The following is a 67,929-nucleotide window of genomic DNA, read 5'->3' as shown; positions in this document are numbered from 1 at the left end:
TCTTGCTGTAGGGTGTTGGTACTTATGGTGGATCAGAAGGCAAATTACTCACGATGAAGCTACTCCACCCCCTACAAGATGGCCCGTTTCTGTTTTAGCAATTGCGAGTAATTACCAACATTCGTGTGTGCGGAAGCCTGAAGGAGGAGAACATAAATGGGTCAGACCCGAGCCAAAATTCATCAAACTTAATGTTGACACAGCATATCATGAAGATGAGGGTGCTGGTGCTCCTTCTGCAGTTCTAAGGGATGGACATGGTAATCTGTGTTGGGAATCGTAGCATAATTTAAAATTTTCCTACGTTCACCAAGATGCATCTATGGAGTCTACTAGCAACGAGGGGAAAGGAGTGCATCTACATACCCTTGTAGATCGCGAGCGGAAGCGTTCCAATGAACGTGGATGACGGAGTCGTACTCGCCGTGATCCAAATCACCGATGACCGAGTGCCAAACGGACGGCACCTCCGCGTTCAACACATGTACGGTGCAGCGACGTCTCCTCCTTCTTGATCCAGCAAGGGGGGAGGAGAGGTTGATGGAGATCCAACAGCACGACGGCGTGGTGGTGGATGTAGCGGGTTTCCGGCAGGGCTTCGCCAAGCTTCTGCGAGAGAGAGAGAGAGTTGTTGCAGGGGAGGAGGGAGGCGCCCAAGGCTGTGGGTTGCTGCCCTCCCTCCCCCCCACTATTTATAGGACCCCTGGGGGGGCGCCAGCCCTTGGGAGATCAGATCTCCAAGGGGGGCGGCGGCCAAGTGGGGGGGAAGGGGTGCCTTGCCCCCCAAGGCAAGGGGGAAGCTCCCCCCTAGGGTTCCCAACCCTAGGCGCATGGGGGGAGGCCCAAGGGGGGCGCCCCAGCCCACTAAGGGCTGGTTCCCTTCCACTTTCAGCCCACGGGGCCCTCCGGGATAGGTGGCCCCACCCGGTGGACCCCCGGGACCCTTCCGGTGGTCCCGGTACAATACCGGTAACCCCCGAAACTTTCCCGGTGGCCGAAACTTGACTTCCTATATATAATTCTTCACCTCCGGACCATTCCGGAACCTCTCGTGACGTCCGGGATCTCATCCGGGACTCCGAACAACTTTCGGGTTTCCGCATACATATATCTCTACAACCCTAGCGTCACCGGACCTTAAGTGTGTAGACCCTACGGGTTCGGGAGACATGCAGACATGACCGAGACGCCTCTCCGGTCAATAACCAACAGCGGGATCTGGATACCCATGTTGGCTCCCACATGTTCCACGATGATCTCATCGGATGAACCACGGTGTCGAGGATTCAATCAATCCGTATGCAATTCCCTTTGTCAATCGGTATGTTACTTGCCCGAGATTCGATCGTCGGTATCCCAATACCTTGTTCAATCTCGTTACCGGCAAGTCTCTTTACTCGTACCGCAATGCATGATCCCGTGACTAACGCCTTAGTCACATTGAGCTCATTATGATGATGCATTACCGAGTGGGCCCAGAGATACCTCTCCGTCACACGGAGTGACAAATCCCAGTCTCGATCCGTGCCAACCCAACAGACACTTTCGGAGATACCCGTAGTGCACCTTTATAGTCACCCAGTTACGTTGTGACGTTTGGCACACCCAAAGCACTCCTACGGTATCCGGGAGTTGCACGATCTCATGGTCTAAGGAAAAGATACTTGACATTGGAAAAGCTCTAGCAAACGAAACTACACGATCTTTTATGCTATGCTTAGGATTGGGTCTTGTCCATCACATCATTCTCCTAATGATGTGATCCCGTTATCAATGACATCCAATGTCCATAGTCAGGAAACCATGACTATCTGTTGATCAACGAGCTAGTCAACTAGAGGCTTACTAGGGACAGGTTGTGGTCTATGTATTCACACATGTATTACGATTTCCGGACAATACAATTATAGCATGAATAATAGACAATTACCATGAACAAAGAAATATAATAATAACCATTTATTATTGCCTCTAGGGCATATTTCCAACAGTCTCCCACTTGCACTAGAGTCAATAATCTAGTTCACATCACCATGTGATTAACACTCACTGGTCACATCACCATGTGACCAACATCTAAAGAGTTTACTAGAGTCAACAATCTAGTTCACATCACTATGTGATTATCACTCAATGTGTTCTGGTTTGGTCATGTTATGCTTGTGAGAGAGGTTATTAGTCAACGGGTCTGAACCTTTCAGAACCGTGTGCTTTACGAATATCTATGTCATCTTGTGGATGCTACCACGCGCTATTTGGAGCCATTTCAAATAATTGCTCTACTATACGAATCCGGTTTACTACTCAGAGTCATCCGGATTAGTGTCAAAGTTCGCATCGACGTAACCCTTTACGACGAACTCCTTTCCACCTCCATAATCGAGAAAATTCCTTAATCCACTAGGTACTAAGGATAAGTTCGACCGCTGTCATGAGATCCTTTCCCGGATCACCATTGTACCCTCTTGACCAACTCATGGCAAGGCACACTACATGTGCGGTACACAGCATAGCATACTATAGAGCCTATGTCTAAAGCATAGGGGACGACCTTCGTCCTTTCTCTATCTTCTGCTGTGGTCAGGTCTTGAGTCTCACTCAATACTCACACCTTGTAACACAGCCAAGAACTCCTTCTTTGCTGATCTATTTTGAACTCTTTCAAAATCATGTCAAGGTGTGCTGTCTTTTGAAAGTATCATCAGGCGTCTTGATCTATCTCTATGGATCTTGATGCCCAATATGTAAGCAGCTTTATCCAGGTCTTCCTTTGAAAAACTCCTTTCAAACAACCCTTTATGCTTTCCAGAAATTTTACATCATTTCGGATCAACAATATGTCATTCACATATACTTATCAGAAATGTTGTAGCGCTCCCACTCACTTTATTGTAAATACAAGTTTCTAACAAACTTTGTATAAACCCAAAAACTTTGATCACTCCATCAAAGCGTATATTCTGACTCCGAGATGCTTGCTCTAATCCATGGAAGGATCGCTGGAGCTAGCATACCTTTTAGCATCCTTAGGATCGACAAAACCTTTCTGATTGTATCACATACAACCTTTCCTTACGAAAACTGGTAAGGAAACTTGTTTTGACATCCATCTGCCAGATTTCATAAATGTAGCTAATGCTAACATGATTCCGACGGACCTAAGCATCGCTACGGATGAGAAAAACTCATCGTAGTCAACTCCTTGAACTTGTGAAAATACTCTTTGCCACAAGTCGAGCTTCATAGACGGTAACATTACCGTCCATGTCCGTCTTCTTCTTAAAGATCCATTTATCTCAATGGCTTGCCGATCATCGGGCAAGTTCACCAAAGTCCATGCTTTGTTCTGATACATGGATTCTATCTCGGATTTCATGGCCTCGAGCCATTCGTCGGAATATGGGCCCACCATCGCTTCTCCATAGCTCGTAGGTTCATTGTTGTCTAGCAACATGACTTCCAAGACAGGATCACGCATTACTCTGAAGTAGTGCGCATCCTCGTCGTCCTACGAGGTTTGGTAGTGACTTGATCCGAAGTTTCATGATCACTATCATAAGCTTCCACTTCAATTGGTGTAGGTGCCACAGGAACAACTTCCTGTGCCCTGCTACACACTAGTTGAAGCGACGGTTCAATAACCTTATCAAGTCTCCACCATCCTCCCACTCAATTCTTTCGAGAGAAACTTTTCCTCGAGAAAGGACTCGTTTCTAGAAGCAATTACTTTTGCTTCCAGATCTGAAATAGGAGGTATACCCAACTGTTTTTGGGTATTCTATGAAGATGCATTTATCCGCTTTGGGTTCGAGCTTATCAGCCTGAAACTTTTTCACATAAGCATCGCAGCCCCAAACTTTTAAGAAACGACAACTTAGGTTTCTATAAACGGTGTCGTCTCAACGGAATTGCGTGGTGCCCCTTTTAAAGTGAATGCGGTTGTCTCTAATGCCTAACCCATAAACGATAGTGGTAATTTGATAAGAAACATCATGGTATGCACCATATCCAATAGGGTGCAGTTATGATGTTCGGACACACCATCACACTATGGTGTTCCAGGCGGTATTAATTGTGAAACACTTTCCACAATGTCTCAATTGTGTGCCAAACTCGTATCTCAGATACTCATCTCTATGATCATATCACAGACATTTTATCCTCTTGTCACGACGATCTTCAACTTCACTCTGAAATTACTTGAACCTTTCAATAATTCAGACTAGTGTTTCATCAAGTAAATACACTCAGCATCTACTCAAATCATCTGTGAAGTAAGAACATAACGATATCCACTGCATGCCTCAGCACTCATTGGACTGCGTACATCAAAATGTATTACTTCCAATAAGTTGCTCTCTTGTTCCATCTTACTGAAAACGAGGACTTTCAGTCATCTTGCCCATGTGGTATGATTTGCATGTCTCAAGTGATTCAAAATCAAGTGAGTCCAAACGATCCATCTGCATGGAGTTTCTTCATGCATATATACCAATAGACATGGTTCGCATGTCTCAATCTTTTCAAAAACGAGTGAGTCCAAAGATCCATCTACATGGAGCTTCTTCATGCGTTCTATACCAATATGACTCAAGTGGCAGTGCCACAAGTATGTGGTACTATCATTACTATCTTATATCTTTTGGCATGAACATGTGTATCACTACGATCGAGATTCATTTTAGGTGCAAGACCATTGAAGGTATTATTCAAATAAACAGAGTAACCATTATTCTCCTTAAATGAATAACCGTTTTGCGGTAAACATAATCCAATCATGTTCAACGCAAACACCAAATCTCGATGGTAGAGGGAGCATGCGATGCTTGATCACATCAACCTTGGAAACACTTCCAACACATATCGTCATCTCACCTTTAGCTAGTCTCCATTTATTCCGCAGCTTTTATTTCGAGTTACTAACACTTAGCAACCGAACCGGTATCTAATACCCTGGTGCTGCTAGGAGTACTAGTAAAGTACACATTCATATAACGTATATCCAATATACTTCTGTCGACCTTGCCTGCCTTCTCATCTACCAAGTATCTAGGGTAGTACTGCTTCAGTGACCGTTCCTCTCATTACAGAAGCACTTAGTCTCGGGTTTGGGTTCAACCTTGGGATTCTTCACTAGAGCAGCAAACGACTTGCTGTTTCATGAAGTATCCCTTTTGCCCTTGCCCTTCTTAAACTAGTGGTTTTACTAACCATCAACAATTGATGCTCCTTCTTGATTTCTACTCTCGCGGTGTCAAACATCGCGAATAGCTCAAGGATCATCATAACTATCCTTGATATGTTATAGTTCATCACGAAGCTCTACTAGCTTGGTGGCAGTGACTATGGAGAACTATCACTATCTCATCTGGGAGATTAACTCCCACTCGATTCAAGCGATTGTGGCACTCAGACAATCTGAGCACACGCTCAACGATTGAGCTTTTCTCCCTTAGTTTGCAGGCTTAAGAAACTTGTCAGAGGTCTCATACCTCTTGACGTGGGCACTAGTCTGAAATCCCAATTTCAGTCTTCGGAACATCTCACATGTTCTGCGACGTTTCAAAAACGTCTTTGGTGCCACAATTCTAAACCGCACTGAACTATCACGTAGTCATCAAAACGTGTATGTCAGATGTTTCGTAACATCTACAGACGACGCTGAGGTTCAGCACACCGAGCGGTGCATTAAGGACATAAGCCTTCTGTGCAGCAATGAGGACAATCCTCAGTTTACGGACCCAGTCCGCATAATTGCTACTACCAACTTTCAACTAAATTTTCTCTAGGAACATATCTTAACCAGTAGAACTAAAGCGCAAGCTATGACATAATTTGCAAATACCTTTTGACTATGTTCATGATAATGAAGTTCATCTGATTATGAACTCCCACTCAGATAGACATCCCTCTAGTCATCTAAGTGAAACATGATCCGAGTTTAACTAGGCCGTGTCCGATCATCACGTGAGACGGACTAGTCAAGATCGGTGAACATCTCCATGTTGATCGTATCTTCTATACGACTCATGCTCGACCTTTCGGTCCTCCGTGTTCCGAGGCCATGTCTGTACATGCTAGGCTCGTCAAGTCAACCTAAGTGTATTGCGTGTGTTCCGAGGCCATGTCTGTACATGCTAGGCTCGTCAACACCCGTTGTATTCGAACGTTAGAATCTATCACACCCGATCATCACGTGGTGCTTCGAAACAACGAACCTTCGCAACGGTGCACAGTTAGGGTGAACACTTTCTTGAAATTATTATAAGGGATCATCTTACTTACTACCGTCGTTCTAAGCAAATAAGATGCAAAAACATGATAAACATCACATGCAATCAAATAGTGACATGATATGGCCAATATCATCATGCTCCTTTGATCTCCATCTTCGGGGCACCATGATCATCTTCGTCACCGGCATGACACCATGATCTCCATCATCATGATCTCCATCATTGTGTCTTCATGAAGTCGTCACGCCAACGATTACTTCTACTTCTATGGCTAACGCGTTTAGCAACAAAGTAAAGTAATTTACATGGCGTTATTCAATGACACGCAGGTCATGCAAAATAATAAAGACAACTCCTATGGCTCCTGCCGGTTGTCATACTCATCGACATGCAAGTCGTGATTCCTATTACAAGAATATGATCAATCTCATACATCACATATATCATTCATCACATCTTCTGGCCATATCACATCACATAGCACTTGCTGCAAAAACAAGTTAGACGTCCTCTAATTGTTGTTGCAAGTTTTTACGTGGTTTGTAGGTTTCTAGCAAGAACGTTTCTTACCTACGTATGACCACAACGTGATTTGCCAATTTCTATTTACCCTTCATAAGGACCCTTTTCATCGAATCCGTTCCGACTAAAGTAGGAGAGACAGACACCCGCTAGCCACCTTATGCAACTTGTGCATGTCAGTCGGTGGAACCTGTCTCACGTAAGTGTACGTGTAAGGTCGGTCCGGGCCGCTTCATCCTACAATGCCGCCGAAACAAGAAAAGACTAGTAGCGGCAAGAAGAATTGGCAAACTCAACGCCCACAACTGCTTTGTGTTCTACTCGTGCATAGTAACTACGCATAGACCTGGCTCATGATGCCACTGTTGGGAATCGTAGCATAATTTAAAATTTTCCTACGCTCACCAAGATGCATCTATGGAGTCTACTAGCAACGAGGGGAAAGGAGTGCATCTACATACCCTTGTAGATCGCGAGCGGAAGCGTTCCAATGAACGTGGATGACGGAGTCGTACTCGCCGTGATCCAAATCACCGATGACCGAGTGCCGAACGGACGGCACCTCCGCGTTCAACACACGTACGGTGCAGCGACGTCTCCTCCTTCTTGATCCAGCAAGGGGGAAGGAGAGGTTGATGGAGATCCAACAGCACGACGGCGTGGTGGTGGATGTAGCGGGTCTCCGGCAGGGCTTCGCCAAGCTTCTGCGAGAGAGAGAGAGGTGTTGCAGGGGAGGAGGGAGGCGCCCAAGGCTGTGGTTGCTGCCCTCCCTCCCCCCCACTATTTATAGGACCCCTGGGGGGGCGCCAGCCCTTGGGAGATCAGATCTCCAAGGGGGGCGGCGGCCAAGTGGGGGGGAAGGGGTGCCTTGCCCCCCAAGGCAAGGGGGAAGCTCCCCCCTAGGGTTCCCAACCCTAGGCGCATGGGGGGAGGCCCAAGGGGGGCGCCCCAGCCCACTAAGGGCTGGTTCCCTTCCACTTTCAGCCCACGGGGCCCTCCGGGATAGGTGGCCCCACCCGGTGGACCCCCGGGACCCTTCCGGTGGTCCCGGTACAATACCGGTAACCCCCGAAACTTTCCCGGTGGCCGAAACTTGACTTCCTATATATAATTCTTCACCTCCGGACCATTCCGGAACCTCTCGTGATGTCCGGGATCTCATCCGGGACTCCGAACAACTTTCGGGTTTCCGCATACATATATCTCTACAACCCTAGCGTCACCGGACCTTAAGTGTGTAGACCCTACGGGTTCGGGAGACATGCAGACATGACCGAGACGCCTCTCCGGTCAATAACCAACAGCGGGATCTGGATACCCATGTTGGCTCCCACATGTTCCACGATGATCTCATCGGATGAACCACGGTGTCGAGGATTCAATCAATCCGTATGCAATTCCCTTTGTCAATCGGTATGTTACTTGCCCGAGATTCGATCGTCGGTATCCCAATACCTTGTTCAATCTCGTTACCGGCAAGTCTCTTTACTCGTACCGCAATGCATGATCCCGTGACTAACGCCTTAGTCACATTGAGCTCATTATGATGATGCATTACCGAGTGGGCCCAGAGATACCTCTCCGTCACACGGAGTGACAAATCCCAGTCTCGATCCGTGCCAACCCAACAGACACTTTCGGAGATACCCGTAGTGCACCTTTATAGTCACCCAGTTACGTTGTGACGTTTGGCACACCCAAAGCACTCCTACGGTATCCGGGAGTTGCACGATCTCATGGTCTAAGGAAAAGATACTTGACATTGGAAAAGCTCTAGCAAACGAAACTACACGATCTTTTATGCTATGCTTAGGATTGGGTCTTGTCCATCACATCATTCTCCTAATGATGTGATCCCGTTATCAATGACATCCAATGTCCATAGTCAGGAAACCATGACTATCTGTTGATCAACGAGCTAGTCAACTAGAGGCTTACTAGGGACAGGTTGTGGTCTATGTATTCACACATGTATTACGATTTCCGGACAATACAATTATAGCATGAATAATAGACAATTACCATGAACAAAGAAATATAATAATAACCATTTATTATTGCCTCTAGGGCATATTTCCAACAATCTGTTGGCGGCTCAATGTGTCTATGTCCCGTATGCTACAAATGTGGTAACTATGGAGGCAATGGCGATGCGTGATGGATTAATTCTTGCAAACAACTTGGGACTTCACCGTGTAGAAGCGGAGTCAGATTCCCTCATCGTTGTAGATTTCTGCACTGGTGAGTCACGTTGGTGGGATGCGGCTTCAGCAATCTTCGCGGAATGTGTGGATATTAGTGTTTCTATTGGAAAGGTTAAGTTTAAACATTGGTTTCGGTCTGCTAATCAAGCGGCTCATGAGCTAGCTCAGTATTGCTTTTATAATAAGATCTCGAGTAGTTGGTCTGAGGAGCCCCCGGGTTGCCTCATAGCTAAACTAGTGGACGATGTACTGATTATTTGATCTTAATAAAGCTAGCCATGATGGCCTTCCCTCAAAAAAAAAGAAGTAGCTCTCGGTGGCGTCGGTGCGGATCGTCGCGACGCCGCGCGCCATGAAGAAGTCGCCGGTGCCCCCTACGACGGAAAAGTCACGCGTCTCCGCGTCCATGGGATCGGCGCCCATGAGGTTGAGGGTGCCCCTGCATGCCTTCGAGTTGAACACGAGCGAGAAGGAGAACCACCCGCGGTACGATTCCTTCTTGTCGTAGAAGTAGAACCCCTGTGCGCGCGCCGCCGGCTCCTCCTGCCTGACGGGCAGCGCCGTCCGCTCCGTCACCGGGTCGTCGAACACTACCAGCATGCCAAAGAAGGTTTTTTTTTTGAGAAGGAGGCCATTCCCCGGCCTCTGCATCGAAAAGATGCATACAGCCACTTTAAATTGGGGTAGAATTTCACTTCCCCGGCCTTTGCACCAACTAGGGATGCATACGGCCATTTTAGTATGACTACCAAGATAAACATGATCCTCAGAATTTTTTAAATGAGTATCAAGATATTTTTTGATGAGTGGTTCCACCACACACCAAACTTGATCCTCAATAAATGGGGGAAAACCCCTGTGCATCACCTGTCAATTGCTATAACACGGTGTGTTAACATGTGTTTTTAGTTTCTCAGACCATGAGAGTACTGTAGTCACTTCCTACCATACGGTGGACTTTGGGGTTGCTCAAACGTCATCTGTAACACGGTGGTCATAACGACAACTTACATGTTAATCAGAAAGTTTGACAAGGGACTAGATAGCTCGAGAGTGGGATTTGCTCCTCCGACGATGGAGAGATATTCTTAGGGCCGTCTCGATGTGACGGCATCCATCATTGTCCGGCCAGACACAGGTGACTATGTCATGGGGATGGCAGAACACTTCAACGAGAAAGAAGAACAAAACCGGCAACAAGAATGATGGTATAGTGAGCATGTGCATGACTCAAGAGGATACCGAGAGACACCTCGAGTTTTTTAAAGTATCGTGAAGCAAAGGGAACATCACATGATAATCAAATGTTCACTCGAATATCATTCATGTAATCATAGGGATCGATATGGACGACCACGGTTCCGCTATCGGTCATTGAGCGAAGGAGTTTCATTCATGTATATGATTTACCGAACTTATAGGGTCCCAAGCTTAAGGTAATCATGATCTTCTGAGTGTTAGTAGGACGAGAGTATCGAGGATTTATTTGTGGAATAGTTTCGTAAGGAACCGGAAGCGTTTCGGGATCACCGGAAGGGTTTTGGAGTTTATCGGGCAATACAGGATATTATCGATAAATAATATATAGGTGGAAAATATTTTCGGTGAAGTTAAATTAATAATAAAAGGCTCCTTAGTTAGTATAACCAATCATAAATTAGTATCTATACTACAGATTTGCACGAACTACTGATTAGTATCTTAGTTAGTATAACCAATCATAAATTATTATTATATTAATTTTACATATATTAAAGGCAAGACTCAAGATATATTAGGAGTAGTTGAATCATATCTCCCTTTTCTTCCACATCTTGTTCCACCTCATAGGCCTGATTAGTACGAAACATGTTTATCCATCTTTCCTCCCTAATGTAGCTAGACTTTTGAGTGGCTAGTGTTTTTTTTTTTGCATCGTCTAGCTGTTGCATCTCGTAGGCCTGCTAATTAAGGGGGAGTATTTGTAGTATGTATATATTATCCGCATTTCTCATCAGTTTGGTACATCAAACATGCATAAACAATAACAACAATGTGAAATTTAAACTCTCGTCACATGATACAGAATCGAGATGCCCATGCATCCAAGAATTAACAACAACACAACAACTCACATCGAATCATACACGAAGGACACAAAAAGCACATGCGCCCATGCATGCACGCAACTCACCATACAAAGAAAAACAACAGCACCAACATCACTCCTTGATCCTTACCGGCACACGCGGACGTGCATGTTATAACCATGCATATTGATAACTTATCAGATTAGACGTAGCACTCGTAGAGCTTGATGTCCATCTTGAGGCGGAAGTAGAAGTAGCCTTCGGTGGCGTCGGTGTGGATCGTCGCGACGCCGCGCGCCATGAAGAAGTCGCCGGTGCCCCCGACGACGGAAAAGTCACGCGTCTCCGCGTCCATGGGATCGGCGCCCATGAGGTTGAGGGTGCCCCTGCATGCCTTTGAGTTGAACACGAGCGAGAAGGAGAACCACCCGCTGTACGACTCCTTCTTGTCGTAGAAGTAGAACCCCTGCGCGCGCGCCGCCGGCTCCTCCTGCCCGATGGGCAGCGCCGTCCCCTCCGTCACCGGGTCGTCGAACACCACCAGCATGCCGAAGAAGGTGCCGTTGCTCCAGTGCGTTGTGCTCAGGTCCGTCGGCTTGGTCGCCGGCGCCGCCGTCGCGTTGGCACTGTTGTTGACACCGTTGTAGAGGATGTCGTGGAGGTAGAGCGTCATCTTCTTGCACGGCTCGTCAGGGCTGCTGGAGATGTGCCTCCTACGGCTGTCGGCGGTGGCTCCTGCCAAGCCTAAGCCGAGCAGAAACATCACGAGCACGATCTTGCAAGATGCCGTGAGGCCTTGCATTTTTGTGAGTGCAACCCTCACTGAGCTTAAGTTACCAATGAGCTAGCCGAAGAGCACTATCGACAATCTCGAGTGATTAGCTCGTGAACTCGTGGCCTCGTGGGGATATATATTTTGCTGCTGCTTCTGCTGTTGTGTTGATTGGTGACTTGAGCATGCTATTTATAGAGCAGGAATCGATGCTATGATACAATGGGAGGTGCTTAGGAGAGATGCTTAAAGAAATAAACCAAGATTTTCTTAAGCACCGGTGCTTATTTGTATAGGGTAGACGCTTAACTAAGCGTCTCTCCTATGAAAATAGGCGCCGGTGCTTCAGATAAACCCGGTTTATTTTTCTAAGCACCTTCATAAGCATCTCTCATTGTACAAGGCCTAAGTGGAATTGGCCGGAGAGTGAAATGGACACAAGTTGATTGGTTGAGCGCGCATGGTTGGTTGAGCAGAAAGTTTTGTTGCAACGTGCTCCATGCTGCACAAACTTATGATAGAATATTAGAATATTATGTCTTGGAATGACCCCAGTATCGCATTTATAAAAACCCTACTTAATTTGTCATGCAACTGTCTAAACCAATTTTATGAGCTGAGTCTGGAGTATGTTTTTTTTCCAAACAATGTGTTGTGTACATACAAAGTTGGTGCATTTACAAAGCCTGAGTGGAGACATGAGCATATGAATGGCAGGAGAGGTGTAGTTGGCCTCGGTAATATTTAGTGATATTTCTAGACAAGGTGAGAGGGGAATATGAAAGATAAGAATGAAACATACAAACATGCATTCTAAAGTTCTAATATATTCATAGCAAAATTCTAACATATAGCAATTGCAACATTAATAAAAAAATTATAAGATGTGTAACACAATTCCAACTGCAGTATTCAGAGCAAAACAACACGAAGGTATATAGCATTCAATAACATTCATAGCAGTAAAATATATGATTCATACCACAATTCTTATTAAAACATTCATACCAAAATATTACATGACTCTATACACCACATAGCATAATATGCATATCAAACTATTAGAAGATGCATATGAAAATTCTAATTGCAATACTCATAGCAAAAAATAATACAAAGATATATAGCCATTCAATAACATTCATAGCAATAAAACTATAAGACCCATACCACAATTCTAACTGAAACATTCATACCACAGTCTTACAAGGCTCTATCCACCACGGAGCATAAGATGCCTAGCAAAATTGTATAAGATATGAAGAGCAAAATTGTAATTGCAACATTCATAGAAAAATGCACCATGTAGCAAAAATTCATGCATTCATACAAAGTAAAGAAGCTCACGGTCATGGTCACTACCACAATCGAATAACTTGGCAGCATTGTCATGTCAAGTTGTCAACGACACAACAGATGATGGCGCAGGAGACCCACAGAAGGACATAGGCACCACGACACCACCACCACAATACCACAACCACATCATCTCTACCGGGTTTACTACCACGCATGGTGGCACGAGAGGCCCAGGAGCAGAGAGTTGGGCGGAAAACGTCACAGCAAGACAAACAACAGTAGATAGGCGAAGACGACGCCACGACACACACTGCGCCAATGGTTGTGCTGTTGGGGATCGTAGCAGAATTTTAAAATTTTCCTACGCTCACCAAGATCCATCTATGGAGTATACTAGCAACGAGGGGAAAGGAGTGCATCTACATACCCTTGTAGATCGCGAGCGGAAGCGTTCCAATGAACGTGGTTGATGGAGTCGTACTCGCCGTGATCCAAATCACTGATGACCGAGTGCCGAACGGACGGCTCCTCCGCGTTCAACACACGTACGGTGCAGCGACGTCTCCTCCTTCTTGATCCAGCAAGGGGGAAGGAGAGGTTGATGGAGATCCAGCAGCACGACGGCGTGGTGGTGGATGTAGCGGGATCTCGGCAGGGCTTCGCCGAGCTTCTGCGAGAGGGAGAGGTGTTGCAGGGGAGGAGGGAGGCGCCCAAGGCTGTAATGTTGCTGCCCTCCCCCCTTTATATAGGCCCCCTGGGAGGGGGGGGGCGCCGGCTAAGACCCATCTAGAGGGGGGGGGGGGGCGGCGGCCAAGGAGGGTAACTTACCCCCCCCCCCCAAGTCAAGTGGGGCGCCCCCCACCCTAGGGTTTCCAACCCTAGGCGCAGGGGGGAGGCCCATGGTGTTGGAAATATGCCCTAGACGCAATAATAAATGGTTATTATTATATTTCTTTGTTCATGGTAATTGTCTATTGTTCATGCTATAAATGTATTGTCCGGAAATCGTAATACATGTGTGAATACATAGACCACAACGTATCCCTGGTAAGCCTCTACTTGACTAGCTCGTTGATCAACTGATAGTCATGGTTTCCTGACTATGGACATTGGATGTCATTGATAACGGGATCACATCATTAGGAGAATGATGTGATGGACAAGACCCAATCCTAAGCATAGCATAAAAGATCGTGTAGTTTCGTTTGCTAGAGCTTTTCCAATGTCAAGCATCTTTTCCTTAGACCATGAGATCGTGCAACTCCCGGATACCGTAGGAGTGCTTTGGGTGTGCCAAACGTCACAACGTAACTGGGTGACTATAAAGGTGCACTACGGGTATCTCCGAAAGTGTCTGTTGGGTTGGCACGGATCGAGACTGGGATTTGTCACTCCGTGTGACGGAGAGGTATCTCTGGGCCCACTCGGTAATGCATCATCATAATGAGCTCAATGTGACTAAGGCGTTAGTCACGGGATCATGCATTACGGTACGAGTAAAGAGACTTGCCGGTAACGAGATTGAACAAGGTATTGGGATACCGACGATCGAATCTCGGGCAAGTGACATACCGATTGATAAAGGGAATTGTATACGGGATTGATTGAATCCTCGACATCGTGGTTCATCCGATGAGATCATCGTGGAACATGTGGGAGCCAACATGGGTATCCAGATCCCGTTGTTGGTTATTGACCGGAGAGGCGTCTCGGTCATGTCTGCATGTCTCCCGAACCCGTAGGGTCTACACACTTAAGGTTCGGTGACGCTAGGGTTGTAGAGATATATGTATGCGGAAACCCGAAAGTTGTTCGGAGTCCCGGATGAGATCCCGGACGTCACGAGGAGTTCCGAAATGGTCCAGAGGTGAAGAATTATATATAGGAAGTCAAGTTTCGGCCATCGGGAAAGTTTCGGGGGTTACCGGTATTGTACCGGGACCACCAGAAGGGTCCCGGGGGTCCACCGGGTGGGGCCACCTATCCCGGAGGGCCCCGAGGGCTGAAGTGGGAAGGGAACCAGCCCCTATTGGGCTGGGCGCCCCCCCATGGGCCTTCCCCTGCGCCTAGGGTTGGAAACCCTAGGGCAAGGGGGCGCCCCACTTGCCTTGGGGGGCAAGGCACCCCCCTTGCCGCCGCCCCCCCCCACCAGATGGGGTTTTGGCCGGCGCCCCCCCTCCCAGGGGGCCTATATAAAGGGGGGAGGGAGGGCAGCAACATCTCAGCCTTGGGCGCCTCCCTCCTCCCCTGCTACACCTCTCTCTCTCGTAGAAGCTCGGCGAAGCCCTGCCGGCATCCCGCTACATCCACCACCACGCCGTCGTGCTGCTGGATCTCCATCAACCTCTCCTTCCCCTTGCTGGATCAAGAAGGAGGAGACGTCGCTGCACCGTACGTGTGTTGAACGCGGAGGTGCCGTCCGTTCGGCACTCGGTCATCGGTGATTTGGATCACGGCGAGTACGACTCCGTCATCCACATTCATTGGAACGCTTCCGCTCGCGATCTACAAGGGTATGTAGATGCACTCCTTTCCCCTCGTTGCTAGTATACTCCATAGATGCATCTTGGTGAGCGTAGGAAAATTTTAAAATTATGCATCTTGGGGGGCGCCCCAGCCCACTAAGGGCTGGTTCCCTTCCCACTTCAGCCCATGGGGCCCTCCGGGACAGGTGGCCCCACCCGGTGGACCCCCGGGACCCTTCCGGTGGTCCCGGTACAATACCGATAACCCCCGGAACTTTCCCGGTGGCCGAAACTGGGCTTCCTATATATAATTCTTCACCTCCGGACCATTCCGGAACTCCTCGTGACGTCCGGGATCTCATCCGGGACTCCGAACAACTTTCGGGTTTCCGCATACTCATATCTCTACAACCCTAGCGTCACCGAACCTTAAGTGTGTAGACCCTACGAGTTCGGGAGACATGCAGACATGACCGAGACGCCTCTCCGGTCAATAACCAACAGCGGGATCTGGATACCCATGTTGGCTACCACATGTTCCACGATGATCTCATCAGATGAACCACGATGTCGAGGATTCAATCAATCCCGTATACAATTCCCTTTGTCAATCGGTATGTTACTTGCCCGAGATTCGATCGTCGGTATCCCAATACATTGTTCAATCTCGTTACCGGCAAGTCTCTTTACTCGTACCGCAATGCATGATCCCGTGACTAACTCCTTAGTCACATTGAGCTCATTATGATGATGCATTACCGAGTGGGCCTAGAGATACCTCTCCGTCACACGGAGTGACAAATCCCAGTCTCGATCCGTGCCAACCCAACAGACACTTTCAGAGATACCCGTAGTGTACCTTTATAGTCACCCAGTTACGTTGTGACGTTTGGCACACCCAAAGCACTCCTACGGCATCCGGGAGTTGCACGATCTCATGGTCTAAGGAAAAGATACTTGACATTGGAAAAGCTCTAGCAAACGAAACTACACGATCTTTTATGCTATGCTTAGGATTGGGTCTTGTCCATCACATCATTCTCCTAATGATGTGATCCCGTTATCAATGACATCCAATGTCCATAGTCAGGAAACCATGACTATCTGTTGATCAACGAGCTAGTCAACTAGAGGCTTACTAGGGACACGTTGTGGTCTATGTATTCACACATGTATTACGATTTCCGGATAACACAATTATAGCATGAACAATAGACAATTACCATGAACAAAGAAATATAATAATAACCATTTATTATTGCCTCTAGGGCATATTTCCAAGAGTCTCCCACTTGCACTAGAGTCAATAATCTAGTTACATTATGATGAATCAAACACCCATTGCGTCCTGGTGTTGATCATGTTTTGCTCTAGGGAGAGGTTTAGTCAACGGATCTGCTACATTCAGGTCCGTATGTACTTTACAAATATCTATGTCTCCATTTTGAACACTTTCACGAATGGAGTTGAAGCGACGCTTGATATGCCTGGTCTTCCTGTGAAACTTGGGCTCCTTCGCAAGGGCAATAGCTCCAGTGTTGTCACAGAAGAGAGTCATCGGGCCCGACGCATTGGGAATCACCCCTAGGTCGGTAATGAACTCCTTTATCCAGACTGCTTCCTGTGCTGCCTCCGAGGCTGCCATGTACTCCGCTTCACATGTAGATCCCGCCACGACGCTTTACTTGCAACTGCACCAGCTTACTGCTCCTCCATTCAAAATATACACGTATCCGGTTTGTGACTTGGAGTCATCTAGATCTGTGTCGAAGCTAGCGTCGACGTAACCCTTTACGACGAGCTCTTCGTCACCTCCATAAACGAGAAACATATCCTTAGTCCTCTTCAGGTATTTCAGGATATTCTTGACCGCTGTTCAGTGTTCCATGCCGGGATTACTTTGGTACCTTCCTACCAAACTTACGGCAAGGTTTACATCAGGTCTGGTACACAGCATGGCATACATAATAGACCCTATGGCCGAGGCATAGGGGATGACACTCATCTTTTCTCTATCTTCTGCCGTGGTCGGGCATTGAGCCGTGCTCAACTGCACACCTTGCAATACAGGCAAGAACCCCTTCTTGGACTGATCCATATTGAACTTCTTCAATATCTTGTCAAGGTATGTACTCTGTGAAAGACCTATGAGGCGTCTCGATCTATCTCTATAGATCTTGATGCCTAATATATAAGCAGCTTCTCCAAGGTCCTTCATTAAAAAACACTTATTCAAATAGGCCTTTATACTTTCCAAGAATTCTATATCATTTCCCATCAATAATATGTCATCCACATATAATAAGAGAAATGCTACAGAGCTCCCACTCACTTTCTTGTAAACACAGGCTTCTCCATAAGTCTGTGTAAACCCAAACGCTTTGATCATCTCATCAAAGCGAATGTTCCAACTCCGAGATGCTTGCACCAGCCCATAGATTGAGCGCTGGAGCTTGCATACTTTGTTAGCATTCTTAGAATCGACAAAACCTTCCGGCTGCATCATATACAACTCTTCCTTAAGGAAGCCGTTAAGGAATGCCGTTTTGACGTCCATCTGCCATATCTCATAATCATAGTATGCGGCAATTGCTAACATGATTCGGACGGACTTCAGCTTCGCTACGAGTGAGAAAGTCTCATCGTAGTCAACCCCTTGAACTTGTCGATAACCCTTAGCGACGAGTCGAGCCTTATAGATGGTCACACTACCATCCGCGTCCGTCTTCTTCTTAAAGATCCATTTGTTTTCTATGGCTCGCCGATCATCGGGCAAGTCAGTCAAAGTCCATACTTCGTTTTCATACATGGATCCTATCTCGGATTTCATGGCTTCTAGCCATTTGTCGGAATCCGGGCCCGCCATCGCTTCTTCATAGCTCGAAGGTTCACCGTTGTCTAACAACATGATTTCCAGGACAGGGTTGCCGTACCACTCTGGTGCGGAACGTGTCCTTGTGGACCTACGAAGTTCAGTAGTAACTTGATCCGAAGCTTCATGATCATCATCATTAACTTCCTCCCCAGTCGGTGTAGGCACCACAGGAACATTTTCCCGCGCTGCGCTACTTTCTGGTTCGGAAGGGGTGACTATCACCTCATCAAGTTCCACTTTCCTCCCACTCAATTCTTTCGAGAGAAACTCCTCCAGAAAGGACCCGTTCTTGGCAACGAAGATCTTGCCTTCGGATCTGAGGTAGAAGGTATACCCAATAGTTTCCTTAGGGTATCCTATGAAGACGCATTTCTCCGACTTGGGTTCGAGCTTTTCAGGTTGAAGTTTCTTAACATAAGCATCGCATCCCCAAACTTTTAGAAACGACAGCTTAGGTTTCTTCCCAAACCATAATTCATACGGTGTCGTCTCAACGGATTTCGCTGGAGCCCTATTTAAAGTGAATGCGGCAGTCTCTAAAGCATAGCCCCAAAATGAGCGGTAAATCGGTAAGAGACATCATAGATCGCACCATATCCAATAGAGTGCGATACGACGTTCGGACACACCATTTCTCTGAGGTGTTCCAGGCGGCGTGAGTTGTGAAACTATTCCACATTTCCTTAAGTGTGTACCAAACTCGTGACTTAAATATTCTCCACCACGATCTGATCGTAAGAATTTTATTTTCCTGTCACGTTGATTCTCAACCTCACTCTGAAATTCCTTGAACTTTTCAAAGGTTTCAGACTTGTGTTTCATTAGGTAGACATACCCATATCTACTTAAATCATCAGTGAGAGTGAGAACATAACGATATCCTCCGCGAGCCTCAACACTCATTGGACCGCACACATCGGTATGTATGATTTCCAATAAGTTGGTTGCTCGCTCCATTGTTCCGGAGAACGGAGTCTTGGTCATCTTACCCATGAGGCATGGTTCGCACGTGTCAAATGATTCGTAATCAAGAGACTCCAAAAGTCCATCTGCATGGAGCTTCTTCATGCGCTTGACACCAATGTGACCAAGGCGGCAGTGCCACAAGTATGTGGGACTATCGTTATCAACTTTACATCTTTTGGTATTCACACTATGAATATGTGTAACATCACGTTCGAGATTCATCAAGAATAAACCATTGACCAGCGGGGCATGACCATAAAACATATCTCTCAAATAAATAGAACAACCATTATTCTCGGATTTAAATGAGTAGCCATCTCGAATTAAACGAGATCCAGATACAATGTTCATGCTCAAAGCTGGCACTAAATAACAATTATTGAGGTTTAAAACTAATCCCGTAGGTAGATGCAGAGGTAGCGTGCCGACGGCGATCACATCGACCTTGGAACCATTCCCGACGCGCATCGTCACCTCGTCCTTTGCCAGTCTCCGTTTATTCCGCAGTTCCTGTTTTGAGTTACAAATATGAGCAACCGCACCGGTATCAAATACCCAGGAGCTACTACGAGTACTGGTAAGGTACACATCAATTACATGTATATCACATATACCTTTGGTGTTGCCGGCCTTCTTGTCCGCTAAGTATTTGGGGCAGTTCCGCTTCCAGTGACCACTTCCCTTGCAATAAAAGCACTCAGTCTCAGGCTTGGGTCCATTCTTTGACTTCTTCCCGGCAACTGTCTTACCGGGCGCGGCAACTCCCTTGCCGTCCTTCTTGAAGTTCTTCTTACCCTTGCCCTTCTTGAACTTAGTGGTTTTATTCACCATCAACACTTGATGTTCTTTTCTGATCTCCACCTCCGCTGATTTCAGCATTGAATATACCTCGGGAATGGTCTTTTCCATCCCCTGCATATTGAAGTTCATCACAAAGCTCTTGTAGCTTGGTGGAAGCGACTGAAGGATTCTGTCAGTGACCGCGTCATCCGGGAGATTAACTCCCAGCTGAGACAAGCGGTTGTGTAACCCAGACATTCTGAGTATGTGCTCAATAACAGAACTATTCTCCTCCATTTTACAGCTGAAGAACTTGTCGGAGACTTCATATCTCTCGACCCGGGCATGAGCTTGGAAAACCATTTTCAGCTCCTCGAACATCTCATATGCTCCATGTTTCTCAAAACGCTTTTGGAGACCCGGTTCTAAGCTGTAAAGCATGCCACACTGAACGAGGGAGTAATCATCAGCACGTGATTGCCAAGCGTTCATAACGTCTTGGTTCTCTGGGATTGGTGCTTCACCTAGCGGTGCTTCTAAGACATAATCTTTCTTGGCAGCTATGAGGATGATCCTCAGGTTCCGGACCCAGTCCGTATAGTTACTGCCATCATCTTTCAGCTTGGTTTTCTCTAGGAACGCGTTGAAGTTGAGGACAACGTGGGCCATTTGATCTACAAGACATAGTGCAAAGATTTTAGACTAAGTTCATGATAATTAAGTTCATCTAATCAAATTACTCAATGAACTCCCACTCAGATAGACATCCCTCTAGTCATCTAAGTGAAACATGATCCGAGTTAACTAGGCCGTGTCCGATCATCACGTGAGACGGACTAGTCAAGATCGGTGAACATCTCCATGTTGATCGTATCTTCTATACGACTCATGCTCGACCTTTCGGTCCTCCGTGTTCCGAGGCCATGTCTGTACATGCTAGGCTCGTCAAGTCAACCTAAGTGTATTGCGTGTGTTCCGAGGCCATGTCTGTACATGCTAGGCTCGTCAACACCCGTTGTATGCGAACGTTAGAATCTATCACACCCGATCATCACGTGGTGCTTCGAAACAACGAACCTTCGCAACGGTGCACAGTTAGGGGGAACACTTTCTTGAAATTATTATAAGGGATCATCTTACTTACTACCGTCGTTCTAAGCAAATAAGATGCAAAACATGATAAACATCACATGCAATCAAATAGTGACATGATATGGCCAATATCATTTGCTCCTTTGATCTCCATCTTCGGGGCACCATGATCATCTTCGTCACCGGCATGACACCATGATCTCCATCATTGTGTCTTCATGAAGTTGTCACGCCAACGATTACTTCTACTTCTATGGCTAACGCGTTTAGCAACAAAGTAAAGTAATTTACATGGCGTTATTCAATGACACGCAGGTCATACAAAATAATAAAGACAACTCCTATGGCTCCTGCCGGTTGTCATACTCATCGACATGCAAGTCGTGATTCCTATTACAAGAATATGATCAATCTCATACATCACATATATCATTCATCACATCTTCTGGCCATATCACATCACATAGCACTTGCTGCAAAAACAAGTTAGACGTCCTCTAATTGTTGTTGCAAGTTTTTACGTGGCTTGTATAGGTTTCTAGCAAGAACGTTTCTTACCTACGTAAAACCACAACGTGATTTGCCAATTTCTATTTACCCTTCATAAGGACCCTTTTCATCGAATCCGTTCCGACTAAAGTAGGAGAGACAGACACCCGCTAGCCACCTTATGCAACTAGTGCATGTCAGTCGGTGGAACCTGTCTCACGTAAGCGTACGTGTAAGGTCGGTCCGGGCCGCTTCATCCCACAATACCGCCGAAACAAGATAAGACTAGTAGCGGCAAGAAGAATTGGCAACATCAACGCCCACAACTGCTTTGTGTTCTACTCGTGCATAGTAACTACGCATAGGCCTGGCTCATGATGCCACTGTTGGGGATCGTAGCAGAATTTTAAAATTTTCCTACGCTCACCAAGATCCATCTATGGAGTATACTAGCAACGAGGGGAAAGGAGTGCATCTACATACCCTTGTAGATCGCGAGCGGAAGCGTTCCAATGAACGTGGTTGATGGAGTCGTACTCGCCGTGATCCAAATCACCGATGACCGAGTGCCGAACGGACGGCACCTCCGCGTTCAACACACGTATGGTGCAGCGACGTCTCCTCCTTCTTCATCCAGCAAGGGGGAAGGAGAGGTTGATGGAGATCCAGCAGCACGACGGCGTGGTGGTGGATGTAGCGGGATCTCGGCAGGGCTTCGCCGAGCTTCTGCGAGAGGGAGAGGTGTTGCAGGGGAGGAGGGAGGCGCCCAAGGCTGTAATGTTGCTGCCCTCCCTCCCCCCTTTATATAGGCCCCCTGGGAGGGGGGGCGCCGGCCAAGACCCATCTAGAGGGGGGGGGCGGCGGCCAAGGGGGGTAACTTACCCCCCAAGTCAAGTGGGGCGCCCCCCACCCTAGGGTTTCCAACCCTAGGCGCAGGGGGGAGGCCCATGGGGGGCGCCCCAGCCCACTAAGGGCTGGTTCCCTTCCCACTTCAGCCCATGGGGCCCTCCGGGACAGGTGGCCCCACCCGGTGGACCCCCGGGACCCTTCCGGTGGTCCCGGTACAATACCGATAACCCCCGGAACTTTCCCGGTGGCCGAAACTGGGCTTCCTATATATAATTCTTCACCTCCGGACCATTCCGGAACTCCTCGTGACGTTCGGGATCTCATCCGGGACTCCGAACAACTTTCAGGTTTCTGCATACTCATATCTCTACAACCCTAGCGTCACCGAACCTTAAGTGTGTAGACCCTACGGGTTCGGGAGACATGCAGACATGACCGAGACGCCTCTCCGGTCAATAACCAACAGCGGGATCTGGATACCCATGTTGGCTCCCACATGTTCCACGATGATCTCATCGGATGAACCACGATGTCGAGGATTCAATCAATCCCGTATACAATTCCCTTTGTCAATCGGTATGTTACTTGCCCGAGATTCGATCGTCGGTATCCCAATACCTTGTTCAATCTCGTTACCGGCAAGTCTCTTTACTCGTACCGCAATGCATGATCCCGTGACTAACTCCTTAGTCACATTGAGCTCATTATGATGATGCATTACCGAGTGGGCCCAGAGATACCTCTCCGTCACACGGAGTGACAAATCCCAGTCTCGATCCGTGCCAACCCAACAGACACTTTCAGAGATACCCGTAGTGTACCTTTATAGTCACCCAGTTACGTTGTGACGTTTGGTGCACCCAAAGTACTCCTACGGTATCCGGGAGTTGCACGATCTCATGGTCTAAGGAAAAGATACTTGACATTGGAAAAGCTCTAGCAAACGAAACTACACGATCTTTTATGCTATGCTTAGGATTGGGTCTTGTCCATCACATCATTCTCCTAATGATGTGATCCCGTTATCAATGACATCCAATGTCCATAGTCAGGAAACCATGACTATCTGTTGATCAACGAGCTAGTCAACTAGAGGCTTACTAGGGACACGTTGTGGTCTATGTATTCACACATGTATTACGATTTCCGGATAACACAATTATAGCATGAACAATAGACAATTACCATGAACAAAGAAATATAATAATAACCATTTATTATTGCCTCTAGGGCATATTTCCAACATGTGCAGGGTTAGAGTTTGCGGCATCGGGAAGGGGGCGACACAACATTAGATCAGGTGTGGAGGCATCGGGGATGGCGCCGCAACGCTAAAGAGGGCACCACAATGTCGGATCAGTGAAGAGGTGACATGATGATGAGTGGAGAGGGAGGGTTAGGGAGGGGGTGGGAGGGAGAGAGCGATGTCTGGTGGCGGGAAAGACGCACACGAGAGGCGATCGACTCTGGGAGGGTTAGGGTTTGCAAGGGGAAAGGGGGGTTAGGAAGGTGGAATGGTGGGGAGGGGGTTATAACAACCCACGTGATGGTCACTACTGGCCGGTCGCTTAGTTGTCGGTTTGTTGTGACATATCACCACTGATAAGCTGACCTAAGCGACCGATCAATGATGGTCCCCAGGGAGTGGGTGAATCACTCATAACTGACTAGTCGACATTTGGCCCGTTACAACATAACAGTCAGAGAATCATCACTAACTGGTTCACGCTAAATCGTTAGTTGTGAGCATCAGCTATAACGGGTGCCCATGGGCCGATGAGGACCGGTAGTGGGGTAGGCCGAGATGCTGCCTTGGCTGGCCACCACGGATCTAGGTGCGGATCAGATGCAGTGGCATGGCGAATTTGGTGCGCAGATCCGGCAACCGCCGTGTGCAGATCATATGCAGCGGTGGGTGCGGCAAGGCTTGCCAGATCATTCGGCCAACGCGGTGCACGGGCGTCGACTTGGTCTCATGGGGAGGCTATGAGGGGCACAATGCTCTTCTCCCTTACCGCTCTCAGCGAAAACCACCGAGACCCGTTCGGATCTCGGGCCGGAGCGGCCCACTTGCGAGCATTGGATCTTCGTGGCGCATCGAGTGATAGCCATACGACTAAAACTCTTGTGAGGCGAAACAAATTGTCAAAAGAAAAGTATCAACCATGTAAATGTACAGATAGATTTTCATAAATAAACAGAATAAAACATTATTGAACATATAAAGCCTTAAGGACTCGTAGTAACAACGGATGCCCCGAGCGCACCGCACCACGCGAGGGAAAAATCCACCGCACCGCGCCGCGTGTGGGAAAAAACATTGAGGGCGCAGCGCACCATGCGAGGAAAAAACCACCGCACCGCGCGAGGGACGCGCTCGAGTCTCGACGTGCAGGCCATGGTGAGCCCCGCGCCCGTCCGCTTTCTCCTCCACCCCCATTCCCTCGTCTCCAACCATAGATCTTTTCCCCCTCCCCTACAGTCACCTTCGCCTCCCCCATCTCGTCCGCCCCAGGATCCAAGGTGTACGGGTGTGGAGGCGAGCTTCCCGGCGACAGCGACGGCGACGACGACGGTGCTGGATTCGATCTGCAGGAGAGAGAGAAGATGAGAGGGAGAAGAAGGAGGAGAGGAGGGTGAAAGAGAGGGAAGAGGAGAGGGAGGTGTGGTTTCGAATGGGATAGGCCTGCGCCGGCGAGGTCGGGCGCGACCTGGCGATTGGTGGCGGCTCAATTCGCTCCTGGATCGGGACCTATGAGGAGGCCGGGGCCTGGGCGTGAGGCACATAGGTTGCGCTCTGCTTCTTCCTCGATCAACAAGAGGAGTATGTGCAGTGCGGTGGTGTGGCGGACGGCCGCTCGTGCAGTGGCCTCAGTGGGTCGGCGACGGCACCTGCAGAGCTCGCACCGCCCTGGCGCCGATCCAGCGCGGCTCCTGCACGTCGCCACCCCCTCCTCCCCATCTCAGCGGGAGGTGAATTTGTGCCGCTGCTGCCTCTTCCGCCAAGCAGGAGGAGCACGAGGTGAGCAGCTGCCAGCCTCAGCCCTTCTCAACCCTTTTGCTATTTTCTCGTGAGTTGGTGCTGCTGCTATCTATGGTTTGTGTACTTTCCCAAGTACAGGTCCATCTAATTACTTGGTGATTTGTCATTTGTCTCAGATCAGGGATGATGTTAAAATATTTTGCTAGGTCTGCCATCAACTTTCTGTTCAAGTGTAACAATCATTCTTGCATCAAGGGATGAGAAGAATGTTTACAGGGTGCAAATGCTTCAGAAAATCTATGCTGCTTACTGGAAATCTGGAATCATGTTGCTCAAGGTAAAACTAGCAAAGTTCTCTTTGGTGTTCTTACATTAGAATAACCTGTTTCTTGCAAGATCCCTTTTTTGTGTGCTTATTTAGTGCAATCTTTTAGAACTGTAGCAACTGAAGATTCAGTTTAGAGTTTGAACTCATCTCCTGTCATTTATGTTCGAGGTTGTGATAGACCTCTCTGCCATGGTGACACCATTCAGGCAGGCTGGAGGCAGTGCACATGGGTGTTTCTCCTAGGCAGGCAATGGGTTCCATGCTGTGAATTGCAAATGTGTCTTTGGTTGTCTTTAGTTCACCAGAATTGGGATTATTAGTTGTTAGTTAAGGGTCCTTATGGAACTCTAAATTCGATCTATTATGTTGACATTGAGTCTCAATTTTATATTCCAGTTCATGCCCCGGTCAAATATAGAGTATGCAATGCATGCCTATGTCATCTCTGGCAGATCACCGTTCTTTTCATTCCTCCAATTGAAACCATGGCTGCCAGTGCTTAGGCCGCTTGCTATGCCCGCTTTTATTAATGTGAATTTTACTTACTTGTTTTGGTGGTTTAGGATGAACGCCCACAGCGATTATTTGATTCTTAAGGTGTGTTTTGTACTCTAAGATGCATCTCCTGCTTTATGTGATTTGGCATGGATGTTTGGTTCTGATTAATTTACAAGTAATGGTAATGGTATTTCTGTTATCATACTAATGATGTTCCAGGTTAATCTATCATGCATACAAATGGAATTTTTGGTTCCTGTTAATTTGGGATGTAGTCTCCTCTCTCCCTCTCTGAATCTGAATTTTTTAGCTATGCATTTTAACTCATGAAGGCTGAACTATACCTGATTATTTGCTGCATGTTTCAGTGTCAGGATTATGTACTAGACATGATGAAATAAGATGAGGTGTGAATTTTTTAGCCATGCTTTTTTAGCTCATGAAGGCAGAAGTTTATGGAATTTTTCAGTACCACCTTCCTGCGGCTCTGAGGATTTTGTCTGCTGGCTGCCTCTCCGAATGGAGTATGAAATGATTTAGTAATCACTTGTATGCAAAAAGAGGTGCACAGTTTGGTGTTGTGAGAATTGAACTGGAACGGAATTTTTATGCCTATGTATTTTTCCTGTCGAGGTATCTCCAATCGTATGCAGATCCACAGTGGATCAAGCGGAATTGGCACATTTGCTATACAGATTGCGAAGTGCCTTGGAATCAAGGTTTTGTCACTGCAGGCTTATTGGTTCAGATAGATACAGTATATATGGTACAAAGATGTTTTCCGAAAGCAACTCTGTTATGCTGCTCTAGAAAGCCAAAGAGAAACTAGCCGCTTGGTACGTTTAAGGTGTGGATATATGCAGAAACTACAAAACCTTTGTAGCACATATCGAAGAAGAAACTAATGGAAATGGTATTATCCTGCCATCCTCTTGTGACGCTTGATGCCCTGATGCAGAGGTAAAATAAAATTATTTGGCTTTACCAACTTATACCTGTCAATTTATATACATTCTAACTGTAATATGTGGAATATCTCTACCAGACGTTGATGTCATTCTGGACAACGTGGGCAGATCTTATCTTTAAGGCAATCTGGATAGCTTAGCAGTTGATGGTAGACTTTTCATCGTTGGTCTCATGGGAGGCACTGTAACTGAAGTGAACCTGCATGCGATGCTTACCCGAAGACTGACTGTATAAGATTGTATCGATCTATCTTTATACAACCATGCCTCTTTCAGTTTTATGTGTTTTTTTCCTGATAACACATCTTACTCTATGAACACAATGCTCATAGGACTGTTGATGCTTTTCTGTTGTTAGAATTTCATTCTTTGTTTTTTGGCAACTGATTATGCAGTGCTATGATGTAGCTTTGTGTCTTCTAAATTATTTTTTACTCTCAAATAATTTATTAGACAATGGAAGAGCTAAATGCATACTTTTGTGTAGACTTACCTCCATTTACCTGATTTCACGTGCATGATTTGCTGTCGCCCTTCGCGCCATCGGCGCAACGGGTGGTTAGCTGCTTTTTTATGTGTGAGAATATCAGGAATGTTTCTATATGTGCCCAGATTTATTTGGTTCACTTTCACTGCTCTTTGTTGAATTAACTGAGAAATTCTTGATTCTTTTTATGTTATTTCTTTACACGAAGGATCCAGATTAAAATCTAATGTGTTATTCTTGCTGGCTTAGTCTAAACAAATGCATTTTAGATCACCTACTTCTCAGTTCATGATTTTTGATTCAGTGTATTGCGGTTGATTACCGGAACACACTCACCCAAAGTGTCGATCTGTATCCGTACATAATTTACTAAATTAAATTTTTTGAGTTGTTTCTATAAATGTAAGTTGACTATTTTGTTTCCATATAAAAAAAAGGTATTTTGTAAAGAACATAAGTATAACTATGGGCCTATGGCTCATGTTGCTGAATATAGTTGAGAGAAAATGAACATATTGTTAATTCTTTCCAATTTGTTATTGCAATTCACACATAGTTCAATTTCTTAGTCCTCGTGCATTTTCACAGTTAGTGTCTTCTAGAACTTAGTACAAAACTTGAATATTTTAAGTAATCAAAGTGAAATTGGTAATTAGCATCTGCTGAGAGCACTGAACTAAATCATGTTCACGAAACTTATTATTTTTTCTAACTTCTACAGGCGGCCGTGTTCTCAGCTCTTTATTCGGATCTTTGTAGATGGGTGAGCATGTTTGCTTGCTGCCTTGCAGGTGTTGGAGACCTGTGGTTGCTCTTTTTATTGAAACGAAGGGAAATATACGAGTATCACGTGCGGATGTGCCATGCATTTCCTACTTCACCTTGGCTAGCAGGTAGTTTCTACTAGCATGAAATTTGCACATAACAGAGATCCTAAACATTGGATTTGTCTTGCTGTCCAAAAATCATTTTCGTGGGACTCTTTTTTGTATTGTTGCATTCTGTGTATGTTTTGCCACGATGGATGTATCACCTATAGCATAGTTCTACAAGTTATTCATCTCATGTTGTAGACCATCTGCTGACCCGTTCACGTTGACGCGTTGCTGCCCTGATCTAAAATAAATCCAGATGACCATAACTCCAGGTGAAGTAGCATGGAGTATGTCTGGCTTGAACTTTGACACGGCAAAAAATTTAGTTCATAACTACTAAATAACCTGAATTGAGCTTAACTACTAAATAAGCTGAATTGAGCATTTCTTTGATTTTCTGACTTCAGAGCTTTTATGTCTCTAATTTGTTGGAGTTAATTTTCCATGTAGCGTCCATTCATTTTGGAAGTTATTTGCATGTATACTGGTATGATGTTGTCTGTGTGCCCCCTTACTACTTACTCCATTTATAAGTGGTGGAAAAAAATTCTAAGTCGAATTTTATGTATGAATCCTCTTGGTGGAAAGACCTTCTCCTATTGTGTCCTGACATTTGCATTGCATGATGACGCTAATATCAGCATTGCTCTTTGTTCTATTGTCCACTTCTGCATTTCCCTTTGGAAATGACAAAGTAGGGTTTTCTTTTATAGCTTGCTGGATTTCAAGTTGTTTAATAAATGAAATTGTCAGCATTTATCTACATGGCAAAAGAAAAAAATCTGGATTTATTTATTTATAGACCCACGTAATGCAAAACAATCAATCAGGATTTTCCGCATATCTTAATTCTTTTTTTCTTTGTTTATTTTTGCTCTGGTACTAGCACAATTGGTGACTCAAGTTTAATCAATATCAGATGTTCTTTTTTCTTTCTTGTGTTTCTACAGTTAATAGTCTATTCTGTTATGATCTGAATTCTTCGTATATTATTATGCTTCCATGGTATTGTTTAGAGACGCAATCTGATGAGATATTCCTACGTAGCTAGCTAATATGTACCGTCTGATGGTATTGTCTATTGTTCTAAATACAAAATATCCTGCATGAGCATTACTTATATCTTGACTTGTAGCTAGCTAAGATGTACCGTCTGATGGTATTGTCTAATGTTCTAAATACAAAATATCCTGCATGAGCATTACTTATATCTTGACTTTAATTTAAGTGTAATATCACAGTCTTTTCTTCTTTCAGAGTTAACTGGCCATGCAGAAATTGTTGTGAGGGCGGAGCTTCATGGTTGATTCTTAAATGGGCATAATCCAAGTAAGTATTAGGTGTGAAGAAAGTTGGAGATGTTGAAGGATGCAAAGAATCCTTCCCCAATCATTGTGTTTTAAGCAGCTCATCGGGATTAAGGGTACCACCAGTTTGAACCCTGACAAATTCACCATGCAAATTAATAGGAAGACACATATAGCCAGCAGTGTACATGTTCCTGCATGCAGATACAGACTGTAGGTTGTGCATTTGTTGATTTGTTTGATCCTGTTGGGTTGCTTATATTGCTCACCACGTCATTACCAGGTCTAAGAACACTAGGATGCACTTCTGTCAAGTGGCAATTAGCAATCAACCTTTCCTGAAGAATTGTGCTTCTATTCCTATCCAATGCTTCTTTGAGAGAAGCAGCATAGCCAGAACTTTACGGATGTGGCAACAGAGTTCTCAGAAGATATATTCCCGTCTTTTGTCGACTGCTAAACCAGCAGGAACAGATGGTCCTCTTGGCATCATGACATCATCTGACAGTAAGGGACTTGTGAACAACATGAAAAACTTTCAGCCATCTTTTGATTACACGGAAATATGCCTTTGATGCATCCGTGTTATTATTTACTGACCGACTGTGTTTAGCAACTTCAGTGTGTATATCAAAATTACTACTCCCTCCATCCGAAAAAGCGTGTCCCTCAAATGAATGTATGTAGCATCAAGTTAGTGCTAGATACATCCATTTGAGGAACAAGCTTGGGACAAACTTTTTCGGACGGAGGGAGTATATGATGTAATTGACCACTATCACTAAGAAGTGCTCCTCGACACAATGCTCTATATTATCATGTCTTTAGTGCATTTTATTGTGCCACCTGCGTATATAGCTACTTGAATCTTCTAATTGCAAACTCAAACATTTGCATTTTGTTCTTCTTGGGCTTTTGCGTCAATTCTATCAGTTTCATATATTACAAATGAGAAAAAATATATTTTTATACAGATCCACGACACTTCGCAAAAGAGTATACATCAACATCGTCCGCTACCAAGAAAAGCAAAGTAATCTCTTTTAGTTCTTGCTTCAAATTTGTTTCGCGTGCCAAATGGCGCGACAGGTCATCTAGTACGATTAAAACTCTTGTGGGCGTGAAACATAGACCAATGACACAAAATCCACATGCCCATGCATGCAACTCATCACACAAAGAAAAACAACAGCACCAACATCACTCCTTGATCCTTATCGGCACATGCGTGCGTGCGTGTCATAAACCATCTTGATAACTTATCAGATCAGACGTAGCACTCGTAGAGCTTGATGTCCATCTTGAGGCGGAAGTAGAAGTAGCCCTCGGTGGCGTCGGTGCGGATGGTGGCGATGCCACGCGCCATGAAGAAGTCGCCGGTGCCGCCCACGACGGAGAGGTCGCGCGTCTCGTCGTCCATGAGGTCGGCGCCCATGAGGTTGAGGGTGCCCTTGTACGCCTTGGAGTCGAACACGAGGGAGAAGGTGAACCACGCGTTGTACGACTCCTTCTTGTCGTAGAAGTAGAAGCCCTGCGCGCGCGCCGCCGGCTCCTCGTCCCCCACCGGCAGCGCCGTCCCCTCCGTGACCAGGTCGTCGAACACCACCAGCATGCCGAAGAAGGTGCCGTTGCTCCAGTGCGACGTGCTCAGGTCCGTCGGCTTGGTGGCCGGCGCCGCCGTCGCGTTGGCAGTGTTGTTGACGCCGTTGTAGAGGATGTCGTGGAGGTAGAGCGTCATCTGCTTGCACGGCTCGTCGGAGCTGCTGGAGACGAGCCTCCTCCGGCTGCTGTCGGCGGCTGCCCCCGCCAAGCCCAAGGCGAGCAGGAGCATCACGAGCACGATCTTGGAAGATGCCGCTGGGGCTTGCATTGTCTTCATTGCAACTCTCGCTGAGCTTAATTAAGCTGCAGCTGGCTGAAGTGCAGTATCGAGGTAGCAGCTTGTGACCTTGTGTTCTTGTTTCTGTTGTGCTGGGAGGGACTCGAGCATGCTATTTATAGACCAGGAATCGCCACCATACTTGGTTTGATTCAGTGGCCGGAGAGTGAAATGCACGCATGGTTGGTACGCCGGCGTAGCACTATACATCCTTATTTTTGTTGCAGCCCTCAGATCGACGCTACACAAACTTACGACACAATACTATGTCTTGGCATGATCTCATTATCGCATTGAACCTAAACACCCTACTTAATGTGCCATGCAATTGTCTGTACTTGCAATTGCACCTTTTGCTTTCTACTCTGTTTTTTTAACTTTTTTATTATGACAAATATAGAACTCGATCATGAAAGTTTTTTTGTTGTTGTAAATCTCACCTCGTATCAAGAAGATACACAACCTTAAAAGAGTTTAATCCCAGTCTCTGCACATGCTGACGATAAAGAAGATACACAACCTCGTATCAACGTTCTTTTAGGCCGATGCTGACGATAAAGTCATACCAAGCAAAGATACTCTGATCGATTAGGCAGGAACAAAGGATATATAAGTTACACGGTCGTACCGACCATGGATGCAAGTTAGTATAAAATTTGCATGCATGACAATGCATGGCAAATTAAATAAGTAGTTTTTAAGGCCATGGCAACTTAAGTAGTACTGCCTCCGTTCACAAACATAAGACGTTCTAACTTTTTTAAATCAGATGTATATAAACACGTTTTTAATGTGTTTGTTCACTCATTTCAGTCCGTATGCAAATATGCAAAACATATTATATTTGTGAATGGAGGGAGTAGTTTTTAAGGCCTAGAAGACAATAAGATCATACCAAGCCAACAATATTCTGATCCCTGGCGTCACATGCGTCCATTTCACTAAATCAACCATTTATCGACTATTGTTCTGCAAATAACATGCTCAAACCACCTCTCAACACAATAATAACAAAAATAGAAGGTCACAAATTGCTGCCTCGATAGTCAAAATTGCACTTCACAGTCTAAGAGCATGGCTAATAGTATAGCCGGTTGTTGGCTATATGACAAAACTATCATTGACAAGTATACTTTTTTCGCCAAATCTTTTTTTCCTTGCTCGCAAGGTGACGAGGGTAAAGCCTTCCTCTCTTTGATATTTGTTGATGAGCCCATGGATTCTCCTTTCCTCCGTTAGCCACTCCGGTGGCCGGTGGCTAGTATATATGTTAGGTTTTTTTTGTGCTCATATGGACGGTGCTTGGACGGATGACGACGCTTTTTCTTTGAGTCAGTCTTTTAGGTTTCGGTCCTTCTCAAGTTCAGTGTAGATTTGTAGCGACCCGACCTCAGACGGTCAAGTCTTTGTGCTTAAGTGTCATCCCTGGATCGGTATGCTGACACACACAGTACTCGAGGATTTATAACAGAGGTAAATCACATGTATAAAGCAACGTAAATACTATTACCTCAATCCAAATAGCAGAAGTAACAACAAGGTTGTGGATTCCCATCAACACCAATGGCAAAGTTGAGTGTAGAAATCGTAACCCTAACGTATCACTTACTCGTCGTAAGATTCCTGCAACATGAGACGTTGTAGCCACAAAGGGTCAGTACATTGAATGTACTGGCAAATTCACACCATAGGACAATGATGAATAATAGCTATCAATACATGCATATTTGGCTGGTGGAAAGCTCTAAGTTTATTTTTTTTGCATAAAGCCAATTTTTCCCTACCTCAAGGAATAAATTTTATTTAACTATGCAGTTGTTTGAAAATATTGAGAAGGTATATCCCCAACTCAATCCCAAAATAATAATCATTAATCCAATCAAATTAATTAAATAAAGTGTTGAGATCAACATGATAATTCAAGAACCAGATACTCAAGATGTCCATAACCGGGGACACGGCTAATCATGATTAGTTTGTACACTCTGCAGAGGTTTGCGCACTTTTCCCCACAAGACTCGATCTCCTCCGTTGGATTTCTCGCATTTCATAGTGTTTGAGAAACGGATGACCGAGACACAGTCTTTCAGAAGCATTAACTCTAACTCCGGGTAGACAGTACCAACCTACATCCCCTACATCTGCTAGCCTACCACTGGAAGAGGTCATGCAACATACTCAACTATGCTAGAGCCCATAATAGCTGGTGGCTGCACACGGAAGTTTCTAGCATGAATATGTTGGAAATATGCCCTAGAGGCAATAATAAAATGGTTATTATTGTATTTCCTTGTTCATGATAATTGTCTGTTGTTCATGCTATAATTGTATTAACTGGAAACCGTAATCCATGTGTGAATACATAGACCACAACATGTCCCTAGTAAGTCTCTAGTTGACTAGCTCGTTGATCAATAGATGGTTATGGTTTCCTGACCATGGACATTGGATGTCATTGATAACGGGATCACATCATTAGGAGAATGATGTGATGGACAAGACCCAATCCTAAGCATAGCACAAGATCGTGTAGTTCGTTTGCTAGAGCTTTTCTAATGTCAAGTATCATTTCCTTAGACCATGAGATTGTGCAACTCCCGGATACCGTAGGAATGCTTTGGGTGTACCAAACGTCACAACGTAACTGGGTGGCTATAAAGGTGCACTACAGGTATCTCCGAAAGTGTCTGTTGGGTTGGCACGAATCGAGACTGGGATTTGTCACTCCGTATGACGGAGAGGTATCTCTGGGCCCACTCGGTAATGCATCATCATAATGAGCTCAATGTGACCAAGTGTTTGGTCACGGGATCATGCATTACGGTACGAGTAAAGTGACTTGCCGGTAACGAGATTGAACAAGGTATTGGGATACCGACGATCGAATCTCGGGCAAGTAACGTACCGATTGACAAAGGGAATTGTATACGGGATTGATTGAATCCTCGACATCGTGGTTCATCCGATGAGATCATCGTGGAACATGTGGGAGCCAACATGGGTATCCAGATCCCGCTGTTGGTTATTGACCGGAGAGTCGTCTCGGTCATGTCTGCATGTCTCCCGAACCCGTAGGGTCTACACACTTAAGGTTCGGTGACGCTAGGGTTGTAGAGATATTAGTATGCGGAAATCCGAAAGTCGTTCGGAGTCCCGGATGAGATCCCGGACGTCACGAGGAGTTCCGGAATGGTCCGGAGGTAAAGATTTATATATGGGAAGTCCTATTTTGGCCACCGGAAAATGTTCGGGATTTTTCGGTATTGTACCGGGAAGGTTCTAGAAGGTTCCGAAGTGGGGCCCACCTGCATGGGGGGACCCACATGAACGTGGGTAGTGGGGGCAAGGCCCCACACCCCTGGTCAAGGCGCACCAAGATCCCACCTTAGAAGGAATAAGATCATATCCCGAAGGGATAAGATCAAGATCCCTAAAAAAGGGGGATAACAATCGGTGGGGAAGGGAAATGATGGGATTTCTTTCCCCCACCTTTGCCAACGCCCCAATGGACTTGGAGGGCAAGAAACCAGCCCCCTCCACCCCTATATATAGTGGGGAGGCGCATGGGAGCAGCACCCCAAGCCCTGGCGCCTCCCTCCCTCCCGTGACACCTCTTCCTCCCCGCTTGCGCTTGGCGAAGCCCTGCCGGGATCCCGCTACTTCCACCACCACGCCGTCGTGCTGCTGGATCTCCATCAACTTCTCCTCCCCCCTTGCTGGATCAAGAAGGAGGAGACGTCCCCGCTCCGTACGTGTGTTGAACGCGGAGGTGCCGTCCGTTCGGCGCTAGGATCATCGGTGATTTGGATCACGACGAGTACGACTCCATCAACCCCGTTCTCTTGAACGCTTCCGCTCGCGATCTACAAGGGTATGTAGATGCACTCCTCCCCTCTCGTTGCTAGCATCTCCTAGATTGATCTTGGTGACACGTAGGAAAATTTTGAATTTCTGCTACGTTCCCCAACAGTGGCATCATGAGCCAGGTCTATGCGTAGATTCTATGCACGAGTAGAACACAAAGTAGTTGTGGGCGATGATTTGTTCAATTTGCTTGCCGTTACTAGTCTTATCTTGATTCGGCGGCATTGTGGGATGAAGCGGCCCGGACCGACCTTACACGTACTCTTACGTGAGACAGGTTCCACCGACTGACATGCACTTGATGCATAAGGTGGCTAGCGGGTGTCTGTCTCTCCCACTTTAGTTGGATCAGATTCGATGAAAAGGGTCCTTATGAAGGGTAAATAGCAATTGGCATATCACCGTTGTGGCTTTTGCGTAGGTAAGAAACGTTCTTGCTAGAAACCCATAGCAGCCACGTAAAACATGCAACAACAATTAGAAGACGTCTAACTTGTTTTTGCAGGGTATGCTATGTGATGTGATATGGCCAAAAGGATGTGATGAATTATATATGTGATGTATGAGATTGATCATGTTCTTGTAATAGGAATCACGACTTGCATGTCGATGAGTATGACAACCGGCAGGAGCCATAGGAGTTGTCTTAATTTATTGTATGACCTGCGTGTCAATGAAAACGCCATGTAATTACTTTACTTTATTGCTAACCGTTAGCCATAGTAGTAGAAGTAATAGTTGGCGAGACAACTTCATGAAGACACGATGATGGAGATCATGGTGTCATGCCGGTGACGAAGGTGATCATGCCGCGCCTCGAAGATGGAGATCAAAGGCGCAAGATGATATTGGCCATATCATGTCACTTTATGATTTGCATGTGATGTTTGTCATGTTTACATCTTATTTGCTTAGAACGACGGTAGCATAAATAAGATGATCCCTCACTAAAATTTCAAGAGATGTGTTCCCCCTAACTGTGCACCGTTGCGAAGGTTCGTTGTTTCGAAGCACCACGTGATGATCGGGTGTGATAGATTCTAACGTTCGCATACAACGGGTGTTGACGAGCCTAGCATGTACAGACATGGCCTCGGAACACAAGCAAAACACTTAGGTTGACTTGACGAGCCTAGCATGTACAGACATGGCCTCGGAACACAAGAGACCGAAAGGTCGAACATGAGTCGTATAGTAGATACGATCAACATGGAGATGTTCACCGATGATGACTAGTCCGTCTCACGTGATGATCGGACACGGCCTAGTCGATTCGGATCATGTATCACTTAGATGACTAGAGGGATGTCTATCTAAGTGGGAGTTCATTAAATAATCAGATGAACTTAATTATCATGAACATAGTCAAAAGGTCTTTGCAAATAATGTCGTAGCTTACGCTTTAGTTCTACTAAGATATGTTCCTAGAGAAAATTTAGTTGAAAGTTGATAGTAGCAATTATGCGGACTGGGTCCGTAAACTGAGGATTGTCCTCATTGCTGCACAGAAGGCTTATGTCCTTAATGCACCGCTCGGTGTGCTGAACCTCGAGCGTCGTCTGTAGATGTTGCGAAACATCTGACATACACGTTTTGATGACTACGTGATAGTTCAGTGTGTGATGCTAACGGTTTAAAATTGTGGCACCAAAGACGGTTTTGAAACGTCGCAGAACATATGAGATGTTCCAAAGACTGAAATTGGGATTTCAGACTAGTGCCCACGTCAAGAGGTATGAGACCTCTGACAAGTTTCTTAAGCCTGCAAACTAAGGGAGAAAAGCTCAATCGTTGAGCATGTGCTCAGATTGTCTGAGTACTACAATCACTTGAATCGAGTGGGAGTTAATCTTCCAGATGAGATAGTGATGGTTCTCCATAGTCACTGCCACCAAGCTATTAGAGCTTCGTGATGAACTATAACATATCAGGGATAGACATGATGATCCTTGAGCAACTCGCGATGTTTGACACCGCGAAAGTAGAAATCAAGTAGGAGCATCAATTGTTGATGGTTAGTAAAACCACTAGTTTCTAGAAGGGCAAGGGCAAGAAGGGATACTTCATGAAACGGCAAATCAGTTGCTGCTCTAGTGAAGAAACCCAAGGTTGAACCCAAACCCGAGACTAAGTGCTTCTGAAATGAGGGGAACGGTCACTGAAGCAGAACTACCCTAGATACTTCGTAGATGAGAAGGCTGGCAAGGTCGACAGAAGTATATTGGATATACATTATATTAATGTGTACTTTACTAGTACTCCTAGTAGCACCAGGGTATTAGATACCGGTTCGGTTGCTAAGTGTTAGTAACTCGAAATAAAAGCTGCGGAATAAACGGAGACTAGCTAAAGGTGAGATGACGATATGTGTTGGAAGTGTTTCCAAGGTTGATGTGATCAAGCATCGCATGCTCCCTCTACCATCGAGATTGGGGTTAAACCTGAATAATTATTATTTGGTGTTTGCGTTGAGCATAGACATGATTGGATTATGTTTATCGCAATACGGTTATTCATTAAAGGAGAATAATGGTTACTCTGTCTATTTGAATAATACCTTCAATGGTCTTGCACCTAAAATGAATGGTTTATTGAATCTCGATCGTAGTGATACACATGTTCATGCCAAAAGATATAAGATAGTAATGATAGTACCACATACTTGTGGCACTGCCACTTGAGTCATATTGGTATAAAACGCATGAAGAAGCTCCATGTTGATGGATCTTTGGACTCACTCGTTTTTGAAAAGATTGAGACATGCGAACCATGTCTATTAGTATATATGCATGAAGAAAGTCCATACAGATGGATCATTTGGACTCACTTGATTTTGAATCACTTGAGACATGCAAATCATACCACATGGGCAAGATGACTGAAAGGCCTCGTTTTCAGTAAGATGGAACAAGAGAGCAACTTGTTGGAAGTAATACATTTGATGTGTGCAGTCCAATGAGTGCTGAGGCACGCAGTGGATATCGTTATGTTCTTACTTCACAGATGATTTGAGTAGATGCTGAGAATATTTACTTGATGAAACACAAGTCTGAATTATTGAAAGGTTCAAGTAATTTCAGAGTGAAGTTGAAGATCGTCGTGACAAGAGGATAAAATGTCTGTGATATGATCATAGAGATGAATATCTGAGTTACGAGTTTGGCACACAATTAAGAAATTGTGGAAATTGTTTCACGACTAATACCGCCTGGAACACCATATTGTGATGGTGTGTCCGAACATCATAACTGCACCCTATTGGATATGGTGCATACCATGATGTCTCTTATCGAATTACAACTATCGTTTATGGGTTAGGCATTAGAGACAACCGCATTCACTTTAAATAGGGCACCACGCAATTCCGTTGAGACGACACCGTATGAACTATGGTTTAGAGAAACCTAAGCTGTCGTTTCTTAAAAGTTTGGGGCTGCGACGCTTATGTGAAAAAGTTTCAGGCTGATAAGCTCGAACCCAAAGCGGATAAATGCATCTTCATAGAATACCCAAAACAGTTGGGTATACCTCCTATTTCAGATCTGGAAGCAAAAGTGATTGTTTCTAGAAACGGGTCCTTTCTCGAGGAAAAGTTTCTCTCGAAAGAATTGAGTGGGAGGATGGTGGAGACTTGATGAGGTCATTGAACCGTCACTTCAACTAATGTGTAGCAGGGCACAGGAAGTTGTTCCTGTGGCACCTACACCAATTGAAGTGGAAGCTTATGATAGTGATCATGAAACTTCAGATCAAGTCACTACCAAACCTCATAGGACGACAAGGATGCGTACTACTTCAGAGTGGTACGTAATCCTGTCTTGGAAGTCATGTTGCTAGACAACAATGAACCTACGAGCTATGGAGAAGCGATGGTGGGCCCGGATTCCGACGAATGGCTTGAGGCCATAAAATTCGAGAGGATCCATGTATGAAAACAAAGTATAGACTTTGAAAGAACTACTTGATGGTCGTAAGGCTGTTGGGTACAGATGGATTTTAAAGGGAAGACAGACAATGATGGTAAGTGTCACCATTAAGAAAGCTCGACTTGTTGTTAATATGTTTTCCGGCAAGTTCAAGGAGTTGACTGCGATGAGACTTTCTCACTCGTAGCGATGCTAAGAGTCTGTTAGAATTATATTAGCAGTTACTGCATTATTTATGAAATCTTGCAGATAGGATGTCAAAACATTGTTTCCTCGACGATTTTCTTGAGGAAAGGTTGTATGTGATACAACCAGAAGGTTTTGTCAATCCTGAAAGATGCTAACAAGTATGCAAAGCTCCAACAATCCTTCTAAGGATTGGAGTAAGCATCTCGGAGTTGGAATGAACGCTTTGATGAGATGATCAAAGATTTTGGGTTTATACAAGGTTCATGAGAAACTTGTATTTCCAAAGAAGTGAGTGGGAGCACTATAGAATTTTTGATGAGTATATGTTGTTAACATATTGTTGATCAGAAATGATGTAGAATTTCTGGAAAGCATCCAGGGTTATTTGAAAAGTGTTTTTTAATGGAAAACCTGGATTAAGCTACTTGAACATTGAGCATCAAGATCTATAAGGATAGATCAAAAACGCTTAATAGTACTTTCAAATGAATACATACCGTGACAAGATTTTGAAGGAGTTCAAAATAGATCAGCAAAGAAGGAGTTCTTGGCTGTGTTACGAGGTGTGAGTATTGAGCAAGACTCAAGACCTGACCACGGCAGAAGAGAGAGAAAGGACGAAGGTCGTCCCCTATGCTTTAGACGTAGGCTCTACAGTATGCTATGCTGTGTACCGCACCTGAAGTGTGCCTTGCCATGAGTTAGTCAAGGGGTACAATAGTGATCCGGGAATGGATCACATGACAGCGGTCGAACTTATGCTTAGTATCTAGTGGACTAAGGAATTTTCTCGATTATGGAGGTGGTAAAACAGTTCGTCGTAAAGGGTTACGTCGATGCAAACTTTGACACTAATCCGGATGACTCTGAGTAGTAAATCAGATTCGTATAGTAGAGCAGTTATTTGGAATAGCTCCAAGTAGCGCGTGGTAGCTACATCTACAAGATGACATAGAGATTTCTAAAGCACACACGGATCTGAATATTGCAGACCCGTTGACTAAAACCTCTCTCGTAAGCATAACATGATCAAACCATAGAACTCATTGAGTGTTAATCACATGGTGGTGTGGACTAGATTATTGACTCTAGTGAACTTTGAGTGTTAATCACATGGTGATGTGAACTAGATTATTGACTCTAGTGCAAGTGGGAGACTGTTGGAAATATGCCCTAGAGGCAATAATAAAATGGTTATTATTGTATTTCCTTGTTCATGATAGTTGTCTGTTGTTCATGCTATAATTGTATTAACTGGAAACCGTAATACATGTGTGAATACATAGACCACAACATGTCCCTAATAAGCCTCTAGTTGACTAGCTCGTTGATCAATAGATGGTTATGGTTTCCTGACCATGGACATTGGATGTCATTGATAACGGGATCACATCATTAGGAGAATGATGTGATGGACAAGACCCAATCCTAAGCATAGCACAAGATCGTGTAGTTCATTTGCTAGAGCTTTTCTAATGTCAAGTATCATTTCCTTAGACCATGAGATTGTGCAACTCCCGGATACCGTAGGAATGCTTTGGGTGTACCAAACGTCACAACGTAACTGGGTGGCTATAAAGGTGCACTACAGGTATCTCCGAAAGTGTCTGTTGGGTTGGCACGAATCGAGACTGGGATTTGTCACTCCGTATGACGGAGAGGTATCTCTGGGCCCACTCGGTAATGCATTATCATAATGAGCTCAATGTGACCAAGTGTTTGGTCACGAGATCATGCATTATGGTACGAGTAAAGTGACTTGCCGGTAACGAGATTGAACAAGGTATTGGGATACCGACGATCGAATCTCGGACAAGTAACGTACCGATTGACAAAGGGAATTGTATGCGGGATTGATTGAATCCTCGACATCGTGGTTCATCCGATGAGATCATCGTGGAACATGTGGGAGCCAACATGGGTATCCAGATCCCGCTGTTGGTTATTGACCGGAGAGTCGTCTCGGTCATGTCTGCATGTCTCCCGAACCCGTAGGGTCTACACACTTAAGGTTCGGTGATGCTAGGGTTGTAGAGATATTAGTATGCGGAAACCCGAAAGTCGTTTGGAGTCCCCGATGAGATCCCGGACGTCACGAGGAGTTCCGGAATGGTCCGGAGGTAAAGATTTATATATGGGAAGTCCTATTTTGGCCACCGGAAAATGTTCGGGATTTTTCGGTATTGTACCGGGAAGGTTCTAGAAGGTTCCGAAGTGGGGCCCACCTGCATGGGGGGATCCACATGAACGTGGGTAGTGGGGGAAAGGCCCCACACCCCTGGTCAAGGCGCACCAAGATCCCACTTTAGAAGGAATAAGATCATATCCCGAAGGGATAAGATCAAGACCCCTAAAAAAAGGGGGGATAACAATCGGTGGGGAAGGGAAATGATGGGATTTCTTTCCCCCACCTTTGCCAACGCCCCAATGGACTTGGAGGGCAAGAAACCAGCCCCCTCCACCCCTATATATAGTGGGGAGGCGCATGGGAGCAGCACCCCAAGCCCTGGCGCCTCCCTCCCTCCCGTAACACCTCTTCCTCCCCGCTTGCGCTTGGCGAAGCCCTGCCGGGATCCCGCTACTTCCACCGCCACGCCGTCGTGCTGCTGGATCTCCATCAACTTCTCCTCCCCCCTTGCTGGATCAAGAAGGAGGAGACGTCCCCGCTCCATACGTGTGTTGAACGCGGAGGTGCCGTCCGTTCGGCGCTAGGATCATCGGTGATTTGGATCACGACGAGTACGACTCCATCAACCCCGTTCTCTTGAACGCTTCCGCTCGCGATCTACAAGGGTATGTAGATGCACTCCTCCCCTCTCGTTGCTAGCATCTCCTAGATTGATCTTGGTGACACGTAGGAAAATTTTGAATTTCTGCTACGTTCCCCACAGAATAATCTTATGATCCCTTTGAGTCTGGGTGGCGGACCATAGGAGGATCACACGGTATAACCCCGGGATCTCCTAGGACAACACTGGTATATCCCCAGGTGTCTAGGCAAGCTACTGGTATATCCCCAGGGTGCCCCAACCAATCCACCCAGATGTGTATTAAAGTAGCCACCTTAAGTTAACCATTAATAATAACTCTCACATCTGTCATGAATACACTCAACCAATCCACGTCTACGAGCATAGCAAAGCAGTATGAGCATAACGTAGATATAACTCCCAAGGTTTGAATGCAGGACAATAGGTTCCTACCTCATCAACTACTTCCCAAAACCCACATGTTATCAAGTCCTACTCATGCAAGGTTTGAGGGTGAAACTAATGCATAAAAACTGGGTAATGAAGGGATATTATCAAAGTGTGAACTTGCCTTGTACTGTTGATGAAGATGATTCGCACTCATAACTCCTGATAGTTCTACTCGTCACACTCCGGTCAATCTAGCGTGAGCAAGCAATTGTAACCACACATAGGCAGTCAAGCAAAAAGAATCGAAAAGAACGAAGAAGACAATTCGGAAAGCATCAAAACCAAGCAAATAACTCTTGCAACATAAAACAATTTCTAACAGTACCAAAATTATGTGAATTTGGCCTTATCAGAAAGTTTAGGTCAAGAGCTTCGATATGCAAAAAGAATCAACTCAAACGGAGTCATAAAACTCGAGTTATGAACAAAAGAAGCTTGAATTCAAATCTGTTTGAATTCAAATTTTAAAACTTTCAAAAAGATGTTTAAGTTGTTTTACTGGATAGAGGGGATCGTAACGAAGAATTTGGCGTTGGTTTCATTGAATTTGTACAATCGAGCAAAAAGTTGTTGTCGTTTGAAAACCAGGGGCTAATCTATAAATAAAACATTCACGGATGGGTCCCTGGACGAAATCTAAAATAAAAAGAAAAATCCTAAACAACGAACGTTCGTTACCGAACGCTAACGAACGAAAACCGTTCGCTAAAGAAACTAATCTAATGAACGTTCACTAAAACTAACTAAACAGAAAACGTTCGTTACTTAACTAAACTAAATAAAAAAACAGGTTTTTAAACAAAACCGAAGAAAACCTAAACCTAAAAGAAAACCGGCGAACCGGGGACGGTTTTATACCAGACCGGGTGGTGGATCGGGCGGCGGGCGGTTCCGGCGATCCCCGGCGGCGGCGGGCAGCAACTCCGGCGACGGCGGGCGGAGACGGCGGCTAGTGCGGCGCGGGGCGGCGGAGGCAGCAGCGGGGGCGTCGACGCGAGGCAGGCGCCGCCGGCGGTGGCGAGATGCGGCGCGACGGCTGCGAGGAGAGGCGAGGCGAGGAGAGGGAAAAAGGGTCGGGGGCCTGGGCGGCGCAATAAATAGGGGGGAGGCGCGTGCTTGGGGAAGGGGCAAGCAGAGGCGGCGGCGGAGTCCGTGGAGATCACGGCGTGGCGGCGTGCTGGCTCGGGGGACCTTCCCGAGCTCGGGGACGAGCGACGCGGGCTGGCTGGGCCGGCCTAGTCGGCGGGAGTTTTTTTTAGAAACACAGACAAAGAAAAACAAATAAAAAAATTGTATAGGCATATAATATATCAAAAATTTCAGAAAAATATTTTCTATAGCATGGACATTTTTTTAACGTTAAATAAAATCCACAAAAATTCAAATAAAGCAAAGAGTGCTACTGGTTCAATAAAACACAATAAAAATCATTTTAAAATACCAAAATAATTTCAAATTTAGTTCTCTCCAATTTTATAATATTGGGAATCATTTTACCTAATTTCCATATATCTTATTTTTGGAGAAAAATAATTTGAATAAAACCAAATAACTCCAAATTGAAAATAATTTCAACGGAACTTTAAATTTGATACTTTTAAACTTCCAACTCATATTTCATATGTGTTGAAGATGTCATTTTATCTTCTCTCATGAGAATCATTGAGTTGCTTAAAGTTTCTGAATTGGAAATATTTTCAAATGAAATTCAAATATTTTCAAAACCCCTTTTTCATTTAATTAAATGGAAGAAGTCATATTATCTGCACTCCAGGGTTTTGTGATGAAAATAATTTGAATTCATTGAGATTATAAATGCAAAAATGAAAGTTTGGGAAAGTCATTTCATTCCCTCTCATTTAACTTTCAAAAGGTTTCAAATTTCACTCAATTTCACACAAGCAACCACACTACAATCAAACAATCAATCTAAACTATTTATTTAATATAACGTTCCAAAATTTAGAATTTTGGGATGGTACAAACCTTCCACCCTTAAAAGGAATCTCGTCCTCGAGATTCGGAGAGGCTAGCAAGAAATAGGTTAGGGTCGGGGGTCTTCTCAAAATCCATCGATCGTCGCAAAGGGTGTGGGGTGCTACCACCCTTAGAAGCATGGTTACGGTTCCATCAATACTCGTATACTCCATCCTTATTCTTGACAATGTCGGTCTTCTCAGTCTCTCGAGAAAATTCCTTCTCTGGGCTCTTCCGGTAGTGGCATAACCTTTTCCTCAATACTTCTGTCCTTTCATCTTGGTAAGGTTCTTCCATGTCTGGGTCTTCTTAGCTGACGGGTCTGGCGCCAATACTAAACAACTATCATTATCTCATGGTGGTCAACAAGTTATGGTTTCTCTTGCAGGAAAAGGGTCTGGGTTGAACCTCACCGTATGTCCTACGATTGGCAGCAGCTGCCTTGTACGAGGGGAAAAACTGTCATACCATTCTAAGGTTTAAACAACGCTGAATATCGTCGTCTCTCTACTATGGGCAAGTCACTCAGATTTACCATCCCTTATAGCAAGGCGAATAATAAGAGTAAGTCGGTATGGTGATCAATCTATCCCGCACCCAAATCATTACCTTGTATATGGTTCAGTGAATCTCGCATTCTAACACTCGGTCATCCTCACAAGCATTGCAGAACTTCTCTTGTCGAAAAACCAAGTTCGGATAAATCCATGGATTCTGCAAGCCAAACAAACCTATATCGTTCCTTCACAACTCTCAGGTTTGCGTTACTCCTATAAGATCGTCTATCGATAAAATCGTAACTTCTTCCAGAGTTTTTCCTTCAGCAAGAATGTGCTTGCTTCTTGGCAGGTCCTGGGGCCTGTGGGTTATGGCCCATCTCATCACTTGCAAACCTTGAAATCATCCTCGGGGCAACTGATCATTATTCCAACATCCTGCTTCCTAGCATTCTTAAATCCATCCAATTTTACTGTCTCTCTCCCTTATGTTGGTACCAAACTAAGACGTGTTTACTCAGACTCATCATGGAGTTACAGTTGCTCCATATTACCAACATTCTACCTCCTTTATATCCATAGTACTTCCTCCCTTAATACTCTTGGGATATCCCACATATCGAGATAAAACTCGTACTTATTTTGTCCGAAATCCACTCCGTGGAATATCATTATCTTTTCCAGGGGTCAAGTGTCCTCACAGGGTACTACCACCCTTGAAATGCACAAATTCTTCCATAGACCATATTTCTCATATCCTCAAAAATGGTCAAAATCTTTCTTCATAGAGTAACAACTCATAAAATCCAAATTAGTACCAAACGATGCTAACTTTATTGGTTCTCCAATGATTACAATCTCTTGCTTTTCCAGTACATGCCTCAACTCATCGCCTCAATATAAAGGAAAATGTTCTCACTACTACTGCTATACTTCTCACAGACACAACTAATTATCACAAGTCTCCTTCTCCTTGGGACAATCTCTGCCAAGATGCCCTGCTTCATTATAACGAAAACATATTACTTCTGACAAGTCTCGAGATTCCCTCATGATTACATAGCCCCTTGGGTCCTCGGCTTCCTTTTTGGGCAACTGTTGAGGTAGTGCCCTGACTCCTTGCACCTGTAACAGGTGATATGACTCAGGTCCTTCCTGGAATCCAATCTACTTCTCTTCCTGGACTTTTCCGTTCCAATCAGGGCTTCTATTTCCTGTGGGTCATACTCTACTTTCTCTGTCGAGAATTCTACTAAATCCCCATTCAGACAATTCTGGGAGATGTGTCCTTCTTCTCCACATGAATAGCATGACTTGGTGCAGGGTTTAATTGGGTCTTCTTTGGGTGTGTCCTCCACCTCCTCCTTCATCACAGGTTCTTCTAAAATTTCCACGAGGGCTCCTTTCATTGCTTCTTTCTTCTGCTGGATGGTTCTTTGTACCATGGGGTAAGTGTGACACTGAGCAGGGTAGTGGGTAGTCCCTTCACACAAGAAACAAGTGGTCTGCCTAGTTGGGCATTCTTTAGCTGGGTGACTTCCTTCACAATTAGGGCATTCGTCCTTGTGTTCTTTATGGTTGTGTCCTATTCTCCACAAAGCTTGCATGCACATGGTTTCTTCATACCATTTCCATAAGGCTTCAATTTCTGGGACACAAGATGAGACTTTAGCATAGACAGCTTAATTCTTTCCAAGTGGTTATTCCTTGCCATCCATTGATGGTTTGGTACATCCTCCACCAAGTAGTAGCACCTCTTTCAAAGCACTGAAGAGCATGCTAGGTCATATCCTTTCCGACTATAGGGTTATTCTTCATGTGATCCTCCATGTTCTGAATCTATCGGTCTGTCTCCAATTGACTCATCGGTCCAGAAAATACAAGCTCATCTCCATTCATCCTCTATTGGGTCCAAGGGTTTTGGGGGTGGGATAAGAGAGATAGAGAGGGATACATACAATACAAACAATAGTTTTGAAAAGACGGATTTTATTTTGTGGCTGTCGAAAAAACATCAAACAAATGACAGCTCACAATCGTCGCCTCTAACGTAGGTATATAGCAGGGGTTTGGTCTTCTAAAGGTCAATAAATCTTCAAAGTCGCCAACTCTTCAAGTCTTGTTCATGTCTCCGATGGCTTCTTCCGATCGTGCTTGTCCTTCTCAAGTTCTTTTGCCATATCATCTCTATTGACGCGAAGTCTCTCGTGATATCCTTTAATATTATGGAGTTACGTTTCAAACTTCTGGGTCCTAAGTTCTTCACGAAATACTTCCTTGTCAAATACGGCTTCCAGAAGGTCCATCTGAAATTCTTGATGTAATACTCCAGATCCTGGCGATACACCAGCTAAGGTTAAAACTTTATCTTTTGTTGATAGGTGCTCCATTAGCCCTTTTGTCATCCAATCCTTCCGATGAAATGCATGTCTAACTCAGCACCATGTCAATAGCATAAGCGGGCGATAACATCATGGATAACCGTGTTTCTGCCCTTGTCATTGCCATGAGCTATCATTCCATAGTTGATATCTCCTGCCTTAGGGTTTTCTTAACAAAAACTTTGAGTTTTAATGCTCCATCTTCCGGTCTTTCTCCAACACACCTTGATCTCGGGTATTGACAGCTTCAATAGTCTGACAAGTTCAATAAGGGTAGCTTCCTTGGTCATACCAATCTGGAGAGCCTTCAAATTCTCCTAGTCTTCGGAGTCTTCAACCATTGTAGTTTCCATTATTATAATGCATGGTAAAATCCTCTTCATTCCGAAGTGATCTTAGTTGTCCGATAGCTTGTCCTTCTTGGAGTAGTCTCATCAGTCGAATCTTTTTGTGGTCAAAAGGGGAAAGGGGTATAGTCTAACTAAAAGGGAATATTTCATAAAGCTCAGAAAAGAAGAGAGGTAGAAGATCTTTTTGAAAATAAAGTTTTAGAGAAAATCTTTCCTATACGCTTGCCAGTTTCTAGGGGTCACGTCCTACAGTCAATATATGCTCTGATACCATCTTGTAGCGACCCGACCTCAGACGGTCAAGTCTTTGTGCTTAAGTGTCATCCCTGGATCGGTATGCTGACACACACATTACTCGAGGATTTATAACAGAGGTAAATCACATGTATAAAGTAACGTAAATACTATTACCCCAATCCAAATAGCGGAAGTAACAACAAGGTTGTGGATTCCCATCAACACCAACGGCAAAGTTGAGTGTAGAAATCGTAACCCTAACGTATCACTTACTCGTCGTAAGATTCCTGCAACATGAGACGTTGTAGCCACAAAGGGTCAGTACATTGAATGTACTGGCAAATTTACACCATAGGACAATGATGAATAATAGCTATCAATACATGCATATTTGGCTGGTGGAAAGCTCTAAGTTTTTTTTTTGCATAAAGCCATTTTTTCCCTACCTCAAGGAATAAATTTTATTTAACTACACAGTTGTTTGAAAATATTGAGAAGGTATATCCCCAACTCAATCCCAAAATAATAATCATTAATCCAATCAAATTAATTAAATAAAGTGTTGAGATCAACATGATAATTCAAGAACCAGATACTCAAGATGTCCATAACCGGGGACACGGCTAATCATGATTAGTTTGTACACTCTGCAGAGGTTTGCGCACTTTTCCCCACAAGACTCGATCTCCTCCGTTGGATTTCTCGCACTTCATGGTGTTTGAGAAACGGATGACCGAGACACAGTCTTTCAGAAGCATTAACTCTAACCCCGGGTAGACAGTACCAACCTACATCCCCTACATCTGCTAGCCTACCACTGGAAGAGGTCATGCAACATACTCAACTATGCTAGAGCCCATAATAGCTTGTGGCTGCACACGGAAGTTTCTAGCATGAATAATCTTATGATCCCTTTGAGCCTGGGTGGCGGACCATAGGAGGATCACACGGTATAACCCCGGGATCTCCTAGGACAACACTGGTATATCCCCAGGTGTCTAGGCAAGCCACTGGTATATCCCCAGGGTGCCCCAACCAATCCACCCAGATGTGTATTAAAGTAGCCACCTTAAGTTAACCATTAATAATAACTCTCACATCTGTCATGAATACACTCAACCAATCCACGTCTACGAGCATAGCAAAGCAGTATGAGCATAACGTAGAAGTAACTCCCAAGGTTTGAATGCAGGACAATAGGTTCCTACCTCATCAACTACTTCCCAAAACCCACATGTTATCAAGTCCTACTCATGCAAGGTTTGAGGGTGAAACTAATGCATAAAAACTAGGTAATGAAGGGATATGATCAAAGTGTGAACTTGCCTTGTACTGTTGATGAAGATGATTCGCACTCATAACTCCTGATAGTTCTACTTGTCACACTCCGGTCAATCTAGCGTGAGCAAGGAATTATAACCACACATAGGCAGTCAAGCAAAAAGAATCGAAAAGAACGAAGAAGACAATTCGGAAAGCATCAAAACCAAGCAAATAACTCTTGCAACATAAAACAATTTCTAACAGTACCAAAATTATGTGAATTTGGCCTTATCAGAAAGTTTAGGTCAAGAGCTTCGATATGCAAAAAGAATCAACTCAAACGGAGTCATAAAACTCGAGTTATGAACAAAAGAAGCTTGAATTCAAATCTGTTTGAATTCAAATTTTAAAACTTTCAAAAAGATGTTTAAGTTGTTTTACTGGATAGAGGGGATCGTAACGAAGAATTTGGCGTTGGTTTCATTGAATTTGTACAATCGAGCAAAAAGTTGTTGTCGTTTGAAAACCAGGGGCTAATCTGTAAATAAAACATTCACGGATGGGTCCCTAGACGAAATCTAAAATAAAAAGAAAAATCCTAAACAACGAACGTTCGTTACCGAACGCTAACGAACGAAAACCGTTCGCTAAAGAAACTAATCTAATGAACGTTCACTAAAACTAACTAAACAGAAAACGTTCATTACTTAACTAAACTAAATAAAAAACATGTTTTTAAACAAAACCGAAGAAAACCTAAACTAAAAGAAAACCGGCGAACCGGGGACGGTTTTATACCGGACCGGGCGGTGGATCGGGCGGCGGGCGGTTCCGGCGACGGCGGCGGTTTCCGGCGATCCCTGGTGGCGGCGGGCAGCAACTCCGGTGATGTCGGGCTCGGCGGCGACAGGCGGAGACGGCTGCTAGTGCGGCGCGGGGCGGCGGAGGCAGTAGCGTGGGCGGCGGCTTGAGGTAGGCGGCGGCGAAGCGGCTGCGAGCAGCGGCGGCGGTGGCGAGATGCGGCGCGACGGCTGCGAGGAGAGGCGAGGCGAGGAGAGGAAAAAAGGGTCGGGGGCCTGGGCGGCACAATAAATAGGGGGGGGGCAGGCGCGAGCTTGGGGAAGGGGCAAGCAGAGGCGGCGACGGAGTCCGTGGAGATGACGGCGCGGCGGCGTGCTGGCTCGGGAGACCTTCCCGAGCTCGGGGACGAGCGACGCGGGCTGGCTGGGCCGCGGCCTGGCTGGAGCTGGGCCGGCCCAGTCGCCGGGAGTTTTTTTTGAAACACAGACAAAGAAAAACAAATAAAAAATTCTATAGGCATATAATATATCAAAAAATTTAGAAAAAGATTTTCTACAGCATGGATATTTTTGTAACGTTAAATAAAATCCACAAAAATTCAAATAAAGCAAAGAGTGCTACTGGTTCAATAAAACTAAATAAAAATCATTTGAAAAATACCAAAATAATTTCAAATTTAGTTCTCTCCAATTTTATAATGCAGGGAATCATTTTACCCTAATTTCCATATATTTTATTTTTGGAGAAAAGTAATTTGAATAAAACCAAATAACTCCAAATTGAAAATAATTTCAACGGAACTTTAAATTTGATAGTTTTAAACTTCCAACTCATATTTCATATGTTTTGAAGAAGTCATTTTATCTTCTCCAATGAAAATCATTGAGTTGCTTAAAGTTTCTGAATTGGAAATATTTTCAAATGAAATTCAAATATTTTCAAAAACCCTTTTTCATTTAATTAAATGGAAGAAGTCATATTATCTGCACTCCAGGGTTTTGTGATGAAAAGAATTTGAATTCATGGAGATCATAAATGCAGAAATGAAAGTTTGGGAAAGTCATTTCATTCCCTCTCATTTAACTTTCAAAAGGTTTCAAATTTCACTCAATTTCACACAAGCAACCACACCACAATCAAACAATCAATCTAAATTATTTATTTAATATAACATTGCAAAATTTAGAATTTTGGGATGTTACAAGATTCTTCCATATCCCCAGGAGAGAGGGGCTAGGATTTATTGCATGCATACGTGCCAGCGAGATTTAGTGACGGCTTCTTCGGATCAAGGGTTCAACGGCGATGGCTACGACTCTAGGGCGCCGGTCCTTTGGGCACATGCATGAAGACTTCTCAGGTTTCAGCGACAAGGTCAGGCCGACCCCGCTATGGGAGCGGCAACATCGGCGCGTCGACAGCTCATTCTGACGACGACGGCAATAGTTGTTCGGTGGTCCAGATACCCTGATGTATGTTTTATTGTGTTTGGGATGCTTGGTACTTCTAGTGAACCTTTATAATATATTTGAGTCTTTTTTGCAAAAAATTAAAGCTGTAAATCACTCATATAATAAGGTTTGCTATAAATTTGGCTACAAGAATACTACTTTTCTCCACCTTCTCTATTTCTCTTTCTTCATATTTATTGTATTTGCCTAGGAGCATATGTAGAAACAAACTATTGTGTGAGAGTCCACTCCCTTTACTTTTCATGTCTCTCCTCTACATAGGTAAAGGTGCCACGTAAGCGGGCTATAAGACTGCTATTATACTTGTTCTAAGCTCACTGACTGTTACACTCAACAATGACTGTTACACTCAACAATAACTATGCAAGGTGTTATGACATATGCCATGCACAGACACCGTATATATAATGCACATGTTTGCTACTATCATGCGAACACATTGTTTGCTTTATCTTTATCTTGTGCATGTGTAGGCTCAAACGACAACTTGTCAACTTTCACTCACCATGAGTTGACAAAACAAGCTCTAGAAAGTTACATATGGATGAATTATAATGGGTATTTTGTACCCCACACTTGGAATCACCAAGTTCTTGCGAGGCAAGCTCAACGGAATTTTACCAAGGTGAACTCCTACCTTTGAGCCATCTTGATATGAGCTTAATGTATTGGCCACCTCCCTTTTCTTTGCATGGTACAACTCATGTATGGAGGAGCAATATGTGGGTCTAACCAGCTCAACCATCAAGGCATCAAGTGCATGGTTACGTCAAGTACCACAATACCAAGCCATATCCTTCCCATGGTGTGATGCGGAGTTCGTTCCAATGGGCATCATCGTTTCAAGTTCTATCCTCTCGATGCTACATTTGAGTTAATAAAAAGCGCCTTTATTATCGGAAAAAAACCATCCTTTCAAGTGCTCCATCATCAAGGGACAAACACATCACATTACAAATATAAATCTTCTTCTAGATCCTAGTACCCCTGTTCTAATATAATAATTCACGGGTACTATGTATTACCAACATTTAGTGACTTATTTTGATCAGGTACATGGACAAATTAATGCCCGATCGTGAAATCCGTCCACTGGATAGCACCAAAGAAAAAAATCCAATCTTGTAAAGAATCTTCAAATGTCAGTCTAGAGACTTCCGGCTCAAAAGTCATCCTCTCCTCGCGAGCTCATTTGAGCTCGTGACAAAAGTTTGAATTTTTTTGTGCCGAACTTTGACAAATATTTTCAGTGCTTGCAAACTTTCATCATGAAATGACATTCGTGAAAGTTGTGGCAAAATAATCAGTATCAGCACTCCCAAATACTTTCGAAAATAACACTTTTGAAGCATCGTTTTTTTTGCACGACTTCCACAAATGCCATTTCATGGTGAAATTCTATGAGCACTCAAAACATTTGTCAATGTTTGAAAAAAAACATGTTTTCTATTTTACTGTTTATCCGAGCTCATTTGAGCTCCAGCACACAAAACACCACGTCCCTTCAGGCTCTGCATAGCAACTCTACCAAGCTTACATAGTGCTACCTTTTTCTTTGGGGTGGGGGGGGGGGGGGGGGAGGCAATTGGCATGTTCATGAGGCACTAAACGAAAATTCCTCGAAGCTTCGTAAACTGACCATACAGAGTGTATCCTTCGCATGGATATCACCAACGAAAAAGTCAATCTTTGTAATAATATATTGTAATGTTTGTTAGAGACTTGAGACTCTAGATAGCTACACGACGATTTTACAAAGTGTTATTTTGAAATTTTGGGCATGTTAAGTAAAGATGAGGGTCCTAAACGAAATTACCTTGAGAGCACTGCTACACGGACGACACTAGTCCAGCCGAAACATACACGACATGCCCATCGCACCATCCATTTGCTAGTCTAGACAGCAGCATGCGGTGGGATTAGCTGTCGTGCATGTGTCTTTCAGCGAAACGTCGTCCGCGATGTACTTCCGTTACCTCGAAGCTTCGTAAACTGACAGTACGATCAATTGGTCAATGGCCAAGGCTACAAATTACGAAGTCCAACTTCGAAAAACTGACCAACACATCCGCTACGCAACGATGGCTGGACTCAACCGAGGACCCAGGGGTCGCGTCATGCTGTTCCCCCTGCCGTTCCAAGGCCACCTCAGCCCGATGCTGCAGCTCGCCGACGTGCTCCACGGCCGAGGCCTCGCGATCACCATCCTCCACACCACGTTCAACGCCCCCAACCCAGCTAGTCACCCGGAGTTCGACTTCATCGCCGTGGCCGACGAAATGCCGGATGCCGCGGCCGCGCCCAAAAGAAGGCCTGGGCATGATCGTTGCCATGAACGCGGCCATGGAGGTGTCGGGGTGTGTCCGCGACGCGCTCGCGACGATTCTCTCCGAGGAGCCCCGGCCGGCGTGCCTTGTAATCGACACCTTCCTCCCAGCTGCGCAGAGGGCGGCGGCCGAGCTAGGCCTGCCGACGATCGTGCTGCAAACCAGCAGCGCGGCAGCCGTCCGCTTGTTTAGGTCCAACGCCATGCTCCACGAGAAGGGATACTTGCCAGCGCAAGGTTAGTCTTAGTTACAACAATGGCATCAGTACAATTTTGTGTGTGTTCTTAACCAAAATTAATTTCCACATTCTTGTATTTCATTTCAGAGCATGAACTAAACAAGCCGGTGACGGAGCTGCCGCCGGTACGAGTCTCGGACTTGTTCGACCCTAGCAAATACCCCAACCAAGAAACGGCGAGGAAGATCCTGGACATGGCCACCGAACCTACAACGGGCTCCTCGGGGATCGTAATCAACACATTCGAAGCTCTCGAGACCCCCGAACTGGAGGCGATCCGGGACGAGCTCGCTGCCAGCGGCATCAGCGTCTTCGCCATCGGTCCACTCCACAAGCTCTCCACCATCGGCGGCGCCGGCAGCCTGCTCGAGCAGGACCGAAGCTGCGTCGAGTGGCTGGACACGCAGGCCGCAGGTTCCGTGCTGTACGTGAACGTGAGCTTCGGGAGCGTGGCTCCGGTGCACCGAGACGACTTCAACGAGGTTGCTTGGGGCCTCGCGAGCAGCGGCAAGCCTTTTCTGTGGGTCGTTCGTCGTGGCCTCGTCCTCGGCTCCGAGGATGCAGAGCTGCCGGAAGGGTTCGAGCGAGGTGAGGGGCAGGGGCAAGGTGGTCAGGTGGGCGCCGCAGCAGGACGTGCTAGCGCATCGTGCGGTGGGCGGATTCTGGACGCACGGTGGCTGGAACTCGACGCTGGAGAGTATCTGCGAGGGGGTCCCGATGTTGTGCAGCCCTTTCTTCGGAGATCAGCTGGCGAACGGGAGGTACGTGGAGGACGTGTGGGAGATAGGGACCTTGTTGGTGGGTAAGCTAGAACGGGGAGAGGTTGAGCGCGACGTTGCGAGGTTGATGGAAGGGGGAGATGGCGCAACGACGAGGGAAAGGGCGAAGGAGCTTAAGACCAAATCGGTGGAGTCTCTGAAGAACGCTGGGTCTACTCAGCTGGCAGTCAATCAGTTGGTAGCTCATATACTATCTCTGTGAAACTATTCGAGGTGGTTGAAACCGATGTCTCGGGTATATTTTGGCAAAGACGAGGTTTAAGAAACAAATACTGCAGCAAACTGACAGCAAGATTGTAGCCTCCAGCACTATGTACTTTTTCTTTCTCTCTCTCTCTGACCCCTTGTACTTCTGGCGCTGAGCACTGTGTAACACTTCTTGATGATCGCAATAAAGGTTCAGGCAGGCGTAAGCCTGCCGTTGACGCGTCAAAAAAAAAAAACTGACAGCAAGACTCGTGTGCCTAAATCTGCGAGACACCAAAAACGCTGAAGAGAAAAGACACTCCAAGGTCATAATGGGAGATCCTTTTGTCTTCTCTCATAGGGATGTTGTGACAGCAGCTTCATCTGTACTATCATACACAAACATCTTATCGTATTTCTTTTTCTTATAATTTAGTTATGTGAAAACGAGTCAAGAACCAACGTCTCAAATGGAAAGAGTACCGTTTACTTGGCTGCAACAGCCAACAGGAGATGTGGTACTCTTTGAAATTGCCCCTACTAGTATCATTTTCAAATGGCATTGAGCTAGCCACTTACAAATTTTCTAAATAGGTACCACAAATACTTTAAATTCTGTATTGTTGGGGTCTTCTCACAGAGAGAAGACACCCTTCAAAAATTAATGTATGCTGCTTAATGTGGCGTGCACACGGTATTCTTTAGTAAAAGGCGAAAGAATAGTTCGCTTTGTGCTCACCACGCAGCTGCGTGCCTTTCACCTCTCGCACCACCCGCTCTTATATAGCCCAGCTTCCTGCCCTCTTCCCCTTCCCAGGCGAGGTGGGACAATTAAACCAACGGCACCTGCGCCTCATGCTTCCTTTTTTTTTGAGACACTTCACCAGAAAGCCCACAGAAGTACGTTCTGTTGCTGGGTTTGGGCTTAGCATGCAGGTGGTCGGCCCATGGAGTGACGTCCCTGTCGCCCGCGTTGGGGTCCCGGTGCCAGGCTTCGCTACTGTGGCCTGCGGCTACTCCCTAGAGTTCGCTTTGGAAGCCGCTCATGCCAACTTTGGAGGTCTTGGGACAACAGAAAACGACACTTGCATTATATGAGTATTATCTTTTAAATAAAAATTTCGTTTTTAAAACTTTTTATATATTCTACTCCCTCCGTGCCATAATGTAAGATGTTTTTTGACACTACACTAGTGTAAACAAAACATCTTACATTATGAGACGGAGGGAGTAGTTCGTAGTGAAAAGATCATTAGAACAAGACCAGTTTTATACATTTGAAGTAGTTCAATTTATGTGTTCCAATCATATTTGAAATCAGTTTCATAAACATTACATTATTTTAATATAATTGAATACGTATTTCAATTATGCCACTCCATTTTTTTAAAATATTACATATTTTAGTTATTTTCACACCACTGATGTGAAGCTGACTTTTTCGGTGTGTAGAACACAATTTTTGGAATTATTGAAATAGTTATCTTCGAAGTTGTGAAATAATTAGAATCATATTTTATGAAACATTATAACTGAAATCTTGTTTTTCAACAGTGAAACTATTTTGTCATAAATGAAATGTTTTTTATGGAATAACTTAAATAAACTCTTTTGAAATAATTGAAATACATGAAAAATATGATCTATGAAATATCTTAAATATATAAAGCCAAAATGCATAATTAAATTATGAAGATGTATGTTTCAGAAAATTCCAAACAAGTGAAATATGTGATATGTGAAATATTTCATTTAAGCGAAGTTGAAAAAGATACTGAAATATATGTTCTGAAATATTTCAAATACTGAAACTATAAACATGGAAATCATTGTTTTGGTATAACGAAATCACTTTTTCCAAAAAAATGTAATAGTTTTTTGAAATGATTTTTTTGAAATATTAAATCATTTTCATAGTTGCAATTAACTGAAATCATTTTTTGAATAAAATAATTTCTGAATTAATTAAAATCATTTTTAATTGTTGTTATCACTTGCGGATTTTATTTAAATCAATTTGTGCAACAACAAAATATAAATGAGTTTAAAATATATCCAAGATCGGTCTTGTTTGAAAGGTCTTTTCACCAGGATTTCAAATATATAAAGCAAACCAAAAACAGAATTCTAGTGTAAGGATATAAATCATCTAAATCACTAAGAAAATCAAAATGCTAACTTTTTATACTTAAGACAGATATGAGAGAGAATGGAACATGCTTGCATGCACCTTAATTGCAAGATCGTCCTTCTTCATCACATTTTGTACATACCATTTAGTCAAGCTTCGATGTAGTTGGCGCTACTCGCATTTCTATGAAAAATGAAGATAATGTTATATTCCTTGATATTGAGAATAGTGTTCCTCATCTGCGTGAATCTGAGGACAAAATCACGTAGCCCCTCCCTGGCCTTATTAGATACGAAAATTCAAACTCTTTGGCTAGTCGAGAGACGGAACTCTGGAAGTTGCTTCCAAGCATATTGCCTAGTTGACTCCAAATCGAAACAAAGCCCCAAGTAAGACATCGTTTTTGTTGGTCCTGTTAAATGGTCATTGAGTGTTTGGCTATTTCGCAAGAGTCGCTACTTGCAGCATCGTTGGTGTGTGGATGTGTGTGTGTTGGTGGAGGGGGGGGGGGGGGGGGGGGGGGTAGATAGCTTGGAACTCATCATGATCAGCCATCCCATCATAAACTCTCGATGAAGAGCCACCACAAGGGGGCATGGCATGCGCATGAGCTACTAAGACAAGGCGGGGTACCCGACTGGACCCAATAGAGCACCATAACCGTCATCAAAGTCTTGTCTTCTTTGTATCAGGCGAAAAGTCGAGATCTTTTGTTCGATGTTATCGAGATCATGCTCTTCCCTATCCTCATGCCATCGCTCGATTGATGCCGTCTAAGGTGTCATTTCCTCATCGTTGGGAGGACCAGTGGTCATGAGCCCAGTCGTCTGGTCGGTGTGGAATATGTCTCCTTCCTTGGTGATTGAGCTCATCCTCCCTCAATTTCTCCACCACTTCTTGCTAGACAGCCATTCCGACCTCTCAAGGACAGGCGCCGAAGCTAGCAACTGCAAGAATCATCATTAGGGTCCTCTCAAAATGCCTCCACTGTCGACATTGTGCACCTCTGTTGAGCCGCGCCTCTTCTACTAGCCCCTCCACTGGAGTAGATCATAACCGACCCCCTCTCATAAAACAAGGCGCCACCACTGTAGGTTTCTTAAGCTATCCATCACACCAAATGGATGGGGGGATTGAAGCAGTTGGTTAGAATCAGATCCACCTTGCCTTAAATGTGTCTGGGGATCCGACCGTACCAACATTGCACACCGTCGCGTAACTTCAACAGTGTGAATATTGTGTCTCAGTTTCAAACGGGACATCTGAAATGCTCCGTGACTAATATGTTATGGTGGAGAGATGATTCTTCGTGAGAATATATGTGACACCGACAAATTTAATCTGTAAAAACTTCTCTAGAAGAGATACCTCTCCTGAACTAACACTTACAAACCGATCAATCTTGCTAAAAAGTAAAGATACGAATAAGAGTGCGGAGCATTTCGCATACTCATGGGCGTATGCGACAGTCACACACAAGCATAAAACCCATCACACACACACACACCAGAAAAAAAATAAGGAGAAGCATAAACAACATCAGCAGCACATCAATTAACACACACACACACACAGGGCATGCATGTTGTATCTTCAGAGTCAGAGGTAGCACTCGTAGAGCTTGATGTCCATCTGCAGGCGGAAGTAGTAGAGGCCTCGATGGCATCGGTGCGGATGGTTGCGACGGCGCGCGCCATGAAGAAGTCGCCGGTGCCGCCGACGACGGAGAAGTCCTGCGTGGCGTCGCCCATGAGGTCGGCGCCGACGAGGTTGAGCGTGCCCTTGTGCGCCGTCGAGTTGAAGACGATGGAGAAGCCGAACCAGGAGGTCAATGGCTCCTGCTTGTCGTAGAAGTAGAACCCCTGCGCGCGCGCCGCCGGCTCCTCCCCGGCCAGGGGTAGCGCCTTCCCCACCGTCATGGGATCGTTGAACACCATCAGCGCGCCGAAGTAGGTGCTGTTCTTCCAGTAGGTTGTGGCCAGCGCCGTCGGCTTGGTTGCCGCCGCCGTCGTCGCGTTCGCCGTGTTGTTGCCGTTGTAAAGGATGTCGTGGTAGTAGAGCGTCATGTTCTTGCACGGCTCGTCGGTGCTGTTGGAGACGACCCTCGTCAGGCCGTGGGCGGCGCCCGCCATGCCGAGCAGAAACACCACGACCACGATGGTCAGAGACAGCTTGGAAGATGCCGCGAGGCCTTGCATCGTTGACAGACCAACTGTTACCTTACCGAGTGTAAGCTGTAGTAGAGCACTGCTAAGTGGGCAGCTTGCGTTGTTGTGTGGTGTTGAGAGCTTGACTTGTGCATGCTATTTATAGAGTACATGCATGCATGGCACTGTGGGGCATGCACATGCTGAAAGTATCAGTTTTAATTAGTAACATTTCTTTAGATTCTAACCTCTCTTGTACGCCAAGTGATAGTTCTCGTTTATTAGGTTCGGCTGCTTGGTGGGTAGATCTGACACAACAAAGTAAAACAAACCCTAAAAACGATTAAGCATTTTTGCAATGGGGCAGTCGACTCCTTTTCCTTGGTTCATGAGCCCGTTTCCTTTGTTGTACTTGGAATAAATTTGGTGAATGAAAGGCAGAAAAGTCGCAAGTTCTGCGCGGCGCAAAACCTCCTGTTCTTCTTCCTCCTTCCCTTAGAGTGAGATCAGAGTGAGGGAGAACTAGAGAGAAGCGAGATTTGCCAACAATTGGCATCATGGCTGTGTTCTGACCTTGGGAATGGCAGGGTCAGATAACACTGATACATTTTGCATCATGTTTTCCTACCGTTATTTATATTGTTTTTATGTATAATAATTCCTTTTGGAGTAATTCTAATGCCTTTGCTTTCATAATATGCAAGGTACACACAAAGAGGGAGAATACCGGCAGCTGGAATTCTGGACCTGAAAAAGCTACGTCAGGCTACTTATTCTGCATAATTCCAAATGAGCTGAAACTTCACGAAGATTTTTTATGAAATACATAAGAAATATTGGAGCCAATAAGTACCAGAGGGGGCCCACCAGGTGGGCACAACCCACCTGGGCGTGCCAGGGAGCCCAAGCGCGCCCTGGTGGGTTGTGCCCTCCTCAGCCCACCTCCGATGCCCCACTTATGTTATATAAGTCATTTTGACCTAGAAAAAAATAGGGAGAGGACTTTCGGGACGAAGGGCCACCGTCTCGAGGCGGAACTTGGGCAGGAGCACTTTTGCCCTCTGGCGGAGCGATTCCGCTGGAGGAACTTCCCTACCGGAGAGGGAAATCATTGTCATCATCATCACCAACAACTCTCCCATCTTGGGGAGGGCAATCTCCATCAACATCTTCAATAACACCATCTCCTCTCAAACCCTAGTTCATCTTGAGTTCAATCTTTGTACCGGAACTATAGATTGGTGCTTGCGGGTGACTAGTAGTGTTGATTACATCTTGTAGTTGATTACTATATGGTTTACTCGGTGGAAGATTATATGTTCAGATCCATTATGCTATTTAATACCCCTCTGATCTTGAGCATGATTCATTTGTGAGTAGTTACATTTGTTCTTGAGGTCACGGGAGAAATCTTGTTGCAATTAATCATGTGAACTTGATATGTGTTCGATATTTTGATGGTATGTATGTTGTGATTCCCTTAGTGGTGTCATGTGAACGTCGACTACATGACACTTCACCATATTTGGGCCTAAGGGAATGAATTGTGGAGTAGTTATTAGATGATGGGTTGCGAGAGTGACAGAAGCTTAAACCCTAGTTTATGCGCTATTCCGTAAGGGACTGATTTGGATCCAAAGGTTTAATGCTATGGTTAGAATTTATTCTTAATACTTTTCTCGTAGTTGCGGATGCTTGCGAGGGGGTTAATCATAAGTAGGAGGTTTTTTAAGTAAGAATAGCACCTAAGCACCGGTCCACTCACATATCAAATTATCAAAGTAGCGAACACAAATCAAACCAACATGATGAAAGTGACTAGATGAAATTCCCGTGTACCCTCAGGAACGCTTTGCTTATCATAAGAGACCGTTTTGGCCTGTCCTTTGCATCAAAAGGATTGGGCCACCTTGCTGCACTTTTGTTACCGTTACCGTTACTTTCTCGTTACAAATTATCTTGCTATCAAACTACTCGTTACTTATAAGTGCTTGCAGAGAATACCCTGCTGAAAACCACTTGTCATTTCCTTCTGCTCCTCGTTGGGTTCGACACTCTTACTTATCGAAAGGACTACGATTGACCCCATATACTTGTGGGTCATCAGACACCGGTGGTAGCAAGTCGCGGGCGACTCCACGGACCTCCGACAACAACGAGGTTGTCGTGGCGGAGAAGTCCATGGCGCGGATGGCACGTGACACCAGCAGCGCGGCATGGCCACAGCTGATGCTGAGCAACTACGCCAACTGGGTTGTCCTCATGCAGGTCATGATTGAGGGATGGCATCTCTGGGACGCCGTCCAAACGGGCACGGCCGAGCGCAGCGAAGATCGCCTGGCGCTCAAGGCAATTCTTCGGGGGGTGCCACCGGAGACGGGGCCTACTCTCGCTGCCAAGGCGACGGTGAAGGAGACTTGGGACTCCCTAAAGACGATGAGGCTTGGGGTGGCGCGAGTGCGCGAGGGGAAGCTCGCGACCCTCACCAAGCAGTACGACGACATCAAGTTCGCCGAAGGCGAGTCGGTGGACGAATTTGCCATGCGCCTCACAACAATGGTGGCTCAGATGGTGCAACTTAGTGAGACAATTCTTGAAAAAAGAGTTATAAGAAAATTTCTTTCAGTAGTACCCAAGCAGTTCTCGCAGATTGCTCTGTCGATCGAGACTCTGGTTGATCTCGACACGCTCTCCGTCGAGGAGCTGACTGGGACACTGAAGGCGGCGGAGGAACACCACGAGCTGCATCAAGCCACTGACGAAATGGGGCGGCTGCTCCTCACTGAGGAGGAGTGGCACGCCCGCCTCAAGACCGACGACCAGCACACCGGCGGCTTCGGAGCTGGCTCATCACGGGGCCGACGCGGAACGGGTCACGGGCACCGTGGCGGCGGCGGCGGGTGCGGCCAAAACGGGGTGCTAGCAGGGGGAACGCCAGCGGCTCCGGCACCGGCCACGACGACGATCGTGACAAGTGCCGCTACTGCAACATGAGCGGGCACTGGTCCGTGACTGCAAGAAGAAGAAACGCGACGAGGAGGCAAATGCCCTCCTCGCCCAAGGGCACGGCGGGGACAACGCTGACCCAACACACCTCCTCATGGCGCAGGTGTGTGATCTGTCCGCGGATCCAGGCGACCGCGACTGGCACGTCGAGCTGTTCGAGGAGCGCGTGGTGGCTCATCTGGGCTTGGCCACGGACGCACACTCCGGCGTCTGGTACTTGGACATAGGAGCCAGCAACCACATGTCCGGTGAGGAGGTCTCGTTTAGCGAGCTCGACCGTCACGTCACCGGCACCATCAAGTTCGGAGACAGATCGTTCGTCGACATCCAAGGGCGCGGGTGCGTGCTCTTTACTGACCATGCCGGCGGCCACCGTGTGCTGAGCAGTGTCTACTTCATGTCACGGCTCAAGAGTAACATCATCAGCGTCTGCCAGCTCGACCAAATCGGTTGTCCGTCGGAGATCGAGCATGACATCTTCACTCTCTACGACCAGCAGCGGTGAATTGTGGCTAGGGTGCAGCACACTGGCAACTGGCTGTACCCGTACGCGCTCCAGCTTGCGCGCGCTGTTTATCTGGTAGCACGGTGCGCGACGGATGAGGCGTGGCGGTGGCATGCAAGGTATGGCCACCTGAACTTTCAGGCGCTCCGCAAGCTCGCCCAGCAAGGACTGGTGCGAGGGTTGCCCTCCATCGACCACGTCGACCAGGTGTGCAACAGGTGCCTTGCCGGCAAGTAGAGGCACGCCTCGTTCCCTACGGAGGTGTTTCGTCAGTAGTTTCAGGTTGTTTTCTGTCAAAGAGATTAGCTTGAGTTAGTTAGCGCCAAGAGCGAGTCTGGCGCCCCCTCTGATTGCTCGTGGGATGGCACGAGCGTCACGATTGGTGGCGGCGCGTAGTTAGGGGCCATGAGCCCGTTTCCTTTGATGTACTTGGAATAAATTTGGTGAATGAAAGGCAGAAAAGTCACAAGTTCTGCGCGGCGCAAAACATCCTGTTCTTCTTCCTCCTTGCCTTAGAGTGCGATCAGAGTGAGGGAGTGTTGGAAATATGCCCTAGAGGCAATAATAAAATGGTTATTATTGTATTTCTTTGTTCATGATAATTGTCTATTGTTCATGCTATAATTATATTAACTGGAAACCGTAATACATGTGTGAATACATAGACCACAACATGTCCCTAGTAAGCCTCTAGTTGACTAGCTCGTTGATCAATAGATGGTTATGGTTTCCTGACCATGGACATTGGATGTCATTGATAACGGGATCACATCATTGGGAGAATGATGTGATGGACAAGACTCAATCCTAAGCATAGCACAAGATCGTGTAGTTCATTTGCTAAGCTTTTCTAATGTCAAGTATCATTTCCTTAGACCATGAGATTGTGCAACTCCCGGATACCGTAGGAATGCTTTGGGTGTACCAAACGTCACAACATAACTGGGTGGCTATAAAGGTGCACTACAGGTATCTCCGAAAGTGTCTGTTGGGTTGGCACGAATCGAGACTGGGATTTGTCACTCCGTATGACGGAGAGGTATCTTTGGGCCCACTCGGTAATGCATCATCATAATGAGCTCAATGTGATTAAGGAGTTAGCCACGGGATCATGCGTTACGGAAAGAGTAAAGAGACTTGCCAGTAACGAGATTGAACAAGGTATAGGGATACCGACGATCGAATCTCGGGCAAGTAACATACCGATAGACAAAGGGAATTGTATACGGGGTTGATTGAATCCCCGACATCGTGGTTCATCCGATGAGATCATCGTGGAACATGTGGGAGCCAACATGGGTATCCAGATCCCGCTGTTGGTTATTGGCCGGAGAACGTCTCGGTCATGTCTGCATTGTTCCCGAACCCGTAGGGTCTACACACTTAAGGTTCAATGACGCTAGGGTTATAGGGAATAGATATACGTGGTTACCGAATGTTGTTCGGAGTCACGGATGAGATCCCGGACGTCACGAGGAGTTCCGGAATGGTCCGGAGGTAAAGAATAATATATAGGAAGTGAGGGTTTGGCCACCGGAAGAGTTTCGGGCGTCACCGGTAATGTACCAGGACCACCGGAGGGTTCCGTGGGTCCACCGGGAGGGGCCACCAGCCCCTGAGGCTTGCATGGGCCAATAGTGGGAAGGTACCAGCCCCTGAGTGGGCTGGTGCGCCTCCCACCAGGGCCCAAGGCGCAGCTTGGAGGGGAAAGGGGGAAACCCTAGGCGCAGATGGGCCTAAGGCCTTAGGGCGCACCCCCTCTCTCCCCCTCTTGGCCGCCCCCTCCATCCCATCTAGGGCTGCCGCCCCCCTAGGGGTGGGAACCCTAGAGGGGGCGCACCCTCCTCCCCTTCCCCTATATATAGTGGGGTTTTGGGGCTGCCATAGACATGAGTCTCCCTCTCTCTTGGCGCAGCCCTACCCCTCTCCCTCCTCGTCTCTCGCAGTGCTTGGCGAAGCCCTGCTGGAGTGCCACGCTCCTCCATCACCACCATGCCGTTGTGCTGCTGCTGGACGGAGTCTTCCCCAACCTCTCCCTCTCTCCTTGCTGGATCAAGGCACGGGAGACGTCACCGGGCTGCATGTGTGTTGAACGCAGAGGCACCGTTGTTTGGTGCTTAGATCGGATTCGGCCGCGATCTGAATCGCTTCGTGTACGACTCCACCGACCGCGTTCTTGCAATGCTTCCGCATTGCGATCTTCAAGGGTATGAAGATGCACTCCCTTCTCTCTCGTTGCTAGTTATTCCATAGATTGATCTTGGTGATGCGTAGAAAATTTTGAATTTCTGCTACGTTCCCCAATAGTGGTATTAGAGCTAGGTCTATGCGTAGATTCTATGCACGAGTAGAACACAAAGTAGTTGTGGGCGATGATTTGTTCAATTTGCTTGCCGTTACTAGTCTTATCTTGATTCGGCGGCATTGTGGGATGAAGCGGCCCGGACCGACCTTACACGTACTCTTACGTGAGACAAGTTCCATCGACTGACATGCACTTGATGCATAAGGTGGCTAGCGGGTGTCTGTCTCTCCCACTTTAGTTGGATCAGATTCGATGAAAAGGGTCCTTATGAAGGGTAAATAGAAATTGGCATATCACTATTGTGGCTTTTGCGTAGGTAAGAAACGTTCTTGCTAGAAACCCATAGCAACCACGTAAAACATGCAACAACAATTAGAGGACGTCTAACTTGTTTTTGCAGGGTATGCTATGTGATGTGATATGGCCAAAAGGATGTGATGAATTATATATATGTGATGTATGAGATTGATCATATTCTTGTAATAGGAATCACGACTTGCATGTCGATGATTATGACAACCGGCAGGAGCCATAGGAGTTGTCTTAATTTATTGTATGGCCTGCGTGTCAATGAAAAACGCCATGTAATTACTTGTAACATCCCAAAATTCTAAATTTTGGAATGTTATAATAAACAGATAGATTGGATTGATTGTTTGATTGATTGAGTGAAATTGAGTGGAATTCGAAACTTTTTGAAAGTTAAATGAGAGGGAATAAAAGGACTTTCCCAAACTTTCATTTTTGCTGTTATGATCTCCATGAATTCAAATTCTTTTCACCACAAAACCCTGGAGAGAAGATGACATGACTTCTTCCATTTATTTAAATGACAAGGGGTGTTGAAAATAATTGAATTTCATCTGAGAATATTTCCAATTCTGAAACTTTATGCAACTCAATGATTTTCACGAGCGAAGATAAATTGACTTCTTCAAAACATATGAAATATGAGTTGGGAGTTTCAAAGGATCAAATTCAAGTCCTTTTGGAAATTATTTTAATTTGGAGTTATTTGGGTTTTATTCAAATTATTTTTCTTCAAAAATAAAATATAAAGAAATTAGGGTAACATGATTCTCTACAACATAAAATTGGAGAGAAATAAATTTGAAATCATTTTGGTATTTTTAAAATGATTTTTATTGGATTTTATTAAGGCAGTAGCACTATTTGATTCATTTGAATTTTTGTGGACTTTATTTGACTTTACAAAAATGTTCATATTGTAGAAAATCTTTTTCTAAAAATTTTGATATATAATATGCCTATATAAAATTTTAATTTATTTTCTTTATCCGGTTTTCCTTCTGTTTCTATTTTAAAAAAAAGAACTGTACATGCGGCCGATAGTTATTTATCGCCCACACGCGTAGCATAGTGGCCGCGGGCGCCTCATTTTTTTTCTTTTTCTCTCGCTAAAATGGGCCAGGCCCAGCCAGCCTTTTTATTTTTTTTCTTCTCTTAGGCCGATTTTTGTTAAAAAAAAAAAGAAACTGCAGTGTACGCGTGCGCGCGCAGCCGGCCCGTGGTGCTTTTAGCCATGCGTTCCCCGTTTATTTTATTTTTTCGTCTACGTTTAGTCCCACATTGCCTAGCCTTTAACCCCTAAACCTCTTTTTCACCTATAAATATAGACCCATAGAGCCTCCAAAAATTATCCAGTGCGGGTTAAATCAATATTTTGGTTTGACTAGTTAAAAATATATTTCTCCTCTCCGGCGGGACTTTTGGAAGTTGTCTCCAAACTCCAAAGTCGTCTTTTTTATACCTTATAAAGGTATATTTATTCGTTCTCTGTATTTATACGTTAGATCTAGAATTCTTTTATCCGTAGCTATTTTTTCTTCTTCTGTAAAACAGGTTGGCCCTGATTTTTAAATAGCCATAACTTTTTACTCGTTCATCCAAATTAGATGAAACCAGCGTCTATAGTTTCGTCTTGTTTTCACCTATCCAGTGAACCTATCACATCATTTTTTTTTTAATTTTCAAATTTCGAAATTTGTTTCATAGTCAAATTTCTTTTGATCATATCTTTTTATCCGTACCTCCGTTTTCGATGAAACCAACGCCCGCTTTTTTGTTACGATCCCCTCTATCCAGTTAAACAACTTAAACATGTTTTTGAAAGTTTTAAAATTTGATTTCAAACAGATTTGTATTTGAACTTCTTTTGTTCATAACTTGAGTTCCGTAACTCCG

At 45.3% G+C, this 67,929-nt stretch overlaps 2 protein-coding genes, 1 long non-coding RNA gene, 1 other non-coding gene and 2 pseudogenes across 6 annotated transcripts; 2 read left to right on the top strand and 4 right to left on the bottom strand.

Annotated features, from left to right (window-relative positions):
- Positions 1-11,233: 11,233 nt before the first annotated feature.
- LOC123048937 (dirigent protein 5-like) lies at positions 11,234-11,833 on the bottom strand. The gene is made up of 2 exons (XM_044471951.1): positions 11,478-11,833; positions 11,234-11,378 (listed from the first exon to the last, which is right to left on the bottom strand). The coding sequence occupies exons 1-2, from the start codon at positions 11,831-11,833 to the stop codon at positions 11,234-11,236; spliced, it is 501 nt and encodes a 166-aa protein (XP_044327886.1).
- Positions 11,834-24,986: 13,153 nt separating this feature from the next.
- On the top strand, positions 24,987-30,967 carry LOC123051938 (uncharacterized). 3 transcript variants are annotated; one of them, XR_006424381.1, is made up of 6 exons: positions 24,987-25,640; positions 25,778-25,938; positions 26,796-27,387; positions 27,473-28,775; positions 30,015-30,277; positions 30,348-30,967. It is a non-coding gene; the product is annotated as an uncharacterized lncRNA (long non-coding RNA). The 3 variants fall into 3 exon arrangements; XR_006424382.1 differs by having other exon boundaries at positions 25,808-25,938; positions 30,015-30,967; XR_006424380.1 differs by having other exon boundaries at positions 30,015-30,967.
- Positions 30,968-31,187: 220 nt separating this feature from the next.
- LOC123051937 (dirigent protein 5-like) lies at positions 31,188-32,010 on the bottom strand. Its single transcript, XM_044474951.1, has one exon. The coding sequence runs from the start codon at positions 31,941-31,943 to the stop codon at positions 31,332-31,334; it is 612 nt and encodes a 203-aa protein (XP_044330886.1). The 5' UTR covers positions 31,944-32,010; the 3' UTR covers positions 31,188-31,331.
- Positions 32,011-54,181: 22,171 nt separating this feature from the next.
- On the top strand, positions 54,182-55,694 carry LOC123055694 (UDP-glycosyltransferase 76B1-like; annotated as a pseudogene).
- Positions 55,695-56,258: 564 nt separating this feature from the next.
- On the bottom strand, positions 56,259-56,378 carry LOC123056240 (U5 spliceosomal RNA). Its single transcript, XR_006426676.1, has one exon. It is a non-coding gene; the product is annotated as a U5 spliceosomal RNA (small nuclear RNA).
- A 2,982-nt stretch (positions 56,379-59,360) lies between these two features.
- On the bottom strand, positions 59,361-59,959 carry LOC123048936 (dirigent protein 5-like; annotated as a pseudogene).
- Between the last annotated feature and the right edge of the window lie 7,970 nt (positions 59,960-67,929).

Source organism: Triticum aestivum, chromosome 2D (assembly GCF_018294505.1).
Source record: "Triticum aestivum cultivar Chinese Spring chromosome 2D, IWGSC CS RefSeq v2.1, whole genome shotgun sequence".
In the NCBI taxonomy this organism is placed as follows: domain Eukaryota; kingdom Viridiplantae; phylum Streptophyta; class Magnoliopsida; order Poales; family Poaceae; genus Triticum; species Triticum aestivum.
Note: the sequence above shows the minus strand (reverse complement) of the source record. Positions and strands in the feature narration are given on the sequence as shown.

What these genes read in the sequence shown, in the direction of transcription:
- LOC123051937 (XM_044474951.1), bottom strand. Translation starts at nt 31,943, where the DNA reads ATGAAGACAATGCAAGCCCCAGCGGCATCTTCCAAGATCGTGCTCGTG.
- LOC123048937 (XM_044471951.1), bottom strand. Translation starts at nt 11,833, where the DNA reads ATGCAAGGCCTCACGGCATCTTGCAAGATCGTGCTCGTGATGTTTCTG. An exon ending in GGGTTCTACTTCTACGACAA is followed by an intron (nt 11,379 to 11,477) that starts GAAGGAGTCGTA and finishes TCCCATGGACGC; the next exon opens with GGAGACGCGTGACTTTTCCG.